This window comes from Lactuca sativa, chromosome 2 (genome assembly GCF_002870075.4).
Source record: "Lactuca sativa cultivar Salinas chromosome 2, Lsat_Salinas_v11, whole genome shotgun sequence".
Lineage (NCBI taxonomy): Eukaryota > Viridiplantae > Streptophyta > Magnoliopsida > Asterales > Asteraceae > Lactuca > Lactuca sativa.
The window spans coordinates 15712917-15785005 of NC_056624.2; the positions used below are offsets into that span (position 1 = coordinate 15712917).

The 72089-nt window shown below is 39.4% G+C and overlaps 1 protein-coding gene and 2 long non-coding RNA genes across 10 annotated transcripts; all 3 read left to right on the plus strand.

The window, feature by feature from the left end:
* Window positions 1–10245: 10245 nt before the first annotated feature.
* On the plus strand, window positions 10246–19873 carry LOC111880896 (DNA-directed RNA polymerase III subunit 1). 3 transcript variants are annotated; one of them, XM_023877309.3, is made up of 27 exons: window positions 10246–10559; window positions 10651–10786; window positions 11346–11495; window positions 11571–11748; window positions 11975–12156; window positions 12341–12453; window positions 12925–13024; window positions 13184–13402; window positions 13474–13622; window positions 13717–13858; window positions 13954–14094; window positions 14201–14389; window positions 14480–14696; window positions 15626–15719; window positions 15861–16095; window positions 16211–16402; window positions 16526–16624; window positions 16736–16939; window positions 17042–17296; window positions 17675–17822; window positions 17949–18100; window positions 18306–18464; window positions 18721–18840; window positions 18927–19000; window positions 19088–19292; window positions 19363–19565; window positions 19700–19873. In XM_023877309.3, exons 1-27 carry the CDS (start codon window positions 10465–10467, stop codon window positions 19752–19754), a joined length of 4206 nt encoding a protein of 1401 aa, XP_023733077.1. In that variant the 5' UTR covers window positions 10246–10464; the 3' UTR covers window positions 19755–19873. The 3 variants fall into 3 exon arrangements, with proteins under 3 accessions (XP_023733077.1, XP_023733078.1, XP_023733079.1); XM_023877310.3 differs by lacking the exon at window positions 10246–10559 and adding an exon at window positions 11104–11221; XM_023877311.3 differs by lacking the exon at window positions 10246–10559 and adding an exon at window positions 11104–11156.
* An 853-nt stretch (window positions 19874–20726) lies between these two features.
* Window positions 20727–22071, plus strand: LOC111880904 (uncharacterized). Its single transcript, XR_002846623.2, has 2 exons — window positions 20727–20954; window positions 21555–22071. It is a non-coding gene; the product is annotated as an uncharacterized LOC111880904 (long non-coding RNA).
* A 1426-nt stretch (window positions 22072–23497) lies between these two features.
* On the plus strand, window positions 23498–39845 carry LOC111880898 (uncharacterized). 6 transcript variants are annotated; one of them, XR_006187831.2, is made up of 8 exons: window positions 23498–24593; window positions 24730–24882; window positions 25573–25683; window positions 25760–25875; window positions 26237–26319; window positions 26436–27217; window positions 38845–38924; window positions 39107–39845. It is a non-coding gene; the product is annotated as an uncharacterized LOC111880898 (long non-coding RNA). The 6 variants fall into 6 exon arrangements; XR_006187833.2 differs by lacking the exon at window positions 38845–38924; XR_002846620.3 differs by lacking the exons at window positions 38845–38924; window positions 39107–39845 and having other exon boundaries at window positions 23501–23994; window positions 24087–24593; window positions 26436–27467.
* Window positions 39846–72089: the final 32244 nt, after the last annotated feature.

The following is a 72089-nucleotide window of genomic DNA, read 5'->3' on the forward strand; positions in this document are numbered from 1 at the left end:
CAAAAGTTTTTGGGTCGTAATTTGGGATGTTACAAGGCTATTTCCCCTTCTTGACCGTTTGACTAGCCATTCCAACGGCCAATTTAAATTTTTTTTAATAACAATTTTTACATACCAATTTTACCTATAAATACCTTCTTCCAACCCTTATTTCTTACACCATTCTTTTCTCATTCTAACACAAAATACACACAACATTTTCACAACCAAAACCATGGATCCAACCAAAATATCCCTCCAAACTATAGAAATCGCAAACCCGATAACACTTTTGTGTTAGATACAATCCCTCAATAATTACTGAATATGGAATCACCTCAGGGTGTTTTTGTCAATTTGCTTCAAACCGGTTCCCCTATCCAACAAACAACAATTTTCCAACAACAATATCAAGCTTTCCCGACCTTCCAACAACATTTCCAACAATTCCAACAACAACAATTCTAACCGCAACCATCACAACCACAACCATCACAACCCTATCATTCTCCGGATTTTGTTTCAGAAAACTCAACATTCACCACCACCTCAACCTAAAAAAAACTGGCCCGACCCACCACCTACGAAATGGTCCAATGGACAAAAAGGAAGAAGAAAAGCTAGCGGAGGCATGAATTTCGACTTCCCAAGACCCAATCGAAGGCGATAGTCAAACATACAGTTGTTTTTAGGAGAAAGTTAGAGTGGTATTCTATGATTTAACGGGAAGTGAAAATGAAATCCCAATTAAATTAGCTCGAAGTGGCACGATATTCGACTAAAATGCACCAACCTTGGAGGAATTGACAACCTCTTAAACATATGAAAAAACGGGTCATACGATTTCGATGACTTCAAGGCGGCTTTGGACCAATTTGAAAAACTAACGCAAACCCGCAAAGCTTTTGCGTATGTGAAAGCATGACTAAATTTGAAAGATGCTCCAAAATGGAAAGAGCAAACAGAAGGAAGTTCACAATCTTCCGGTTTGTGGGGTTGGATACACCAAAGAAATGGACGAAACATGAATAAAAATTCCCTAGGTAGATCAACTATCAAATCAGAAAGGGCCATCTATAGGTTAGTGGTTAAGCCAGTCTGTTGTTGTATTATACTTATCTGCATAAATAAGTGATAAAGAGACCTGCATAAAAGTCAAGTGAATTAGTCTAAAAAAGACTTTTGTAATCATGAACAACATATTCCCTCTGGAAACTAAAGCTTAAGATAAAGAGAAACATGTATCCAAATGTATGATCATGAATCTTTTGGAAATTTTCTATATCATCAAAAGTAAGTAGACTGCCATTCATTTATATCAAGAAAACAAATTCATTTATTTTGGTAACTTTGAATGGAATAAAATAGGGAAGAATGAGAATTATAAACAACCATGGAAACTAATGTAACTCTAGGAACATATGTTTCATATCCGGTGACATAACAATTGCCAAAGCTACCTGGTAAGTAAAACCAAATACACAATCAAAATTTGAATTAGCAATGAAAGGTTGCGGAGTCTGTATCTAATAAATTAATTTTGTTCCTCCCCAATTCATCACTGGTCATCCCACATCCGTAACGGAAATCGAGGACCATCCCCCTCCCTTTTTGTCGATGATTATCATCGACCCTAAGGCACATCATTGAATAATATCGCCTAATTTAAAAGGAAACACAAAGAATAAAGAAGAAACAACAGGAAAACATGGAGGATGATGGCAACGAAATACGGGGGCATATCGAATCCTATCAAAATCTCGTAAGAAGGATACAAAGTGTTAGATTATCTATTTTTTATTCTATTTCCCATTCTTTTAAAATCAAGTCTATGCAACTCAACAAATGAACCAACTTGACAGAGGAAAAAGATGGAAATAAGATTGGCATAAATATATATATATATATATATATATATATATATATATATATATATATATATATATATATATATATATCATTAACAAAAATGTGTGAATAAGAAGCATATGTAATCGATGATGGAGTACCGGTTCTTCGAAACATTTCATCAAGCACTTGACGTGCATCTTCAAATCTGCCCATTATGAATAATAAAACAATCTAATAAACCCAAAATTAGTTTCTGTTTTCACTAAGAAGGTTTGTCCAAAATAAGATATCGATTCATTTCAGAATTTGGTTGGAGGATTAGGAAAATCTACGTGAAAATATAAAAGGAAGTAGAAGATTACTTCTCAAATGAGGTTCCACATTTTGAATGGTTGAGATCACCTGATATGGACTCTGACGTTATGTGGTGTATGCTACCCGGCCATAAAGCTCATATCGGTGACATGTTGCAAGAGAAGTTGAAAATAATAAGTAATAAGTACCGTTAATTACATTTAACATTTATAGTGTTCTAACATTTTTATATTTATAATTTATAAATATGCTTTTCGAAAATAAAAAGTGAAACATTAAAATAAATAAGATATAAGTGGATGAATTAGGATTGAAAATATTATAATCCACAATCTGTTGTTTAAGTGTGATGCTAAACTGAATAGTTTACCCATGTTTACCAGTCATAATTTCTTCTTCATGTTTGTTGAATAGAGTAACACCCAACTATTACATAAGAATTGAATAAGATAATTATGGTAGATTGTATACAAATATCACCGTATTAGTTGTTGACCTCACCACTAAATCAGAAAAGATCATACCTTAGACCTCAACATTTATATAATTCAAAATCAAGGAAATACATGAATAACACTATTAATGTCACACCCCCGAACCAGACGGCGGAAACGTCCAAGCGTTCACGTGACTAAATTTGAATATTATCACATTGAATATACATGAATCATAACATAAACATCACCATGCATCAATATATTACAATTGACATTGTTCACATCAAGTACATTGTTTTAACATTACAAATCCATAACATAAAATGTTTGATAGTTTTCAAAAGCACAACACCCTAACATACTTGGTACTACTCCTTAGCTTACCTATTACCTGAGAATACAAGTTATTTTTAAAACGGTCAACATGTGAGTTCATAAGATGGTTTGATATGAAAATGTTTTGTGTAGTTTGTAAGAAAACAACCCAGAAGATCCGATATTTTCTGAAAAGACCATTGTTTATATAAAAGTGTGAAGATCCGTAAATATATGCATGATGATTTCAAAACATGTATAGTTGAAAATTTTCGTATTAAAAGTACCAGTGAAAAATGTTGAACTTCCCCGGAAAACCCGATGTTTTCCGAAAATAAAGAAAATATCATATAACTGTTCGAATTTTGTAACATCCTGATTTGGATGGTCCATGATTAGGGTTTGTGGGCCACGAGTCGGGCATGAGGAAGTCTCAGGTTGTGGCGAGTTTCTGGAATCGTAAGGCATCTCATCACCTTTCCGTAGGTATAAGGATCTTTGGAATCAGAGTTATATCAAAGAAGCTATGAAAGTTTGGAGATTTGGCAAGATGAGTCCCTAAAGTGAGGATTTTGGCAGCGAAGTACGTTGGGCGTACGTATGCGTACGCTTAGCGTACAAATGCGCGTGTTTCTTAAGCAAGAGCCACCTAGTATGTTGGGCGTACCGGGGGGTATGCTGGGCGTACTAGGCACATAAGGAAACCCTAATTAAGTGAAGTGTCCCTATAAAAAGAAAGAGATGGTCTCATTTCTGGCCACCTTCCTTAGTTATTAAACCCTCTCAAACCCTAATATCCGTTCTTGAAGCTTGTGGTGGCCATGATGAGCTTGTTTGTGTTCTTGTGGAATTTAAGAGTTAAGAAGGAGCATGGAAGGGAGTGAAGTTGAAGAGCAGGTTGTGGATCTGAGCTTTCTTGGGGCTAGAGCACCATTTGAAGGTATAAAGCTGCAAGTTTTCCCTCTCTTTTTGTTTTGTGCATATTAGGGTCCATTTTAGGGTTTTTGGTCCCAAGTTTGAGGCTTTATGAGTTGATGCACTCCAGAGATTACTAACCTGTCCTTTTAAGTGTTTCTAGTGGCGGAGAACGATAAAAATAAGGTCTTGAACGTGTGAATCTACCCATGCATAAGTTATGAGCATTTTGGGTTAAGAAAGTAAGAGTTTTTATGTGTTGTGACCTTATCAGCCTGCAAAGGCTTAAAGTTGATAACTTTATGGAGTAGGAGATGTTAGGAAGTCCGGATCTAAGAGATGAGTTAAGTTCTTAACGGGTTAAGACCCATAAATTGATCTAAGCAGAACTGAGAGTACGCCCAACGTAATCCTAGTACGCCCCGCGTACTGGGCTGAGGTCCCCGATCAGAATTGTGCATGCTTGAGTACGCTGAGCATACCAAATGAGGTACGCCCCGTGTAACCCCTCTGTGGGCTTTTGGGCTAAGTGATGTTTTGGGCCTTGAGTGTTGGGCCTGGAGTTTGGGCTTCATGCATAGAGTCTTGGACCAGCGGACTGTATATATGTGCTTTGGGGCCCTTGGTTTGGGCTTGCCTTTTTGGTTGGGAATTGGGCCGTGTGAGGGCCCATTTATTATTGGGATTTGGTGGGCCCAATGGGCTTAAGGTATTAATGAGCTGTTAGGTGGTCTATCTTTATACCCAATGAGTGAGAGGTTGGACTTAGCTCCTAATTGAGATTTATTGTGGGTTTGGCACAGAGTTAGAGTCTGGTGCGTAGTAGCAGTGATTATAGGAGTTGTTCTTCATCCGAGGTGAGTCTTCTCACTGTACTTTACCTGGAGTGTTAATTAGAGTTATGTGACAGAGCATTTTGTATGTTATTTATATGATATGATACACTGCATTATTTCTATGTGATTTATGTTGTGTATGTTCCAGAGTTTACAGAGTTAGAACCGGAAGGTTCACAGAGTTAGGACCAGAGGGTCCACAGAGTTAGGACTAGAGGGTCCATAGAGTTATAGCCTCGAGTGGCTAATATGTGTTATATGTGGTATTTTGTGGAACTCACTAAGCTTCGTGCTTACCGTGTTATGTGTTATGTGTTTCAGGTTTTTCTTATTTGGATCGCGGGACGACACCGACTTGATTGTACATACCAGAGAAAGAGTTAAGAGGATCCTGGATTACCATTTTATTAAACATGGAGCTATGTTTTGTGATTTTAATAAATGATGTTTTGCGAAATATGTACTGAGAATTATAATTTTTCAAAAGAAAAATTGTTTTGAAATTTACGGTGTTACAAATTGTTATCCCATCCCTTGAATGATTTTGATTTACCTTGATTACTTGATTAATATTAGATTTATTTATGTGATTCGTTATAACCATGCATGATAATGACTAGTTCGTATGTCTTGACACTCTGGTGAATGCCAGAATTGATCTTAAGATTTTGTCACCCTACACTGGCCGAGTCTAACTGTAGCGAACAGCTGAGGTGTGGAGGAGTCACCCCCGTATAGATTTATACACAAACTCTCGCTATCCCTCCAGGAGACTTTGATTATAACTACAGACTACGACCGACACACGTTGGTGCTACCCGTTATTACTCACTAAATCCCAATTGACTTTGATTACTATTGATTATTGACTAGGGGTGTAAATTAGCCGAGTCGAGCCGAATACTACCAAGCTCGAAACTTGGCTCGACTAAAATACTCGAGCTCGAAACTCGACTCGAGCCTTGATTTTAAGCTCAAGCTCGGGCTCGTGAAATACTCGACAGTCTCGAGCTCGGCTCGGCTCGGCTTAACTAATATTTAAAAAAATCAAAATCACTAAATTGAGTAAGAAATATTAAACATTCCACATGCAAATGTACAAACTACCAAGAAAACCAATATTAATCACCGAATATCAATATAACATCAACCATATATGTCATAAATGAATAATTATAAAGAAATGACATATATCTTATAAATGAACAATTATAAAGAAATGACATATATGTAAATTACACTAAGCTCGACTAAGCTCGCGAGCCTTACGAGCTGAGTATTTTTGTACTCGAGCTCGGCTCAATAAGGTACTCGAGTAGCTCGAGCTCGAGCTCGGCTCGATTAAGGTCGAGTCAATTTCGAGTATTTTCCGAATCGCTCTCGATTTTCTCGCGAGTTGGCTTGTCTCACTTACACTCCTATTATTGACCCGTATTTGTTTACTTGGATTGACGTTAGGCCTAATAAACGAGAAGAGGATTACAAGATTCTACTATTCCCGCGTATTATTTATGGCTATTGCTTATACGAAGGACACGCTGGCCCATTTCGCATTTGATTTACTTGGACCTTACTAGCAATGCTAATGGGCCACTAAGGCCCAATAGCACTTAAAAGCCATTGAGGGTCCCTTAAATATGAAATTGGGTCATAGAAGGCCCAATAACATTTATTTGGGCCCAAAAATCATGTCTGATTGGAACTTTCAAGCCCAAAGATTTGAATGTTTACTTGCTTTAGGTGTAGTTTAATTGTTGGAAAGTTTGATTGGGTGATTGTTAATTTCGCACCGGAACAAGGCTGGTCGGTTATTTTTAACGATGTTTGGAATGTTACGTATTTTCATCTTTCCATTTTCATGAGTGGTAGGTTGGTATTTTTATTTTAAATCAAATATCTTAAAATAAAATAATTGACTCAAAAATCTTGGTTTGAACCCCTTTCATCCCTTCTTTGGTAAAATTGACAATTTTAGTCCTTTATAAGAAAAAAAGACATTTTAAGCCCTTAAACCATTTTCTTGACACTTTTGACCCAAAGATTTGTTCAAGTGATATTTTTAGCTCAAAACTTATTCTTTGGCAGTTTCAGCCCTTCCAGAAAAGTATTTTTTCGGTTAAAGCCCAAACTTTTGCAACTTTTACAATTTTGGCCCAAAATCCAAAAAGTTTACATTTTTTATCCTTGTTTGGAAAATACATCATTTTGACCCCTGAAATAGTTTTGTTTACCCTTTTTACCCCCTGTTTTGAGAAGTTTATCATTTCACCCCCTTGAAAGTTGAAATTTTCGCAAGTCATGGCTTAATGGGTCGAAAAGCCCAAAATTTGGCCCATTAAGCTACAATTTACACTTCTAGCCCTTAAAAGAGTATGATATCCATAAAAACATTTATTTTTATTGATTTGACTCTTTTAGTCCTTAAGAATCTATGAATGACAATCTTTCCCCAAACTTTTGCTTATTTGACAAAAATAACCCAATAATGAGTCTTATGTTGTAGCATGTTTACTTTAACCCTTATATGGTAGATTTTTCTTAACTAGTTATGTGTAATACACCCTAGATCACATATTTTTCCCTTATGAACTATAGATCTCGAAATATATTTCCTTTTTGGCACATATTTACCACATATACACATGAAATCACACATAACACACACATACACATAGATCTACACATTTTACTTGTATTCTTCCCCATAAAACATATGAAAACCAAAAATAGAGGGGTATGAACTCACCTTGCTTAGTTGTTCTCGGTTTGTAGAAGAAATGGGAAGAGTTTGATGCTATTTTTCGGCCCTAACAAGCTTTCTTGGGTTGATTTCGAACTTAAGAGCTTCTAAGGAGTAGATCATGAGAATTGTGTGTGTTAGGAAGAAGTTTTGATGAAGTAAATAGTATAGCTTATGGATCTAAACAATAACTTACCAATGATGATGATTATTGTGGAATAACCTTCTTGAAAAGCCCTAGATCTTGAAATTTTGGTGGAGGAAAGGAAAGTGTTCTTGAGAGAACTTGGAATGAGAGTCTGAAGTTGTGTGGGTGTGTTCTCCTTGTGTTCTCGGCCGAAGAAGAAAAAGAGATGGGAGAAGAGAGAGAGAGAGAGTTGCATAGATGCATGAGTCTTGCATGGTAGTATGGGATGTAATTGTTTTATTATTTATTGTGTAATATGGAGGTGGCACCTCCAAATTCAACCTCCATTCCCCCCCTTTTATATGTTGGCCGAGAATGGGCTAAGGAGAGGAATGTGTTGGGCCTTTTTGAGTTTGAGTCCATAATATGGGCCCAATTTGATGGTTTTCGGCCCATTGGACCTTTTAGAGAAATTCACGGCCCAATATTCATCAAGTATGAGTTTTTATGGCCCATTAGGGCTAATTAGGTTAGTTATGGCCCAATAAGGTCCATTAGGGTATTTTATTTCATTCTAGGCCCATTTAAGAGTTCTAAGCCCAAAATAGTCAAATTGGAAGCTTATTGGCCCATTAGGCCCAATAAAGAAATCCTAGTCCATAATGGACTTAAACCGAGATTTATAGGGTTTCCAATTCTTTGTTGACTATTTGAAGTGCTTGCATAGAGCGTTTGATGGAAAATTTGTTGTTATTGAATAAGCATCATACGTGCTTTCACATTTTTGGTTCACAAATGTTATCATTGTTGTTGTTACATGGTATAGAATTCCTAGTTGTGACAATTAACTACTAAAACGTGCAAGTTTCATGACCACTCAACTTGATAAAAAATGAAATATTTTTTCTAATTAAGCATTATCTAACAACACTAAACAAAAAGCAAGTAATTTTATTTTTGAGAATTATAGGAATGGCTGTATCAGCAGTGAACATAAATCAAGTAAATGAGTTTTCCATAATAAATCGTCATTATTAATCTCATATTGAAAAGGAGATTTATATGAAAAAGCAAAGTAAAAGTTCACCTATCATTTTATACACCATCGTTTTTGCAATGCAGATTAAACCATATCTCATGCCTTCATCTAAACAAACAGGAACCAAATAATTATCACTTGTGTATTCATATGCAATTATTGTTAGACCAAATCTATTACAACTGAGTGAACTATAAGGAACAAAAAAGGTAATCTTGCTCAATAATAATAGAGTCCACTTGAAAATGTAACCTGAAGGTTACTCGGGATGCCACTTGCATCTACAATACTTTCAGAAGTTTCTTTTTTTTGGAGAAATCCCTATTAACAACAAAATAACAATGAGATTATTATGCAATCAGTTTACAACATTACATCCCTTCTTCCACGACATAGTCTCTTAGGCATTTCATCAAACACATTGTATGCAACATGAAACTTACCTGCACAAGAAATATTATGAGAAATGTTTCACTTACATGCCTAGTCAAGGAAGAGAAACATTAAGTTTATGTTCACGGTTCTTCATCCTCAGTATTCTATAACACCAACGTCATTGTAATAAGAAAATCACAACAAACAAACATGTATTAAATAATGAAACGGGAAATTTGAAAATGCCCAGTTTGATAAATTGCAAGGTTAGCTGGTTAAACTAAAAAAAAAAATGAAGCCCATATAATTTTTAATTGTAAATTGATATAAAACAAAAACAAAATCATAAAATGTTACATGATTAAAACCTAGATGGGTATCATATCCAAAAGCTGAGCAAGATTGGTACTCCAAGATACCGACATCATCTGTCGATATCCCCTATGTTGGTCAATTAGAGCTTGGTACTCCAAATAGATTCAAATACTCAAACCGAAGAATCCCTGGCTTCACGAATTTGTGAAAATCGATTCAATATGTGAAATATAATCAACTCATTTACCAAAAATTTATTGAAACATACATAAACACATATCGATTATAGTGGAGACGATGTTCCAAATTTTGAAGTTGTGGCGACGAAATGCGAGCAACCCTAATCAATTACAGTGGAGACGGTAGTGGTGGCAGTCGGGGAGAAGCAGGAGTGAGAACAATTGAAATCACTGTTTTCTCCAAATCTAGGGAAGAGAGCAGTGAAGACGATTGATCGATTGTGTGATGTTTTTGCCCTAAAAATCAATGATAGAAGAGATGCAGATCAGTTTAGAGAGAGACTGAGGGTTTTAGAGAGGCGATGAGAAACATGTATATAAATATCTAGATAAATAGGCGATGAGTTTTCTAAAGAGATAATACGTAGGGTAACACATAATAGTGCAGACAATCAAAAAACAAAACATATTTAATAAATAAATAAAAAAAGATAGAAAAAATCCAACAAATGACAACAAAGTACTCTTCACTAAAAGGCTTCAAAATTAAACTATATATAAATTATATGATTTTATGTATTTTTGATTTAAATTTAATTAAAAAAATAAAATAGAGTGGTTTGTTTAATTGTAGATATTCCATATATTTGTATTTAGTAGTGATTAATGGTATAACAGATGATCCTAATTATACTACCGAGTTGGATTTCTCGTTTCCAAATAAGGACACACAACATGATCATTTTGCCCAAAACTAAACTTTAAGAAAAATATTAAACTAAAAGGTGATGAACGCATGCAGCCGCTAGCCCGCTACACAAATATTAAAGATACGATCACGATCACGATCACGATCACGACCACGATCACCTCTTAATTACTTTCGTGCCAAGTTATAACTTATAAGCTCTCTCGTTTGGATTTTATAAGCTCTCTCGTTTAGATTTTACTTTAAACCCCCGTTTTCTAAAACCCTAATCTGTTAATCCACCCAACCTTGCTCGAACGAACTGCAAAACCAAATCGTTCAACTTATGATCTATGGCAAATGCGATGAATGAAAATAGAGGAGAACCTGACAAAACCCTTACATTCACGAAACAACCTTATATCGTAGATGTTGGCCCCCGAAAGATGTTAGAGTTTTCCTACTTATTTCACACTATTTTCGATTGTTCGATTGTTAATAATCATACTGATTCTGCTCAATGCTTGATTTGATAACAGTAAGGACGTTAAATTCTCAATGTTTTCTGGCGAGGATGTTCTCAAACTGGGGGAAGTTCAGGTTTCTCGTTCCCAGTCTTATGTGAGTCAAGAGGACAAAAGGCCTGTTGATAATGGCGTGTTGGATGCGCACATGGTAATTCGTTTTGCTCTGCATTATATACATGTTATGTCATCTGTTATAACTGTAATTGATTGATGGTTTGATCACTACCTGCAATTTGAAATCAGATCCCATTTTGCGGATGAAATATGTAATTGTTAGTGGTAGAATTGAGGATATTATTGCGTGTTGCGCTAAGGGGATTTGAAGAGTACACAACTTGTTAACTGATGAAAATAGCAAGAGTTTTGAAATAAACACTAATGTTTAAGTTATGAATGAGGGTTTAGTGTTGACAAGGTGGCTATTTTAGTTTTTGGTGTATTACTATCATAATTTTTGTTTGTCAGGCCTGTGAAAAGATGTCCTGTTGTCCAAGGACCTTGCCACCTGAACTGTACAGGTTGTTTTCATCTCTTCATCTTCTGATTTATATGGGTTCTTTGAATTGAATAAGAACCTATGTGGGTATGTCTTTGCTTCTCACCTTATGCTACATCTTTTCTAGGTCACTTGGCTTACTGTATTATTAATCTACTTTTACTTCTTATTGTCCATGAGGTTCTGAAAGGCATCTTTGTTGGTATCTCAGGGTCCTACAAACAAGCTCGGTACATGTGAGACATGCCATGGGGATTTTCATAGTTGCCCTGGTCACTTTGGCTACCTGCCACTTGTGCTGCCAGTTTATAATGTCGGATATATGTCTCATGTTGTGGACATTTTGAAGTGCATATGCAAGGTATTGTAGCTGCAATTTATGTTTGCTTTCCCCCTTCCCCTTCTCTTTCCCATTTACATGGTTTTTCCTTTTCAGTTTTGTTCCCGCATACTGTTGGTGGAGACAGAACGTGTAAACTTCTTAAAGAGGATTAGAAATCCAAATTTGGACCATTTAAGGAAGACTGGAATTTATAAGCAGGTAGTTAAAAGGTGTACTGCTATGGCAAGTAGTAAGAAGGTGGTGATATGCTCTAGATGCCATTATGTAAATGGTTCGTCACTTACCCTATTTCTATATCTTGTTCTCTTTTATGTTTCTGTGTCTTGTTTACCTCACATAAAAACTTAATAAGCTTTTCCCAGTGCTGTTCCTATTTGTCTCTTATCCATAAACACAAAGACAAATTTATACAACCATCAATTTTAACACCAAACTTACCACAATTCTTTTATTTAGAAAATACATGTAAGCTAATGCTCATTTATAATACATTATAGGCACAGTGAAAAAGGCTGTGGGAACAGTAGGAGTCATACATGATCGAAGCAAGGTGCAAAATACTACCTCAAATGAGTTCAATGATACTATTTACCTGAAGGGGTCGAATACACCTGCCAAATTGTCACCTTCTGTAGGCCCTGACAAAGCTCTTAAGCTTTTTAAGAAGATGCTGGATGAGGTACATTTTTCTATCTTCTGTGACTCTAGTTGACTTCTGTTTCCTCTGTTTCAAAAATGATTTCTTGCATGTAAACTGCAATGGGCTATCATTGCTACTACTTTCTGTTTTGGAGAGAAATTGCAACATAAATAGTAGTTTATTTACAATTGTTGATGTTTACTTATTTTTTATTGTGTTACAGGATTGTGAACTGCTTTATCTTGCTGATAGACCTGAGAAACTCATTATATCCATCATTCCTGTTCCTCCTATATGTATTCGTCCTTCTGTCCCAGTTGCTGGTGGAGCAATGAGGTGCATTTCAATTACAAATTTCTTGCTGAATTTGAGCTTTTCTATACTATTGTAGCATTGTGAAGATTTGCTTTGTGCTTTGTATGATACCATGGCCTCATATAGGAGTGTGTGGAGGCTTAAAATCAGGGTAGTGACGTATTTACCTGCTTACCCTTGCCCCACTTTGCTCAGCTTTATTGCTTGTATCTATTTTTTCTTTAGTCAAACATCGTTGTCTACCTCCCCCCTTACCCTTGTTCTTATGGGACTTGGATATTGTTGTTGTTATATTGTATGATAGCATGTTTTATTGCAACTGCATAATTTAATGCCCTTCTAGAGGCTGTAGTAGACATAGTCTTCTTTATCTAATTAGGTTACAATTTTGCCTTTTTGTATCTAATTAGGTTACATATATTTGGAATATGGTTTCTTCTTTTTGTTATTAAGCTGCTATTTATCTTCTCTTTTCTCTCCTCTATGTTGCAGCAATGAGAATGACATTACATTGAGATTGGCAGAAATTATAAGAGCCAATGCATCTGTTCGTGAGGCGTTATCAGGAGCAAGTGTCCATAACAAAAGCTTGGTACTGTTTTGTTTTTCTATTTCTATTTAATCTTATTATCCCTCTTAGATAATCTCTTTTCTCTTTTATTTATTTATTTATTGATACCCTGTTGTGAAGTGTTGAAGCAGATCAGCTAGACTACTAATTCATATGTTCCTTATGATGATGTTGTTGTAGGGTGTTTTATGGGATAATCTCCAACTTAGTGTTGCACAATATGTAAACAGTGATGTCCGTGTAGCAGATTCATCTCAGCAGAATGGCAAACGAATTACTGGCCTTGTTCAACGCCAAAAAGGCAAGCAAGGGCGTATTCGGAAAAACTTATCTGGGAAGCGCGTTGAGTATACTGGAAGGACAGTTATCTCCCCTGACCCTAATCTAAAGATTACAGAGGTCACTCACTCTCACTCACTTGCTTCCCCATTTTTCTTTTTTCTTTTTTATGAGAGTATTTATTGTTCCAGGTTGGAGTTCCTATCAAAGTGGCCATGACTTTAAGCTACCCTGAGCGTGTTTCAGATCACAATATTGAGAGACTGAAGCGTGCTATACGTAATGGAACTTATGTATACCCTGGTGCAACCCATTTAAGAAAGAAAGATGGTAGCATAATGTAAGGATCTCTGGTGCTCAAGTGTTATGAATTTATGATGAATTCTGATTAAAAAAATGAATTTTGGTTTGATGATATGTAATGCTTTCTTTAGGTCATTGCGTTTTAATGCTAGAAAGCGTTTGGCTGAGGAGTTGAAACTTGGTGACATAGTTAATCGCCATTTAAAAGATGGTGATGTTGTCCTCTTTAACAGGCAACCTAGCTTGCATCGTATGTCAATGATGTCTCACAGGGTGAGTAACTGAGTATGATGAAACTTTTCTGAATTAAAACTTCTCTTATTATCATTTTTTTGTTATCTCATGATTTGGTATGTGTATGTATGTAGGCAAAGATAAAGCATTGGAACACGTTTAGCTTCAATGAATCTGTTTGTAATCCTTACAATGCTGATTTTGATGGTGATGAGACGAATATTCATGTTCCACAAACAGAAGAGGCTCGAACAGAGGCTCTTATGCTAATGGGGGTAATCTTCATAATTTCATATCATATGCACTTTTACTGCATTATATTAGTTATCAACTTATCATATCACATATTACTAAATGTTTTTTTTTTTTTCAATTATGAAGGTGCAACACAATTTATGCACACCAAAGAATGGGGAGATTTTGGTTGCATCCACTCAAGATTTTTTGACAACTTCTTTTCTTATAACAAGGAAGGACACGTTCTATGATCGTGCTTCGTTTGCACTTATCTGTTGTTATATGGGTGATGCAAATGATCCCATTGATTTGCCAACACCTGCTATACTTAAGGCAAGATAAATAACACAACTTGCTCTAATTATTTTGTTATATTTGTTTATATGCAATTTGTTTGTTTGACATCGGTTTATTTTATTGCAGCCAATAGAGCTTTGGACTGGTAAACAACTGTTTAGTGTGTTGTTGCGCCCATATGCAGATATGAGAGTTTATCTGAATCTCAGTGTGACTGAAAAGAGTTACACCAAGCCAAGTGGAGAAAGGGTGAAGCCTTATGAGACAATGTGCCCTAATGATGGATACATCTATATTCGCAATAGTGAACTCTTAAGTGGGCAGCTTGGGAAGGCTACTTTAGGTCAGTTTTCTTTCTGTTCAATTCTGTCAAAGATATTATTAGCTCATCAGATTTAGTGCTGCATGCTAATACACCAGATTTTATGCAGAAAATTAAATCAGCCAAATGTGATATGCTTTTATCGTCATTATTTGTAGTTAAATCGTTTTCATAGATTAAAAAAAAAAATAGAACGGATTTTTCCTAGATATGTAAGCTGTTTTATAGGCTAAGAACATGTAATTTTTGGCTGCTAGTTAGCTTGTATGCTGAGTATATAATGAAAAGACATCTTTTTTCCCTGAAAGTTTGAAGTTTTCAAAACCTTGCTATACTTACATACCTTCACTGTTAATAAATTATGAGAGCAGTTTGTGAATATTCCGTTTAGTAATAAGCATGTTTATCTATCCTCCTCAGCTATAAATTATTACAGCTTGCTATATATACATATCATCTACATTAAGTTATATTCCTTTCTAGATTTGTTTCAAAACTTGTAATCTTTATTGTTTTAGAACATATAAGTATAAATATAAATATATTACTAGAATCAATGTTAAAAAGATCGAGTGGTTACAGAGTACTTCCCAGTAGTCACTTATCTTGTACTCTTATTGTTCCTCAAGGAGGTAGAAGGGATGATGGATTAAATGTTAACTTTAACCATGTGCTGATGAAAATGCATCAATAGGCTAGAGTGGTAAGTTACCATTTTGTCCTTCTAAAGTGAAGCAACCCAATCACTTTGACGCTTGATGCTAATGTTATGTTGAGAAGAAGACTGAAATAGTGAAATCAGATAGGATTGACATTTGACAATACTTATTTTGAAACTCAAAATGAGTATGATCAGATCTTTTAAAAATTTCACAAATACTTTAATGTACATATATATGTTAGAAAGGTGTCCTTATTACAATGAATGAACTTTTATATGATTGCAACAGGGAATGGCAACAAGGATGGACTTTACTCGGTTCTTCTTAGGGACTACCATTCACTTGCTGCTGCTGTTTGCATGAACCGCTTAGCAAAACTAAGGTACTTTTCTACCACCATCTGACATACGTTTCTTCAATCTAATGTAGTTAGTTGATGCCACACATGTTATAGCATAATTATAGGTTGTCATCTATGTTGTAATGTTTGCTGGAAGTGTGTGCTGAAATTGTTTTGATGCAGTGCTCGGTGGATAGGAGATCATGGATTCTCAATTGGAATTGATGACGTTCAACCTGGGGATAATTTGAATCACAACACAAACAGAATCATTTCACAAGGGAATAAAAAATGTGATAATTTCATCCTTGATTTTAATAAAGGAAACCTCAAGTGCCAACCTGGTTGCAATGCTGCTCAGACCCTCGAAGCTCAGATCACAGGTGTCCTGAATAAGATCAGAGATGAAACTGGAAAGGTAATAGTAAATACCTCCCTCCCTCCATTTCTTTGTTTTCTATCAACTATTGATGCAATCAAGATTGTAAACCGTATAAAATAAATTGAGATAAAACTATTAAATTTTTGGACAGGTGTGTATGGAAAAACTACATTGGAGAAACAGCCCCTTGATTATGTCTCAATGTGGGTCGAAAGGTTCTCCTATCAATATCAGTCAAATGATTGCATGTGTTGGTCAACAATCAGTTGGAGGTCAACGAGCTCCAAATGGATTTATTGACCGAAGCCTTCCCCATTTCCCCACAAACTCTAAGACCCCTGCTGTATGTTTTCTTCTCTCATATTCCTTCTTAAGTATAAATATCACTTGCTTTATATCTATCTATCTATCTTTGTGCATGGTTTCTTTTTCATTCTTATTACTCTTTTTCTTTTATCAAATGCAGGCAAAGGGGTTTGTAGCAAATTCTTTCTATAGTGGTTTAACTGCTACTGAGTTTTTCTTCCACACAATGGGTGGACGAGAAGGGCTTGTGGATACAGCTGTAAGGAATAGGATCGTTTTACATGTTTATGAATAGTAGCACTAGTTTTTGCATATCAAACCCTAGAAAAATGGGTAATTGAAGTAATGCTTATGATTTACACTTTTACAGGTTAAAACAGCTGAGACAGGTTATATGTCTAGAAGACTGGTGAAGGGAATGGAGGATCTGTTTGTCTGCTATGATGACACAGTAAGGGATTCCAATGCAATTATTATTCAGTTCACATATGGTAGTGATGGAAGAGACCCTTCTCAAATGGAAGGAAAATCAGGATTTCCTCTCAACTTCGATAGGTTGTTGAACAAAGTCAAGGTCTTATATACTCTCATTCTAATTTCACTTTATCATAATTTACTTTTTGCTCCATCTGTTTTCATATCTAATAAGTTTTTTTTTTATTGTTATTTTGAAAAGGCTACATGTCCAGCTGGACAACACAGAGGCATGTCTCCTACAGAGATCTGTGAAATGGTTGATGAGCGTCTTTCAATGCATGATATGAGTACAGAAGGAGGTTGCTCTGAGGATTTCAGGAGGAAGCTAAAAGAATTTCTTGAAAAAAAAGCTGCAACACTTGAATTCACTAGGAGAGTGCTTAATGGTGAAGAATCCTTAACTCTTGAAAATGTTGCTCAAAGCATATGTGGCATCACTTCTCAACAGCTCAAGGTATTTGAAATGTTTATCATTTTTCGTTATGCATGCTCTCCACCAAAGACTTTTAGTTGCTATTTGCATTCTCTGTTAAGAAGGATTAGATAGGCTTACATGAATAACAAAATTTAAAGGGAAAATTACAAAAAACTATTATATTTTTGTCAGTGTTGCAGTTTAACCACTAATACTTTATTTTTCCAGTCAAACCTTTAAACTTGCAGACAATTTTCAAGATTAACCATTTTGACCCTTTATATCAAAGATTTCACAAATAAGTGGAAGTATGTTCTTGTTTTTTTGCATTTAGTCCTAGAATCAAATTAGTAGGTCTCTAATCTATTTTAGGTTGTAATTAACTGATTAATTTGTTTGTTATTAAAATAATGTTAGGTATTTTTGGAAGTTTGCATTTCACGTTACCATAATAAGAAGATTGATCCTGGGACAAATGTTGGTGCAATTGGTGCTCAAAGTATTGGAGAACCAGGAACACAAATGACCTTGAAAACCTTCCATTTTGCAGGAGTTGCATCCATGAGTATCCTTTTTCTCCTCATACTTTTCTTAATACTATTTCTTTTTTTTATGCACCACTTTGGGTATTACTGATGCTGTAGACACACATACATACATACACATAGTTCCCTCCTTAAGTCTTTGATAGATGTGACTCTTGGTGTTCCTCGTATAAATGAAATCTTAAATGCCACCAAGAAAATCAGGACACCTGTCATTACTGCAAAGCTTACATGTAATGACAGCATTCCATTTGCAAGGCTGGTAAAAGGCAAAATGGAAAGAACTCTCTTGGGCCAGGTCAGACTCACTCACTCAGATAGATAACTAAATTACAGTAAGATTCATTCAGTAATTATTAATAAATGAATAAGAGTAGACTCACAATTATACATTAGATTTACATACAATATAAAAGATCACAGACAAACATGTTAATGGAATATACAAGTAACTGTTATGACATGTGTGTATCTCTTGAGATATTTTTGTGCCTTTTATGCAGGTTGCAAAGAGTATAAAGCTTGTAATGGGATTAAGATCTGCATCTATTATTATTTCTCTCGACACTGAAACAATTGGAGCACTACACCTCTCCTGTATAAATGCAAAAACCGTGAAAGAATCAATACTAAAGACTCCCAGAATCAAACTGAAGGACAAGGTAAGAATTGCCAACCTACTTTTTTTTTTGATTTCTTTATTATATATAGCATCTTATTTCTTAATAAGAAAAAAGTGAAAGTACAATTCTCTACAATTGAGTAAATTTTTATAAGTACAAAGCCTAAATAAGAAAAAGAAAATGAAAGTAGGTTGCTATTTGTTGAAGTTATCCCTATATTTTTGTTTTGGCAATTGTTGAGGTGTTGTTGCATATAACTAATTAGCTAACAATTATTTGTAATGGATATTTACAGCATATCCGTGTGTTGGATGATAGGAGACTTGAAGTGAATAATCCATCTACATATGATAGAAACAAACTTCTTTTCGATCTTCAAATGCTCATAAATAAGCTCCCATCAGTCATTGTAATGGTGAGTCGCATTCAAAACGAAATCTATATAATCTTCATTTAGATTTAATAAATTTAATTATAATTTTCTATTTTTCTGTTTGTTAGGGCGTTGGCACAATTGAACGCGCTGTGATAAACAAAAAAAAGGAGCGTGACAAGTTTAACTTACTTGTAGAAGGGTTAGTTTACACTTTACAAATACAAAAGAATACTATTTATTCCATTTTTAGAGGGGTATTTTAGACATTTTTGATTGAAACTGTCAGGACGGGGCTCCAAGCAGTGATGGGGACGGAAGGAGTGAATGGACTTGAAACGACAAGCAATCATATTCTAGAAGTAGAAGAGACACTTGGGATTGAAGCTGCAAGAAGGTCGATTATTAAAGAGATCCAATACACAATGGAAAGCCATGGAATGAGTATAGATATTCGACATATGATGCTTTTAGCTGATCTCATGACATACAAGGTAATAATAAATTTTTATTTTTTACTGTATAAATTGTTGGTGGATGTAATGTAAATATGTAATGTAACAGGGGGAAGTATTGGGGGTGAATAGATTTGGGATTCAGAAGATGAAAGAAAGTGTGCTGATGTTGGCGTCATTTGAGACAACAGCAGATCTCCTTTTTAATGCAGCAGTGAAAGGACAAGTTGACAAGATAGAAGGCGTGAGTGAATGTATTATCATGGGCATACCAATACAGACTGGCACAGGAACAATTAAACTCAAACAAAGGTAGCTAGCTAGCTATATATATGATATTTTTTATATTTTAAAATATGCATACATACATACAAACATACATTATTGGTGTCATAAGCACGATTAATTCTGGGTTAAAAGGTGTCTAATATGATAATTTTTGGCAGGGATGCACAAATTGAGAAGATGTGCAAGGGATTGGAGCTCATTTTATCTGAATGATTCATTCTCATTTACATTTTTATCCGAGTGCATGAAAATACTTAAATACTAGTGTGCAAATTTTTTTTTTATATGGATTAATTTTTGGTTCTGAATATATTCGTGATCTTTTTTGTGTTTGGGTTTATTTTCCTGGATGCATTTATGAATTAACGTGGAGCTTGATTGTGAAATGGAATAAAAAAGTTTTCGGAACCAAAATAAAAAATAAACTAAAGCTTTGGCCAAAACTGTAAACGAAACAAAGTTGGGTGGGCAATGGGTTCGGATCTGGGTAAGTGGGCGGGTAAACATGGTCTGGTTTTTTGACCCGAGCTAAAAATTATAGGGGGGGATAAACAGAACCCTCCACCTTTAAGATGCAAATCATGCCAACCATCTCCACTATTGGGCTAAGAGGTATTTTTGTGTATAAAATATCATCAAATGCTTATAAAAACTAAGTAAAGTTTTTAAAATGGTTTCATAAAAATTAGTATTCATAGCCAAATCCACAAGTGTAAGCGGGGGACGTTAAAAAAGATCATTCATTTTTTATGAGAGGGGGGGGGGGGGGGGGATTCCTATTGTGGTCATAACTAGGTTTATTTATTAAATAAGTGAAAATTCTATAAAAATCATTCTAGTTTGGTTTTTATCGGTTTAACTGTCTAATTTTTTTTTTTTCTATTTTATATTCATTACATAAAACTTTGAATTGAATAAAAGGAAAATTTAAAAATTATTTGGTTTAACTACTTAGAAATTTTCTTTTCAATTTAACCATAGAGTTTGATTTAAAAAAAAAATCACCTAAAAATAATATTTCTTTTGTTATTTGCAACCTACTAATGGAACATAGAGTGTTTTTTTGAAAAAAAATGCGAAATCCAAAAAAATGAAGTAATTCGTGAAAAAAAAAATCTCATTAAAGTTGAGAAAAAAAAAATCAGTCATTAAACCAAAAAAAAAAAATCCAAAGGTTTTTTAGAATTCAATTTGACCTAAGTATAAACCCTAACTTAAACAAAATAAGTTTAGGAAAATTTATTTTTTGCATAAAAAATCATGAGAATTTACACAACGAATCAGTCCCAGAACAAGAGATACACATAAATCGATCATCTCTCCGGTTTCAACCCCTTCACCACCGGCACGCGGCGGCAACGAAACTTCCTTCCTCGGAATCCAGTCCAGTTAACGGTGCACGTGGCGGAGAAGGTAATTGAATACAGAATGCTATTCCTATTCTATTGCGTTTAAAAACCTTATTTATATCATATGGCCATTTTACAATTTTAAATCTCTGTTATCCGATTCGATTGTGTATCTTTCACTCCCAGAAGGATGATGATGCATGAATGCTTCTACTTTACATCTTTCTTTATTCCTCTTCTTCTTCTTCGTGGAAGAAGACTGTAAGACTTGATTCGTTGAAAGTACTTTGTTTCAATTGCAATGCCTCTCATGATGTATGTTATATGTCATGAGTAATCTTCACAAATTGTTGAATTTATTTGTTAATATTAAGTTAATGTCAACTTCTGAAATCGCATTAGATTGTTTGGATTACTACAATCCAGTCTACATGTTTGTTTGGATTATATCTGGATCTGGGTTAGGAGTGTTCAATAGGCTGCCTGCTTTGAAACTCTTTTAGCAAATGGCTTAATGTGATAAGCTATATCTAGTTTTTTTTTTCTTCGACTTAATACATAAAGAATGAAGCTTTCTCTATTAACTCTTTAACTTTTTACAAATTTCCTTCATTTAAATTATGTCTTTCATTTCTTAAATATTTTTTAAACATCATTCATCCAGACAACACTCTATCGATCCCAAGGATATGATATGATGATTATAAACGATGTCACAAGCTCAATGAACGCAATGCATTTGACCAACAGAGTTGACCATGAAAAAAGAGATATGGAAATTGATGATTTACAGACACCTAAGCTTGTTGATGAAATGGAGGTAACAATTTCAGATGGAAAACGGGAAATGTATGAAATATATTTGGAACATTTATCAAATGAATCAACCGAAGAAATGGAGATTTACTTGAGCATTATGAGTGATGTTGTTGGTGGATATGAGAATGCAATACAAGTATTAGTGGGTAATAAGCATGATATGAATAATTGCTTTTTGGTCAACCTAACAAGAAGTGAGTTAGAGAAATTAGTGAAATTAGACAATGAGAGAATTCGGGGTATCTACCCACCCTACAAACCCATTAACCACATAGGTTAAGTTGTACTGTGTTTTATGTGTAACATAAGTGAAGCTATGCAGTTGAATCATCTTTAAATATATATACCTAGCTGGATACATAGGCAGTTTATTTTAAATATATGAAGTTATTTTTTTGATCAAGTAAACATACAAATTAACTTATTGGTTAAAGATGTTTCCGTTCTTTCCTGGAATAAGAGGTTTGTAAAGTAGTAAACAGTTTCAAATATGTAAGCATGTCATTTTTGGTCATTTTACATGTATAAAATAAACCAAATATTTAAAAAAAAACAACTTATTGGTTTTTGCAATTATAAAAGGTGGTCCAACATGTTTCTAAAAACTCATTTCCGTATAAGTTACCAAAAAGAAATTCTGGAGTTAAATAAGCAAATCCCAAACACCCTTAGACCTTTTTTTTTGGTCATCTTTCACTTATAAGAGGAAGTCAAAACTGACTACCATAAACACCTTTTTAGTCTATGTCCTCTTGGATTTGGTTTATTGAATGTGTAAAAATATCTTATTTAGTTTATACTTTGTAATTTGTTTGTATGACTAGAACAATAGAAAACTAAATTTGTTGTATACATATTGAGGTTTGAAAAGTTCTTTTAAAGATAAAAAATTTCCTGTTTGAATTCTTATTCTTTCTTTTTCTTTACTTTTAATTTTGTAATAACTCTAATTCACATATATAATATTATTATATTCAGATTGCTTTTCCTTCGTAAGTTGGACCAGATTTGTAATTTCAAACCTCAATATATACAGCATTTTAGTTACTAATATTGTAGTATACATCGTTATTACATATTTACATATTTTTATTATATGTTAGATGGCTTTCTAAATTTCAAAAGAATTATATCAATTGGTTATATAACTAGAAAAATAGAAAACTAAGTAACTTCTATGATTAAATAAGTCTAAATAGGTGGGCAAAAATAAACTATTAAAATTTCTAAATTTTAATATCAACATAACGAAAAGATAAAAGAAAAGCCAACTAGAATATACAAAAAACTTTTGATCATATTACCAGGAAACAATAAAAAGTTGACCAAAGTAAAAAATAAATAAATTCATCAAAACATATTACTAAAAATATTATTACCATAATAATAATATAACTAAAAGTATTAGATAATATACCAAAATTGGTTCCAATGGTTTGCAAAAAATTATGTGTAGGGTTCAAAAGGTTTTTAAACTTTTTTTTGAAGGTCCAAAATCAAGAAATTTTCGTGGTTTTGGTCCAAAAAAAACTTGAAAGAACCGATTTGTTCTCTTATTATTTATTATATATATATATATATATATATATATATATATATATATATATATATATATATATATATATATATATTAAAGTTGTGAAGGAAAAGAACCCTAAAAATGGAATACTTTGTCCACCTTTGGTCCCTTAATTTACATATCTGGACCCTCTACCTCTTTAATTAATTTATATCATATCCTTTTGTTTGTTTTCTATTCCGTTACTTTAATTTATTACTTTCTTTTCTTTGTTTTGATTAATTTAAGGGTTTCCGCTCCACCGCTTTCACCATATTCTCGATTGTTCTTCACCCTCTCATATTCTCTTCATTCTTCCTTTTGGGATAGTCACGTTTAGTCCACCGACTTACTATCCAACCAGTCGATCTGCTTCTTCTTGATCCTTCAGCACCGCCTTCGCATCAAGTTAGCCTTTCCTTGCATTTGTGTTTCTATTTGTTAGCTATGTACCTCCGCCACCCTTTTCATTTTTGGTCCAGACGACTGAAGAGGACTTTGGAGCAGGTAAGCTTCCTCCCAACGGATACATGGCGAGAAAGTCTCCTTTTTTCCTCTCTCGCATCTTCTACACTTTCTCTTCTTCCCACAACTTCTTTTTTATTAAATTAACTGAGTTGGGTTTCTTCCACACAACAAGACCGCCATGAACGATCGACCCTTTCGAGGAATTGTCGTCGTGTGTGCCACAATCTGGATTTTCAGGCTTCTGCTGAAGCCCTCGCCGGTAAGATTTTCCATCTGAAGGGTCGATTCATAGAAGGTTGTCGCTTCTTCCCTATTTTTCTTGATTTTTCATCTATGATCCTTGATTTTCAGCTGTTGATTCCTTCAATCAGGTGAATCTTCTCTATGACAGCTTAGTTGAGTTTTGTACACCACAGATTTGGCCGACTGTTTTTTTTTTTTTTTTTTTTAAATATTTTCATTATATCTCCACATATGATGCTTTATGACGTCTGAGAGTCAATTTTTTTTCCCAAGGTAATATCACATTTTTCTTGAATTTCTTTGGTTTCTTGCACACAAGCTGTTTGATGCATTGTCTGTATGTGTGTTCTAATGCAACTGTCATATGAGCGCCATGAATGAAACTCCCAAGTAGAAATTGCACATACTCACTCTTCCTAACGGTCTCTGTGTTTGCCGCCGAGTCTAATCTAGCCTCCCAGACGGCTGCCGTTGGGGTATGGATTGATGCAGGGTCATAATTTCAGATGGAAGGGAACAATGGGGTTGCTCAGATATATTGCATTGCAGAACTCGACTTTTGATGAAACATTGATCAATCGTGAGCGTGGTATGATTCTACATAAGACGGAAGAGGTTTGTGTGTTTGCATTTTTATTTGCCTTGATTCATTTTGGTTTGTAGGCTAAGATTAGAATCAACACTCAGTTCCAACTACAACTATAGGATAATCATGTATCAGCTGTTTTACTGATTGTATATGTTATTTCAGATGAGAGCACAAACAGAAGAAGTAATCTTTGATCATTTGCATTCTACTGCTTTCCAATACACCCCCCTTGGAAGGACCATTCTTGGACCTGCTGAAAACATCCAAAAGATAACTTAAGATTACATTTCAACCCACTATGAAGCTTACAGAATGGTATCCAACTCAAACTTTAATCTTTCTACAAACCATTTTAGTATGATGTAAAAATATAAGTTTCTACTCTTTTTATCTGTCACATGTAATTTTAGCTTCTGGGACTGTTAAACATGTGAAACGATTGAGGAGCGAAACATGATTTGGAAGTATATGCTTATACTGTCCTGTGGTAATGGAAAGATAGACAAAGACCGAACTTTCTTAGATGGAGAAGAAGTATTTAGTTTACAAGTTTCTAATGATTAGTTTTCACAAGCCTTATTTTATTATTATTTTTTTTAATTTCAACTGACCTAAAATCGTAAATATGTGAAAACTAATTTTTTATTGTTTTTGTTTTGTTTTTTTTTTTTTTTTGTATTTCAGCAGATGTGAAAATGATTCTGACATTAAAATAGGACATTTAAAACAATTCAATTGAAAATGTCAATTATTGTTGAAGGTGTGGACTTTGTTGTTGCACTTACACATTTGAACTGCTAAACACATTTGAACTGCTAAACATTAAAAACTAAATATTTTAAAAATTATATCGTCTTCGATTCAATAACATCAGGGCCAATATTTTATTTTTCACGTTTTCATATCAACATGTATTTTATTTTTTATGTTCCTTTTCACACGTCTGCAATTTGTTTTTGTTGTCTATTCTAAATCTGTGATTTAATACAAAATGCTTATCAACAGTTGTTGGCTGCAAAGAATTAATGACACTATCATGGAGATGAGGTACCATAATACATGGTCTTAAAGACATGAGGAACCAAGACTTACAACCGATGATTGCAAACAGAGAATGTATGTCTATTTGGGTTTTCATATCAGCAATGATGAAATGCAGTTACTCAAATGATAATGAAAATAGATTTTATAGGAACAAAAAAAATCACTGGTGGTAAATAAAGTATTTGGAACTGATGACACAAATGTTCAAAAAGTTACACTTGCCGAGGCTATCTCTAGCAACGGTCAGCAAAACAAAAGGCTCAGGTAAACACTTAATAAGCAATGACATCACCGAACTACTAATATTATCAACTCACACATTTTGATTCTTCTTTAGTGGAATAATATGGTAAATGTGTTATTTTGTTCAGACCAAAACATTTTTTTTTTACTTCTTTTTTTTGTTGGGAGATAAGCTTTTATCATATATAATTTATTTCGTACTAATTTGCAAAGAAAGCCAATGGAAACACCCGTTATGTCTATATTATCTCTATTGCAAAATTTGAAATAATTGTGACCTGTGAGCACATTATTAAATTTTAATTTATTTTCATTGTCTTTTTTGGTTACTAAATCCGTAGTAATAAATCTATGCAGAAACTAACATTCATTATGTTTGCAGTTTTAATTTTGGATTTATGTTTTAATTGAACTGGGGATTTAATTCAAATTACAAGTGACTATATCGACCCTCTCTGCAGCCGGGTAAGTAATTAGTAACTGCACTTCACGTTTATTTTGTTTTATAGATTTATGGTTACCAATTTTGGTTTATATTGTTTTCAAATCCCCTGTTCACGATGTACGTTGTTTATGTTCAGTACTTCAAGGAACTAAAAGTGTGGGGGAATGGTGCATCAACATTGTTGCACATAGCGTTTCATGAATGTGAATCATATGGGGGCTAACTACTATAAGAGGGTTGATCAAGGAAAATCTCCAAGGACTGTCATTTGGATCATTTCATTGGTGTTGAGTGGTGGAGCATATCATATCTGCAAATATAGATTAATGGAATTCTTTAAATTGAAATTTTGATGGGTTTCACCATACCTAGGGGAGGGTAGAAGAAATTCAGTTCCTTACTTCGAATTGTTTTTTCTTCTGTGCCAATAAGGATCAGGTTGCTTTCCACCGCTTCTTCTTACTCTCTTCCGATTAAAAATCCCTAAAACCACCGCACTTCCCCATTTCTTCTCCTCATGTCTTTTCCAGCCCTAAATTTGTTGACGGAATATCTGTCGATTTTATAGATCGTTCTTCCATCGAAGTCGACACATAAACCCGTTTTCCCTCTTATCCCATCAAATATCTCTCTCCGTCGATTATTTATTGATTTTTGCTTCGTTGATGAAAATACAAATCGATTTACCTATGGTTGATTGACAATTGGGCGCTCCCTTCGCCAGCCTACTAGCGACGTCTACCATGTTCACGTGAATGTATTATGCTTCCAAGAACATCGGCCATTGAGTTTCTCCCCCAAAATTAATCAAACCTCGCTTTCCAGTTTTTTCTTTCGTACCTTTCTACCTTGATAATCGATTCGTAAGCCCTAATCGGTTGAACTCTTTCTCCGATTTGAAGTTCGTGAATTTTAGAGGTGCGTTGTTGCTCACTTTTATGTTTATTTTTTTATAACCAGAAAACAACTTTGAGTACAAAATTGGTTTCATAGACAAAACGTAACCACATTATACTCAAAAAGTCAAAATCGTCATTTGGAGTTGTACTTTGGTAGAGAGGTGTTCTTACAAAAACTTTATAAATAATTGTTGCTGCCGCACTTGCTATTTACTTTGCAACACAAAGGGGTCATTATATTATAATATAATGCAACATATTTGTGTGTTTGTAAATGGGCGAAACGTACACAATAGCAACTTACTTTACTGTATCTACCAATTAGAACAATGTACTATACTTCCACACAAAAGCGACAACTTCCGACCCCCGCAACGCGGGGGTCACCTTTCTAGTTATTATTTTTTTTTTGTATTTTATGTATTTCTTTGATATTTTATAATTATATAATAGAAGGCCCACTCTTATTATTATTAAATTGCAGATGACCCCACAACCCACCTCGGTATTTCTCTTGAAACTCGACGTCCTCATCCTCTTCCCAACGACCTCCTAGCCCTCTAACCCCTTTCTTCTTCGTCGAATTAATCCTCCAACATTGTCCTCACCCTTTTTTCTTACATTATAATTCTCTCACTCCCTCTCATTAACACACAAAACCCGTGTCAAACACGTTCACACACAATAAAAATCTGCAACTCAAACATAACCCATATATATAGAAAATTATACACACACATACATGTGTATACATAAACTCATTGGAAACCTACAACTCAAACACTTTAACACACATATACTTGTTTGGATTTTCATCACTCAACATCTAAAAAAATCTGATGGTTGGTGCATATACGAATCATAATATGGCGGTACATGTGGTGGCAGAAACATCTGAGAACAAAAATGCACCTAGAAATACAATTACGGTAGTAAGGGTGTATAATACGACATTGTATAGTTGCTTACTAGAGGGTGAGGTGTGTTGTAGTTGACTGTATAATTGCCCGGTTCTCCATCGTAGGGGTGAAGGTTTTCGTAACTCTCTTCAGATCTTAACATGGTGTTGTGTCTTAGTTGTTGGTCGATTTGATTTTTTAATAGAGACAAGAGACTGTTTATGCGTACTCCCTTGGCTAGTGGTGGGTGGTTTTCATTTTCCTTCACATAAATCTCAGGTGGCTTTTCAAGCCATAACCAACACCCTGAATCACCCATAGTTGCCTCTCTTAGCGGTGAATGTATACCCTTTCGTTAAATTCTTTCCACAACCCAGTTCGGAAACAAAGGAGCCATCAAATTCAATCTTCTTTTAGTCTGACAAGTCCAAGTTACACCTGAAGGTGGGTTGTAATGATAGGCCTTCCTAGTTCGAGGTACCATGCTTTATGAGCTTGTTTGAGACAGTAGAGTGATTTTCGTAGTTTGAAAATATGGTTTGGGAATTAAGAATGTATATATCCAGGTTGTTGAGACACAAAGGCTTCTTCATGTAGAGTACCGTGTAGGAAGGTATTGTTGACGTCTAAATGGCGGAGGGCCAATTTTTGGAAAGAGCAATAAATAGGATAATACGAATGGTGACTGGACTGACAAGACTAAAGGTTTTAAAGTAGTCTCTACTGAATTCTTGTAGAAATCCTTTAGCAACTACATGTGCTTTGTATTTGTCAATGGTACCATCCAGATGACATTTGACATGGAAGACCCATTTACAGCAAATTAGTTTGTGAGAGTTTGGTGGAACAAGTTCCCAAGTGCCATTTTACATTCGAACATTAAATTCATGATCCATGGTTGTATGCCACTTAACGTCTTTCATGGATTGATGGTGTATGGTAGGTTCGAGAGTGACAGGTATTGGGTGAAGTGTGATGCTATTGAAAAATGTTTTTTTTGAAATATCTAGGATTAGGTTTGTGAGTTCATTTTGGTGGTGAAGGTGGTGTAGGATCTGGAGAGGCAACAAAAGTAGGCAAATGTGAGCTAAGGTCCAAGGAGGGAGAGGGGGAGGGGAAGGAGGCAGAGAGAGAGAGAGAGGGCAGTGAGGTGTAGGGTTGGTGTCATTTGTGGAGGTAGAAGGGGGTGATTGAGAGTACGGAGGAGTAGATGGTGGTGGATTTTGGGTGTTTTGGAATATGGATTATGATACAAGGACAGTAAGTGGATGTAACGTCCCGAAAATGATAATAAAATTTGCCATTTAAAAGTCTATCAAGTCATTCATTAATTGTTCAAAACCCATATCAAGTCATTATATTAAAACATCAGAGAAAAAATTATATCAAATGCGGAAACCATGAGGGGATGATGCTGTGCCATCACGTCGGGCACTTCCTTTTTGAATCGGAAGTACCTGAAACCATAAACATAAGCTGTAAGCACAAAACTTAGTGAGTTCCCCAAAATACCACATACACAAAAGATACAAGTGCCATGGGCTACCCCCATGGTCTTTCCTTGCAACACCAAAGGCTAAATCCCGGTCTTACATACGAGTGTCGTGGGCTACCCCCATGGTCTTTCCTTGCAATGCCGAGGGCCAAATCCTGGTCTTACATACAAGTACTAGGGGCCAAATCCTAGTCTTTCATACAATTGTCAAGGGCTAGATCCTTGTCTTAATGCAAGCATTACAGAGACAACTAACAGAGCCAATATTGGTGCCTTCGACCCATGGATATAGTGAGATAACTCACCTCACAGACAGATAAGCAAAATGAATAGCATGCCGCTTCGAGATCAACTCTATCAATCACCTTAGTAAATTCAATGACACAATCTCATCATATAGGTCAAATTACCTAAAATACCCCTAGGTCAAACCCTATTAAAAAATCCAGGTCAAAGTTAAAAGTCATAGTCAATGGTCAAGATGGACCCTCCATGTCGTGGCCTTTAAATGACAAAACAGACGCGAATCCCCCCAGTCGCCATGCCACGGAAAAATTGCCAAGCCACGCCATGGGGACTGGATCCAAAATTTCTTAATGAGTTAAGACTAATCCTTCAATTCCAAGGGTTCAAAAGTCTAAATCTGATAATCTCTAATGCCCAAAAGGGGTAAAGTTGCCACCTTTGTCACTTGAGATCCACCAAGAGGTCTAGATCTCAAGTCTTAGATCCAAAAAGGATAAAGTGTGGCAAGGACTCATCAAGAATCACTTAATTCCTTGAGTCTCAAGCTCATTTGCTCCAGAAGAGCTTATAAAACCAAAACCATCCTAAAGTTTGATGCTTTTTAGACTTGCATGTCCAATGCAAGTTGCAACCTTTATGAAGTCTCTCTATCCCATTGATGTGCACAAAAGTACCCACTAATTTTAATATTTATAACCTAACAAACTTAGACTATCTATGCACTTATAGGCAGTGTACCTAGTCAGATTACAGTATACCTTAGGTAAGTCGGGTGTCGATCACAGGGAACGGTGGATTAATTTAATATATTTGATTATAGGTTACAGGTCACACGAAAATAATAAAGAAAATGGTTTAATAAATCTCAAACTAGAAATTAACAACTCTCGATAAACTAACAAGAAAACAAATCTCTTCAGGTACTTTGGTTTAGATAAATTACGCCTTAAAAACATAGACAATTGCATACACAAATTCATTTATTCATGTTCACCGATTCCTAAAATGATTAGATTCGCATTCGTTATAACTAATCCTTTAGCAAACAAGTCAATTCAAACAGTGATCAGTTGGTTAAACTAACATGCTTCCTAGTGTTGAGTGCGTATCAAGCAAGACTTGTAAATATAGTTAATCGAATTACTAATTCAATTTAACCACTTGTTGATGGTCATCAAACAAGGCTCACACATTAACTTACTTATTCCCAAGTTAATCCTAGTTTCACATTCGTTATTCCTAGACTTATAATCTCGATGGTCATCAAAATCATAAGAGATAAGCAATCAAGCAGATGTTCATACAACTCAATTCACTTAACAATTAACAGCAAATAATCATCATTAATACGTAAGGATCTTTTAACAAGCTTGGCAAGATAAATTAAACATAAACCAACAATTAAATATAGCAATTAGTCTAATAATCAAAGCTTCATTCAATCATAAACACAATGGAATGCTAAACATGGTCACATTAGCAACCCATATGATTACCGACACGTATCCGCTCTCTAACCCTTCCGATCTCCGCTCCCGTTAGCTTAACGGCCTTCCGGCCGCCTTCTAGACCCTCAAAACGGCTTAACAGAAGTTTAATATCGACTAAATTAAGTTGGAAGTCGAATCCCCCCTCCTGGTTAGCTGAAAATCGACTTTTATAACCTTTGTAGCCGACTTACGTACGCTGGGCGTAAGTCGGATACGCTGGGTGTACTGAAGATTTCTACGCGATTGAGTTTATCCGAGGCCAGCCATTACGCGGGGCGTACCCTTAAGTTACGCTTGGCGTAATTCAATTTGGTCGCTACGCTTAGCGTACAGGTGTATTACGCGGGGCGTAATTGTTCTAATCCAGCATTTTTTATTTCTTTTAGCTTCTAAGCCCGGTTTCCGCTTCAGTCTTTTCTTTTGTGCTTTATCGTCAACGAATAGCTGCAAATCATAATTCAAAGCATCATGAGTACTTTTTAGTTCTAAAAGAGAATAATAAATGCCAAAATATTAAGATATAATGCATAAAAATATATATAAAAATACACATATCAAAATACCCCACACTTAGTCTTTGCTTGCCCCCAAGCAAATTTACTTTTATTTTACCAATATCGCACTATACAATCCATTTAAAACTCAGCCATTATGCCAAAACCTCAACGCATGCATTTGTGTCTAAAATTTGCCTAAAGTACCCCCATACTTTAAATACTCACAATCTTCATAAACACTTGCCCATTTTTTCCAAACAATGCTCATTTTATGCAACCCTCCGAATCCATCCGCATAAAACCTCCTAACCTCAAGGTATTTTTAATTGAGCAACCTAAGCATACATAATCTAGAATTACAATTTTTCGATACCACTATGGAGCTCTTTTGGAATTCTTCAAATCTTTGACATTTGATCTTTGATTTCTTTGAATTCACCACCTTTGTTGATTTGATTTCTGGTATCTTCAACTTTATGAAATTTCTTGGAATTTTGATCTTTTGATCTTCACTTTATTTGCTCCAAAATTCTTCAAACTTTTTCTCGTAATTCTCTCTCTCTTTTTTTATTACATGTACCTTACCTTTTTCACTCAAAACCTACATGCTTAAGCAGAGACGCTCAACCTCAACCTTTATTGGTTAATGCTAATAATTTTCCTAGATACATTTCAGGTTTAGGCTACTAAACATATTGCATCCCTCAAACCAAGCGGGGTTATGTTTTTGTTCCATGATTTCACTAAAATAAGGGAGACCACAAATGCACTATAACGTATATTGGCTCAACTAAACATTTGAGTTCTCATCGGATCATTTCATACAATATTAGCAAAATTTAAATTATGACTAGATTTTTCTAAATTAAACTATTATTTCAAGTTTCTAAAATTTTTAAATTTCCTAAATCTAGCAATTTCATTTTTTCTTTTAATTTTAATTTACTTTTACCGACCTCCTACCCCACACTTATTTCATACAATGCCCTCATTGTATGCTAAAATGAATTAAGAACATAAAAAGGGAGAAAAAGGAACAGACTCCCCTGGGTAGTTGTGGCGAGATCGACTGGGGCTGCTACAAGTTGCTCCAAATATCGTTGAAAGACTGAAAACTGGAACTGCTGCTTCTGAATTTGCCGAAAAATAAAATCAAGACGGTCGACTTAAAAAATGTGGTGCAAAAGATTGCAAAAAAATGCAATGTGTAGTAACCATGACGTGGGAAAGTGTCGACCACATCGTCTCGTCAAGAATGACATCCTCTTCTCTCGCGATGAAAAACCCCCCACAACATAGGAAAGTGTCAACCATGTCGTGGCAGCCGGGATGATACTTCTTCCTCGCGTCAAAATGAAACTCGATGGTGTGGGAACAACTCATCCAAATCATAAGAGTCAAAATATCGTAAAAAAATGTCAATCTTCTAAACAATCGCTCACGAAATCAATATGCACCCCACACTCATGACAAATTGTGGGTCTTGACTATAATCCTCGAACTCTCACACGACTCTCTCTAGCAACAGTCGGACCTAGCTGCTGAACTTACTGCCAGCTTTCTAAGGGCGAAAATTCCGCAGAAATCTAAACAACAAAAAGCATCAACATGGAAAACAAAAGTAAAACAAACTAAATTAAAGTTTAACTACATACCAAATAAAAATACTAAACTAAACTAAAAATAACACAAAAACACAAAAATAAAAATAGAAAGGATCACTCATCATCTCCATCATCATGCTGCTGAGTCCCTGAAGTACCGACCCCATCATGTCGTGGCTGGAATGGTGGTGGGTAGGGAACCGAATACTGAAACCCATGGTGGGCAAAGAATGTGGTCAACGCATCCCCATACCACTGCTGTTGCCTATCCACATGTGCAACATACTCACTAAGACGGTCAATGCCCTGAGCTAGGTAGCACATATCACTCTCCGGCTTAGGTCCCTGCTGCGCTCCCCGAGGAGCAGGTCTACGCCGCTGGACCCGTCTCGGTTGTGGCTCGGCGGTACCCTCCTCGCCCGCCACATCACCTGCTCGAACTCGCATCCACCCCGCTCTAATACACACATCGACTCTAACAGCTGAAGACTCATCGACCTCATATCGTGGAACACCATCGATCTCGTGATCTCACGCGTCAACAACTGATATGATCGGGCTAACCGCGTGATAAAATGCCCTCCGCATATCGGGCTATCCTCCCGAAGTCCCCTGGCCCTCCGTCCCAAATATGCAGCTAAAGCAACTGGAAGGTTCAGGTGCCTCCCTAGAGTAACAAGTGCCCATAGGAAATACAAGTCTGTCGAAGGAACTCTCTCACTGTTCTTGTGATGCGTGAGAGTCATGGAAATCAATCGGTGCAACAATCTGTATGTAGTAGACCGTATCATCCTACCCCGTGCAGTAGATGGCGTATAAACTCCTCCCGTAATCTCGGCCCAAAAAGTGTTCTCGTTATACTCGTCTGGCCGCTCCGTAAGACAATCAGCAAGGAATGCCAGGAAATGGACACTCCTCATCTCATCTGCTGTGTAAATACCCACTCGAGTCACAAGCTCTATGACACTGCATTCCCGGCTCACTCCCCCCAGTCTGAAGGCAAAAGCTGTCCTGTCATCGGGTGCCTTCCTAGAATCATAGGAAACTGTAGCGTAGAACTCCAACAAAAATTCCCGATAAACAGGCTCCTGGATCCTGAACAATCGTGCCCATCCCTGACACACGAACAAATCCACACCACTCGCGTCCGAGTGCGTGTATTGCAAAAATTCCTGGATCAGTGCAGCTAGTCCAGTCCGGGTCGCCAAGTCCCAATCAAATGAGGGAGCTATGTCGATCTCCTTGGTGAGCAACAAACTCAAACTGTTGACATATCGTGCCCGGGTTGCATCGTTCAGCGTTTGCGGAAATTGTAAGAAACGATGTTCGGTCACATCCTCGGGTGGGTTAGTCCGTTGAGTTCTTCGGGCCATAATCTGCACAAATAAACACAAAACCAAAACCAAACAAAATATAGCAGCATTAAGAAATTTTTAAACCAAAAAAAAAAAAAATTGGAGCTGGACATGGACAGTACGCTGGGCGTACGTCCAGGTTCACGAGTCTGTGGTTCCCTTGCTTGTTCCCAAATCAAAATTTTTTAAATTAATCAAATCTACAAGCAATAAACCCTGCAGGGGCAAACAGATGGGCATATCGAGCATAAGGATTGTGTGGTCCTACACAGTAGAAAAAAAATGGGACCTCCCTAAAAATATGAATCAATCCCTGTAAATTCCTTGTCTATTAGCAAACACTTAACAGGGAAACATGTGTAGCAGTCAAGAATCGAAGCCAACAGGGGTTACGCTAGGCATACGTCCCCGAGTTTAAATCGATGGGTGTGGGACGGGATTAAGACCAAATTAAGTCCTAGGGTTTAGTTAATTGATAGAAATCGGTCCATTCAAGTGGTAATCAGAACATATATTTGCGAAATCGGCCCTAATTCAAGAACTATATAAACCCTAGATTTCGAACAAAGGCAATTTGCAGCCAATTTCGTCGATTTAAACATAAATCCATAATATTGAGTACCCGAAAAACATACATGTATGTCGGATTTTACAAGAAAAGAAGCAAAATCGGGACTTTGTGAAGAAGTTCGTCGTCACAGCGTATGCGAGAGTAGAAGAGGTTTGAAAGAATAACAAAAAAGTCAAGGGTCAAAAGATATAACCTGGTCGTCGTCTTACGCTGGGCGTAACACGAAGTTACGTTGGGCGTAACCCCATCTCCGTGAAAAGTGTATCCGCGATCCGGGGTTTATTACGCTTGGCGTAATCAAACTTACGCTGGGCGTAAGTTCAAATGAAACTTTTCCTTTTTCTTTAATTTAAATTCCTTTTCTTTTAATTATTTAATTAAGGGACTTAAAACTTAATTATTTTTTCTTTTTAATTTCTTCAGCAACTGATGACTTTCCGATGAGTGAAAAAAATGAGACGTCACAATCACTTATCTTTGTCAAGATCAAACAACAATGGTTGATTAAAAACCTTTGCATGCAAGAATTGGTTTGCGAAAACACCCACTTTCGGGACCCGTTAGAATATTTCCTTTGTTTTCCTTGCACCTTTAACTAAAAGCGGAACAAGAAGTGACCTAACTAGCAAGAACAGCAAGAGCTCGGTCTTCCACTTAACCACCACAATACGCCTTGCTATACTACGCCTCATGGATTGAGTTGGACAAATCAACAAAGTAGCAGGCTAAGCAGATCAAGAATTCCCTAATCGCTTTCATCCTCGAAACCCATGCAAAAAGTAAAGTCAAACAATGTGTACAATCCCAAATTCCTGCAAATAACAAGAACCTTCCCGACAAGTGAAATGATATCAACGAAAATCAAACTAAAAATAAAAACTAACTACAAAAAAATAACGAATAATCAAATAAACTAAATTAACGACAAGCCGTTCCCCGACAACGACGCCAAAAACTTGATGTACACAAAAGTACCCACTAATTTTAATATTTATAACCTAACAAACTTAGACTATCTATGCAATTATAGGCAGTGTACCTAGTCAGATTACAGTATACAATCCCAAATTCCTGCAAATAACAAGAACCTTCCCGACAAGTGAAATGATATCAACGAAAATCAAACTAAAAATAAAAACTAACTACAAAAAAATAACGAATAATCAAATAAACTAAATTAATGACAAGCCGTTCCCCGACAACGACGCCAAAAACTTGATGTACACAAAAGTACCCACTAATTTTAATATTTATAACCTAACAAACTTAGACTATCTATGCACTTATAGGCAGTGTACCTAGTCAGATTACAGTATACCTTAGGTAAGTCGGGTGTCGATCACAGGGAACGGTGGATTAATTTAATATATTTGATTATAGGTTACAGGTCACACGAAAATAATAAAGAAAATGGTTTAATAAATCTCAAACTAGAAATTAACAACTCTCGATAAACTAACAAGAAAACAAATCTCTTCAGGTACTTTGGTTTAGATAAATTACGCCTTAAAAACATAGACAATTGCATACACAAATTCATTTATTCATGTTCACCGATTCCTAAAATGATTAGATTCGCATTCGTTATAACTAATCCTTTAGCAAACAAGTCAATTCAAACAGTGATCAGTTGGTTAAACTAACATGCTTCCTAGTGTTGAGTGCGTATCAAGCAAGACTTGTAAATATAGTTAATCGAATTACTAATTCAATTTAACCACTTGTTGATGGTCATCAAACAAGGCTCACACATTAACTTACTTATTCCCAAGTTAATCCTAGTTTCACATTTGTTATCCTAGACTTATAATCTCGATGGTCATCAAAATCATAAGAGACAAGCAATCAAGCAGATGTTCATACAACTCAATTCACTTAACAATTAACAACAAATAATCATCATTAATACGTAAGGATCTTTTAACAAGCTTGGCAAGATAAATTAAACATAAACAAACAATTAAATATAGCAATTAGTCTAATAATCAAAGCTTCATTCAATCATAAACACAAAATAAAAGGTTTTTACACCCAAATCAGAAACTAAATACAGAATAGTAACACAATGGAATGCTAAACATGGTCACATTAGCAACCCATATGATTACCGACACGTATCCGCTCTCCAACCCTTCCGATCTCCGCTCCCGTTAGCTTAACGGCCTTCCGTCCGCCTTCTAGACCCTCAAAACGGCTTAACAGAAGTTTAATATCGACTAAATTAAGTTGGAAGTCGAATCCCCCCTCCTGGTTAGCTGAAAATCGACTTTTATAACCTTTGTAGCCGACTTACGTACGCTGGACGTAAGTCGGATACGCTGGGCGTACTGAAGATTTCTACGCGATTGAGTTTATCCGAGGCCAGCCATTACGCGGGGCGTACCCTTAAGTTACGCTGGGCGTAATTCAATTTGGTCGCTACGCTTAGCGTACAGGTGTATTACGCGGGGCGTAATTGTTCTAATCCAACATTTTTAATTTCTTTTAGCTTCTAAGCCCGGTTTCCGCTTCAGTCTTTTCTTTTGTGCTTTATCGTCAACGAATAGCTGCAAATCATAATTCAAAGCATTATGAGTACTTTTTAGTTCTAAAAGAGAATAATAAAGGCCAAAATATTAAGATATAATGCATAAATATATATATAAAAATACACATATCACCCATCTAACAAGATCAAGAAGAAATGGGACAAAATACAAGATCTAACATTCTATAATCAGAAAGCTTGGAATTTGGGGACTTCCAGAGTGCAAAAGATGCACAATAAGATGGTGAGAAGAGTTGCTTGCTGAGTTCAAGTCTAGAAGTCACCTCCTCCTTCTTCTAATCTTCAAAAATCAACACCAAAAAGCTTAGAAAGCAACAAATGGAGTTAGGGTTTTCTTGGAGGCTGAGAGAATGTGATAGAGGCTGAGGGATAGCAACCCTAGCCATCACATCCCCTTAAATAGGGTGCAAACCCTGAAAATTTAGGGTTTCTCATTAAATAGCTTCCATACCATGGCGGCCATTTAAAATCCGTGACCCAAAAAACCCTCACCACATCGTGTGATGCCTTCACCACGACGTAGTACTGCCCAAAATCCAAAATTCATAAATTTTAAATACCTCCAAGGGTCTGGACGTTACAACTAAAAGATCTAGTATGCTCAAGAATCATATTAAAGTGATATTGCTAATTAACACATGATACTAATAGGTCACACTAACAACAACTTGATATAATTGATTATTTATTAGAAATTAATTTTAATAAATATTCAATAAACTCATATAATTAAACTGGAAATTATTTATTTCTTGGAAATAATACTTTTCATTAGTAAGTGATATTACATAATTCATATGGTATGAATTAATAAGTCATGCACAACATTTTGGACTAGATAAATTATTTTACCAAAAATTAATGTATGAAATGAGAGTATGGCCTTTTGATTTGTTTAATCAAAAGGTAAGGCATGCATTAAGGACATGGGGGACATGTAGGTGTAGGAGCATGGATGGATAAAAGGGTTAAGGACTTAAGGGTAAAGATAGAGCTTTATGTGCAACATCCCAATGATGAGGTAATTCCAATTTTAACCCTATGTATATGAAGAATATTGCATTTTGGCACTTTTGCATGAGAAGGATTTGTGATATTTTCATTTTATTTACTTCTTTTTATAGTTTAATTTAGTATATTTCATTCATATTTTAGTTAATTTCCATGCATATTTTATTGTTTGTTATTTTATGACTATTTCAGGTACTTTCTAGTTTTGTGAGCATAATTGCAAATTTTAAGGAGACTAACGGAGCGGGATCTTTGGGAGGCGATTGAACTTGGAGGTCAATAAAGATTTTGGGCTTAATAACTAGTGGAGGTAGAGTGGGCTATTGATGGATGGAGCATTGAAGAAGATGGTCTCTTAGTTAAAAGAGGATGGAAGAATTTTTTGAGCGTGTGAAGATTAATGATCGGTCGATTGCGCGAGCTATGGATCATTTGGAGAAGCCACCTTAGGCTTAAACTAAGGAGAACTTGAAGAAGAATAGGATAGAAGCTGATCAGACTCAAATTGGGCCAGTGGCCTAAGCTGTGAAGGCCCAAAACTCAGAAAAACCCACAATCAAACCCACCTGCATAGGGCTGCATGGCGTCGCACGATACTGCATGGGTAATTTCAGAATCTCATTTGAAAGGCTATTAGAGGAAGGTTGGTGTGCATCTTTTGCAAACTATTGCACATCCGAAAATACATCATTTCTCTGGAGATTTTGGAGCATTTTGAAGACCAAGAATACCTCATGGACTTCATCTTTTTGCTCTTGATTCTTGTTAAATGTTTGGTACAATCTAACCTTACTTTCTTTTCTTGAGTTTACCCATGTTAGGCTAGACTAAACTTGGTTGAATTTAGTGAAATCTTTTGGATATTTGTTGAATGTTGAAAACTCCATGAACTTGTTCTTGAATCTTTATGAGAATGTTTTGTGTTATAACATCTTATTACTAGCATGTTTTTATTCACGAGTTTAAATGTGCTTGTGGTGATTAATTGGCTAATTTATTAATTAAGTAAATGATCCTCAAATTAGCAAGCAACAAATGATTTTTGTGTTAGTTTTATTTCACACAATCATAAAAACATTTTCTCCAACTTAGAAGTGAAAGCATTCGACACCTCCTCGATTTTGTGACTTTTTGGTTCTTAATGCTAGTTGACTTTCACTAATTACATGCTTAATGAAAATTATGACTTTGACTAAGGAAATTGTTATGAGCTTTTCTAACCATTTTAACAACTAAGAAAAGTCTAGGTAATCTCAAGCTTCTTAGATTACTATAGTCAAATTAATGATTCAAAACAAGTATTGTACTATTGGATTCAAATGATATGTTCTTCAAATGTTCAAATGAGGAAACCTTAAGTCAACCACTTTTCTCTTATTGATTTTACATCAAAATATTGTTTTTGTTGAATTGTCCATTTAAATATTAGTTTAACTCTACTTTTATTTCAAGTATTTTAAAAGACCAAAACCCCCATTTTTACTTTTATTGTCATTTTACAAGTATTTTTGCAAAGATATTTTCATTGAGTAACAAATTGAACCAATCTCCGTAGATTCGACCCCTTTACCACTATACACTATTTTAGTGTAAAAGATTTTGGGTTATTATTTTTTTGGCCTCGACAACCACCAAATTTTGGCGCCGTTGCCGGGGATTGGTTTATTTTTAATCAATTTGTTTCTCTATGCCCAAAATCTTAACGTACAAACGCTTTAATTTATAACCCGAAAATTGAAAAAGAAACAAGGCGTTTGGCGAAGGAAAAGAGAATAGAACGTGGTCAAACTTCAAATTCTAATGGAGATCCGGAGGTTGAAACCGCTTCCTCTAGTGACACCAAACCCGATTCTAACCCCGACCCTCGCCAACAAATTCCCGAAGCACCACCCTTTAAAACAAAATCCACCCATCATAAACCAAATTGCAATGGTGGATGGAGAAGGAGCACCCGAAAGAACCTTAAGATAAATGATGGAAACCGATGTTACACAAACTCCAACCGGTATCAATTACCCCGTTTTGGAAGGAGGTTCGGAATTGAAGTCAAGTTTAGTTCATCACCTTCCAACTTTTCGTGGATTGGAAAATGAAGACCCACATAGGCACTTAAAGATGTTCAACTTCATTTTCACTAGCATGAAGCCACAAGGGTCAACCGATGACCAAATCAAATTAAGGGCATTCCCCTTTTCATTGGTCGATAGAGCAAAAGATTGGTTATTTTATCTTCCACCGGGGTCAATCAACTCATGGACCGGAATGGCAAGAGCTTTCCTTGATAAGTTCTATCCCACTTCAAGAGTATCAAGTCTTAGAAATGAGATTTGTGGTAACCGCTAAGGTCAAAATGAGACTTTCCATGATTATTAGGAGAGGTTCAAAAACTTGCGCTATAGTTGTCCACAACACCAAATTTCGGAACAATTCCTCATTAAACACTTTTATGAGGGACTATTAACAATGGGGAGAAGACTAGTTGATGCCTCAAGTGGTGGTGATGCCTTTAGCAAAACTCCACAACAAACAAGACAACTCTTCAACACCATATCCACAAACTCCCAACACTTTGGCCCATGCCAAGACATGAAGAGGGACACACATCAAAAAGTCAATAAAGTAGTGACATCAAACCTCGAGTCTCAAATTAAAGATTTAACATCTGTTGTCCAAAAGTTAGCCATGGGATAAACTCCACAAGTGATGGTTTGTGGAATATGTGCAACAATAGGACACCCTACGGATATGTGTCCCGTTATTCAAGAAGATGCGGAACATGTAAATGCCACCGGAGAGTTACAAAACTACCACAACAAACCATACGGTTACCAAAATGCATACAATTCAAGTTGGAAGCCAAATCCCAATATGAGCTACAAACCAAGACCATTGCCTCAAAATGCCAATATTGGTTGGAGACCTTCTTACGCACCACAAAAACCCCATTACCAACATTCACAACCCCATCATCAATCCAAACCACACCCTACACATCATCACTAACAACCTCCTCAATCTCAACCAAGTAGCTCCAGAATGTCTCTTGAAGACATTGTCAAATCTCTTGCCACTAGTATCCAACAATTCCAAAAAGAGACAAGGAGTATCTCCAAACTTGAAACACAAATGGGAGATATAGTTACGTCCTTAATCAAGTTGGAGTCCCATGGAAGTTACCTTCTCAAACCGAAAAGAATCCTAATGTTAATGTGGTAACATTGAGAAGTGGTAAACAAACCGGAGAAAGTGGTTTAAAGAAGAAGTCAAGGGAAGATGAGGAAGAAATAGAGATCACTCCCATTGAGGACCCTATTTTCAAGAATTATATACAAGCCGAAATTCCAAAGAAGAATACCCTTCTAGTGACTCCAATAGCCACTCAACCATCATTCCCCTCCCGACTTACAACCTCAAAGAAGAATACGGAGGAGAAAAAGATCTTGGACACCGTCCGAAATGTGGAGGTAAATATTCCCTTACTTGATGCAATCAAACAAATCCCTAGGTATGCATAAGTTTTGAAAGAAACTTGCACCAACAAGAGAAAATTGAAGGGAAATGAAAAGATTTCAATGAACAAAAATGCATCCATGGTTTTACAAAAAAAACTTACACCTAAATGCAAGGATCCGGGAATGTTTAAGGTACCTTGCAAGATAGGGGATGCCACTTTTAGTAGTGTCATGCTTGATATCTGTTCTTCTATTAATGTCATGCCCTATTCGGTATATGAATCGTTAAATGTTGGTCCGTTATGTGAAACAAGTGTCATAATTTCACTCGCGGATAAATCAAGTGTTTTTCTTAGAGGTGTCCTAGAAGATGTTTTGGTGCAAGTGAACTAATTGGTCTTCCCAACGGATTTCTATGTGATTGATTTAGAGGAGCAAGTTTCCTCCAAATTGGCTCTAATATTGCTTGGAAGACCTTTTTTGATAAAGTCTAGAACAAAAATCAATGTGTATGCAGGTGGTTTAACAATGGAATTTGATGGTGAAACAATAAGCTTTAATATTTATGATGCTGTGAGATATCCTAGTGATGTTTCATCCTTGTATTTTGTTGATGTTGTTGAACCACTAACCCAAGAATTGTTTGAGTTGTCTAATGGTGATTTGTTAGAGATGATTCTAAGCAAGGGGTTTGATTGTGGAAAGATAACCTAGAAATTGAAGCTTTATTCTTTAGATACGGAAGTTGAGAAGTTGGTCAATAATTTAGAAGTAAAGAAATCCACAAGATTTGATGTCAAGCAAATTTAATTGACCCTAACTCATACAAAGTTACCCCCTTCCCTTGTTCAACCACCAGAATTGGAATTGAAGGCCCTACCTCAAAACTTAAAGTATGTCTACTTGGGAAAGAACGAGACTCTTTTAGTTATCATTTCTACTCACTTAACCGAATTTGAAGAGGAGCAAATCCTCAAGGTGTTGAAGGAAAACAAAGTAGCAACGGGTTGGACAATTGCGGTTATTAAAGGATTAAGCCCCTCCACTTGTATGCACAAGATTTTGATGGAGGATGAATGCAAGCCAAAGTACTAGGTTATATATGGGGTACAAAATATGATAATATAAAAGGTATAAGGATATATATATATATATATATATATATATATATATATATATATATATATATATATATATGGGGTGTATCTACAAAGTACCAGGTTATATATGGGGTACATCTACAAAGCACCAGAGTTATATATGGGGTACATCTACAAAGTACCGAACAATAATAAATAAAACATATTAATATATACAAAACTCACAATAGTATCGACTAAGGCGTTTAGAGTACATGATTACATTACTTCTAGTAGTCTTCCTAACAAATAGAACAGTGCCACATAACTTCCTAGTAACATGAACATTCAGTTAGTAGGGGGCCTATAATGCTAACTTTATGATTCCTTAGTAGATACATTAGGGATATATATTAATCGGATCCGACAGGCAGTAGGATGTGTGCTTTCCGCTTCATTTCCTGTTCCTTGTTTGGTTGTGGGCTTAGAGCAGATTCATATAGTCTACTCTCTATTCGATCTTAGCTATATATATATATATATATATATATATATATATATATATATATATATATATATATATATATATATCCTGTATATACCTAGTAATCATAGGGAGTAACAAGTATGGGTCAGGTCATAACATACAAATTCAATATACCATTTTCTAGTACAAAAACCTACTTTTCAGATAGAACATTTTGTAGGCTAAACTAGAACCTTATCAGTAAAAGGTTTAATTCATTTTATTAAACCAGTATACATTAAATGACCTTTAGTGGTTAATTCTATATACCTTAGTTTATACATCAGGGTTATATATAATTAATATCCGATAGGCAGTTGGATGTGTGCTTTCCACCTTACTTCCTGTTCCTTGTTTGGTTGAATGAGCTTAGGGAAAATTCACCCATTTAACTGTCCGTTTGATATTAGATTATATATAGTCAGTATAAACCAAGTGATTATAGAAGGAACTATTATGGTTACCATTTTTACTAAAGGAAATATATGATTTTCTTAAAGAATGTTTTCATCAACTATAAAGAACTATTACAGTTAACTTTGTAAGTACCAAATGAATACGCTATGGTTATATACAATGAAGATCTAACAAACAATGGGATGTGTGACTTCCGCCTCATTTCCTATTCCTTGTTTGGTTGTGGGCTTAGGGCATATTCACACAATCGATTGTCTGTTTACTCTGGATTGTACATAACTTGTATCCATTTAGTACTCATAGAAGGAATTGTAGAGTCATTTTTACTTATCATTCACCCAATTAGAAAACTTAGGATTTTCTGGAGGAACAGGCGAACTTTTCTAAAGAACTTACTTTTCATCACTTAAATACTTATGAACTCACCAGCTTAAATGTTGATCTACTCTTCCAAAATAACTTGTATTCTCAAGAAACTAGTAGACAGGTACGTGCACCGGGATTCAGAAGATGGAGTATAGTAGCTTCATGTCTTGTTTTGTTATTTACTTTTGGAGTCAATATTTTGTGAATCACATACTTTGTAAATACTTGAATATTAATGCAATGGTTGTTTGTTACTTTGATTACTATGATGCATGTGTTGTGATACTACATATGACGTTCTCCGCCCCTGAACGTTTCCGCCTTTCCGGTTTGGGGGTGTGACAAATTGGTATCAGAGTATTGTTTATAGTGAACTAATTATATCAACCTATAAAATATATACAACTATAAATACAATGGGGCCGAATTGCTCTGACTAAAAGTATATTTTAAAATATAACAATATTTTATAAAAGTATACATACATGCTTATACATATATACATACTAGAACAGGTAACACAAGAAGAACATAACATAAGTATTTAAAGGTTGAACACTGCGGTCAAACCCAGACAGTTATGTAATCATATCTGGGATCAATATAGCCTGATCAACTATATTTATTTGAGATATGACCAACATGTGTTTAGGAGTGATGTGTTGTTGTACAGTCTTAAAACTTACCTAACTCTATATACGAAGGATTTCTAGATCAGAACAATAAGTTAAATACTACGGAAGTATTTTATGATACTATAAGACAACAAGAAGTTTAAAACATACCAAGTTCATTACATTAAAAATACTATAGGAGTATTTTAGGAACTATATAAATAACTTATGTGATAATTTTAAGGCCCTTCTGATAGGTCTATAATTCCGGAGTGTGTACTCGCAAGGTTTTATATAATTTAGATTTTATAGACTTAGAATTTGTGATCTATGCTCTACTTCCTGTTCCTTGTTTGGTTGTGGTTTTAGAGTAGGATCACTTATTCGAAGGTCTATTTAATCTTAAATTATATACAACTTGTATACATTGTGCAATTATAGGAGGACCCAGTAAAGATCACCCCATAAAGTTACACTTAATCTCATAGATTCATTAGACACTTCCATTCTCGCATGACAAACCCAGATAGATGTAACCACTCCATCATAGCAGTCAACAGAGGAGTCAAAGAGGAACAAAAAGATATTCAAGAGGAGTTTTCCAAGGTGGAATCAACCAAAGAAACCAAAACGTCCTATGTGTCACACTAATAAATAATAACCTTAATTGACTTAGTGAGCTAGTGAATACACTACTCACACTATGTGATTAGGATTATTTCTTTTTTCATACAACTAGTAACGGATATTCAATTCACAGAGATTCATTCGAGGATAGCCACTTCTGATTCATAAAGTTTATTTTATATAGACTCCCTTTATGAATTGTGTAACAGCCCGGAATTTCAAATACTGATATAATTATGATTTGGGGGTGTTTTAAGAGGGGACTCGGCGAGTTGGAGCCTAGACTCGCCGAGTAGGATCGCAGACTTGGTCGCGGGTTCGCGACTGGACTCGACGAGTCCAGATATGGACTCGGCGAGTCGACGCTGTTCAGCAGAAACCCTAGCCGTTTGGTTTTGGATCGTATATAATGCCTCTTAGGCCGTCATTGTTCGTCTTTTGGCCGATTGAGAAGAACCCTAATCGTTGTGGGCGTCTAGAGCAAGAGAGAAAGCTTTTGGAACCTTGAAGAACTTGTTAGGCAAGAAGAAGAAGAGTTTTGGCCAAAGGAATATCAAGGGGATCGAGTTCTGAGGTTTGGAGACACAGAGAGGGTGTTATTCAGGTAATATTTCGGATCATTTTCTGCTATATTGATGTGTGCACGATTTTAGGGTTTATGAAACCCATTTGGTGATTAGATGGATTATCATATTGTTACCCAAGTGTTTGTAACCCAGTAATAGGATGGTTAGAGGTCCAGAAGGTCCCATGATTGTGTATTTCGGGACCATACGTATTTCAGGAAGCAGTTGCTCGTCTGCATGGCTGGACTCGCCGAGTTGTTCTTCAGACTCGGCGAGTGGCTTGAAGATTTACTGGGACTCGCCGAGTTGTTCTTCAGACTCGGCGAGTGGAGTCGGGGTGGCCCCGCGATTCTTCCAGGAGAAACTCGTCGAGTAAAAAGGGGATACTCGACGAGTAGGAAGGGAATCTTAAGGACTCGGCGAGTCATTGGGTTGACTCGACGAGTAGGGTCAGTCAGGGGTTGACTTTGACCTTGTCTTTGATCAATGATTGACCAGTGGTTCCAGGGGTATTTTGGTAATTGTTGTTTATCGTTTGAGTTCAGTGCATTGGCGGCTATCCAGGAGTGGAGATCGTATCAGTGATCGGAGCAGCTTGAGCTATCTGTTCAGTCGGCAGTTTCGAGGTGAGTTATCCTCACTATATCAACAGGGTCTAAGGCACCAAGGCCGGCCCTTTATTGTATTGAGATTTAGTTACGTTTATCATGTTAGTGCTGGTTGTGTCTGCATCCTGGTAGTTAGGACGGTACATGCTAGGGGACCTTATAAAGGTCAGTTCTCGATATGCTGAGTAATGCTATGCTAGTGATCGGATAGGGTGGTAGCCCGGTTAGAGTAATGATATGCTATGTGATCTGCTTACTTGATTTGTTGATTATGACTGTTATATGACTGTATGTTTTGTGCACATGGTTGTTTGGACTAGAGATGGGTTGAGGCGGGTCCTGCTTTGTGCTGTAGGCCAAGATACCCAGGGCGGACCGGTTGTACCGAAGGCCCAGCGAGCGGTCCGGATAGGCTGTAGGCCCCACGAGGGCGGACCAGACGTGCCGAGGCTCGGAGAGTGGACCAGAATGACTGAAGGCCCGATGCGGGTGGACCAGTCACACTGTAGACTCGGAGAGTGGACCAGGTGGGTTGAAGGCCCAATGCGGGCGGACCAACCCCACTGTAGACTCGGAGGACATGACTAGACCCGGAGGATGGATCCGACGGACTGAAGGCCTGATAAGGCGGACCAGTCATGATAGACCCGATATGCATGATTGTTCTATGATCTGTTTTGTTATGTATGATTTATATGTTTTGGACCGGAAGGTCACGGCCTGGAAAGGCGTATGCGCGGTTGGTATTTTGGGGGTATCTCACTAAGCTTTCGGGCTTACAGTTGTGGTTTAATGTTTTTCAGGTTCTTCAAGAGACTGTGGCAAGGCGAAGGCGCGATCGTACCGTTCCTCATGATTTTGTAACAACGAGATTCTGGGAATACTTAAATGAATTGTATTGAAAACCTTTTTGTGAACATTTTAATAAAAATCGGGTTGCTTTGAAAATTTTAAATTGGTTGTGTTTTTCGGATGTTACAAGTTGGTATCAGAGCCTTGGTTTGAGTGAATTGGAGGAACACTTGTGTGACTCCAGTCTCAAATCGAGGAGAGTTTTCAAAAAGAGAAATTAAAATGGTTTTCAAAACAAGTAAAGGAGGATGCGGAGGTACGATCAGCCGGAGCCAGTAAGTAACCCCAAAATATCATACATGGCAATTGTTTTATTGAGCTTTGATAGAACAGCATGCTAGAGTTAGGCTAGGGATCTTCAGGATTTATGGATGAGTTGCCTGATTTATGATGCCTGCTAGCCTAGGGTTCCTTGCGAGAGATTTCTAGTGTTCCTCTAGTGGTGAGGATAGAGCGTTGTTATATGTGTCGCTAGGGTGTTGTGGGAGTACTTCATACAAATATGGGTTGGTGCGGAAGGTAGTATGGGCCCGTACTACTGAAAGCACGGACTCATACGCGTATCAGGGAAATCATGACCTCTAGGGTTGGGTTGAGAGCTGGTTCCCGGTTAGTGGAATATGTCTGAGATTGGTGTTTTATTTTCAGTATGGAGATTCCAGGGCACGCTGGGAGTGGATCCGGGTCAGGATCAGGAGCAGGAGAGGGAGCTCCAAGTGGGTCTGCACAGCCAGAGGTTGTCAGTCAGATGAGTACGCACGAGTTGGATGCGAAGATTCGCGAGATTCTGCATGATGAGGTTGCCGCATTGATTCGGGCTGAGCTGCCAGAGTTGTTGGGGTCGATCAAGACCGCCATGGTGGAGTATTTTGATGAGCGTTATGCGGCTCTCACGGAGACGGCTGCCGCGGCGGCTACCGCAGCAGTAGCGGCGACAGGAGGAGGAGCCAGTAGAGGTTTTCAGTATCGGGACTTCGATAATACGAAGCCTCCCACTTTTGATGGAGTTCAGGATCCGATCGTCGCTATGAGGTGGTTATCAGATGTGGAAGGATGTTTCTTCACTTGTTCATGCCCTGCTGATCAGAGGGTGAGGTGTGCTTTGAACCTGTTGAGGCTCGGAGCAAAGGATTGGTGGAGATTGACCACGGGATCGTATTCGGATGCGCAGAGAGCTGCGATTTCATGGGATCGGTTCAGGGAGATGTTCAGTACTCGCTATGTTCCACAGGTCGAGAGGGAGAGGTTGGCTCATGAGTTCTTGGAGCTAAAGCAGGATTCGGAATCGGTGACGGAAATCACCAGGATGTTTACTGAGAGGGCGATGTTTTGTCCCGAGTTCGCTTCGGAGCAGGCTCAGATGTCCCGATATCTGAGTATGCTAAAGAGGGATATCAGACAGTTTGTGTCTGCGCAGAGGTGTGAGACTTTGCTGGAGTTGCAGGAGGCCGCCAGGCGGCGTGAGTTAGAGATTGAGTTACAGATGCGTGAGCTGAGGCAAGCTCCGGTTCAGTCGCAGCCGGCGACGAAACGGTCTAAGACCGTTGATTCCAGGATGGGAGATCAGGGTGGCCACGTCTGTGGTAAGTGTGGAAGGGGTCATGCCGGGGTTTGTCGGTCCGGTAGAGCATGCCGCAAGTGCGGGAAGGAGGGACACTATGCGAGGGATTGTCGGCAGTCGGTGCCGGTTCGGGATTTGAGGATATGCTATCATTGTCATCAGGTTGGACATTTGAAGGTCAACTGTCCACAGATTGCTGCAGGATCGGTGCAGGCTCCAGCACCGGCTACGTTGAGAATCACAGGTGGAGGTCAGGGTGGAGCGGAGCCCCCAAGGGCTTAGGGTCGTGTTTTTCAGCTTGCTGTTGCGGGTATGTTTCTTTCTGATGTTTTGATTATTTATGCTTGTTGTGGAGTATTGTTATCTGCTAGTCTCGTTGGTTGGCTATGGAAATTGCGTTTCGGGTTTCTTGTGGTATTCGTTGTTCCTTGAGGAATTGGCGAGTTGTGATCAGAATTTTGGTTTTAGTATCTTGTGTCCTTGAGGGATCGTTATGGTTTTGGGATTGTACTTCGAGCCATCATTGATTATCTTTGAGAAGATTGGTGGCGGATGCGGTGTTAGTTTGGAGGCTAGTTGGATTCTGCAATCTGAGGACTGGAAAGATGAAGATTGAGTCGTTTTCGAGCGGGTTGTACAGCGCAGGAGCATGATTTGTATGAAAGTTGTCGGTACTGGTGAACCGCACTTGGAGTGCATGTGCTGATTCCTACGAGGTGCTTTGGGAGATCGGTGATGGCGACCGGTGATTATCTGTCAGCGTCTTAAGTGGGGGAGAATTGAAAATTCTCTGGATGGTCGTTGGGCATGGAAGGTTGTTTAGCCGCTTGGGAATTCAGCGGTATTCCTATCAGATGAGAGCAGGCTCGGATGGGTGAGCCGTAGGCGTGCGGGGCGAAATACAGACCTAGAGCAGTTGATTGAGGAAGGCATGGGTGCAGACCGGGATCGAGTATGTATGATGGAGGTAGAGTTCGGAACCCCTAGAGGGCTAGAACGGCATGCACGGGAGGATTTCCCGAAGAGATAGTTGGAATGATGAGTGATTGTGGAGCGGTCCGGATAGACTGAAGGCCGGTAGGCGTACCAGTCAGGCCGAAGGCTCGGAGGACGGTCCAGTCAGATTGGCTGAAGGTTCTGAGAGTGGTCCAGATTGGCTGAAGGCCCGGGGAGGCGGTCCAGTCATGCTGAAGACTCTGCGGGTAATATTGATTCGGTTAGAGGTTATGGGTTGCGTATGTCGCGATGGGATTACATTGGGAGGTTTGGCCCCGACTAGCGATCTTGAGCAGTGAAGGTAGTGCATGGGCTTGAGAGTCCTTGTGCTAAGAGCCAGAGTAGCGGTAATGCATGGATATTGAGTACGCCCTAAAGTGGTAATGTGGCGTAGGATGAGCACCATGGTGCCTGTCATGGTGGCTGGGCAGACAAGTGGGGTTTCACGGAGGTGAAAGCGGCAGTGTAGAGTTGCGATCGCAGTGGTCCGTCGATGATCTTTGAGTAGTGTGTTGCGGCGGCGGAATATAAGTTTTTCGACTCGATATGTTGCTTTGGGCGCAGAGGGAATATCGCGACGTGGAGTCAGGGAGAGGAGTTAGGAAGGGATGCAGAGCAAGAGTCTTGGACTCTCAGTGAGATCATGATCAGGGTTCTGGGTATGTATCAGTGGTTTATCCTGGAAGGATTTTGAGGATATCGTCTATATATCAGGTTATCCGCACCTGAGGGTGCTAGAGCTAGATCGGCATGTAGGTGTGATTGCGATAGGAGAACTCGGGAGAGTTGCTCCGAAATGGAAGAATGAGTCTTTCGGTCGTTATGATAAAGGTAGAGTGGAATTTGGATCGGGAATCCGAGGGTGCGTGGCTTTATAGCCATGTGAGTCAAGTGGAAGATGAGGATAGGAGCAGTAAGGCATCATGGATAATTCTCGGTTGCAGAGAGCGATGGACAGTACAGAGATTGGGCTTCAGTCGTCAGAGCAGATTCAGCAGATGAGACAGAGGTTATTGACCGCCCAGAGCCGACAGGAAAGTTATGCAGACAGACGCCTATCCGAGCTTGAGTTTCAGGTCGGTGACTTCGTACTCCTGAAGGCCTCTCCTTGGAGAGGAGTGATTCGATTCAAGAAGAGGGGCAAGTTGGGGCCCCGGTATATTGGGCCTTTTCATGTGATTGCGGGGGTAGGCCTGAGGGTCTACCGGTTGGAGTTGCCCACGGAGTTGAGACAAATCCATGATATTTCATGAGTCGCAACTGAGGAAGTGTATAGCCGATGAGTCGGCAGTGGTTCCATTAGAAGATATTCAGGGGATGCGAGCCGGAAATGGCCGGTGAGCTGGAACGTGAGATGCGGGAGCAGCATCCGGAGCTATTTTCAGGATGAGACTTCAAGGGCGAAGTCTAGTTCTAGTGGGGGAGAGTTGTAACAGCCCGGAATTTCAAATACTGATATAATTATGATTTGGGGGTGTTTTAAGAGGGGACTCGGCGAGTTGGAGCCTAGACTCGCCGAGTAGGATCGCAGACTTGGTCGCGGGTTCGCGACTGTACTCGACGAGTCCAGATATGGACTCGGCGAGTCGACGCTGTTCAGCAGAAACCCTAGCCGTTTGGTTTTGGATCGTATATAATGCCTCTTAGGCCGTCATTGTTCGTCTTTTGGCCGATTGAGAAGAACCCTAATCGTTGTGGGCGTCTAGAGCAAGAGAGAAAGCTTTTGGAACCTTGAAGAACTTGTTAGGCAAGAAGAAGAAGAGTTTTGGCCAAAGGAATATCAAGGGGATCGAGTTCTGAGGTTTGGAGACACAGAGAGGGTGTTATTCAGGTAATATTTCGGATCATTTTCTGCTATATTGATGTGTGCACGATTTTAGGGTTTATGAAACCCATTTGGTGATTAGATGGATTATCATATTGTTACCCAAGTGTTTGTAACCCAGTAATAGGATGGTTAGAGGTCCAGAAGGTCCCATGATTGTGTATTTCGGGACCATACGTATTTCAGGAAGCAGTTGCTCGTCTGCATGGCTGGACTCGCCGAGTTGTTCTTCAGACTCGGCGAGTGGCTTGAAGATTTACTGGGACTCGCCGAGTTGTTCTTCAGACTCGGCGAGTGGAGTCGGGGTGGCCCCGCGATTCTTCCAGGAGAAACTCGTCGAGTAAAAAGGGGATACTCGACGAGTAGGAAGGGAATCTTAAGGACTCGGCGAGTCATTGGGTTGACTCGACGAGTAGGGTCAGTCAGGGGTTGACTTTGACCTTGTCTTTGATCAATGATTGACCAGTGGTTCCAGGGGTATTTTGGTAATTGTTGTTTATCGTTTGAGTTCAGTGCATTGGCGGCTATCCAGGAGTGGAGATCGTATCAGTGATCGGAGCAGCTTGAGCTATCTGTTCAGTCGGCAGTTTCGAGGTGAGTTATCCTCACTATATCAACAGGGTCTAAGGCACCAAGGCCGGCCCTTTATTGTATTGAGATTTAGTTACGTTTATCATGTTAGTGCTGGTTGTGTCTGCATCCTGGTAGTTAGGACGGTACATGCTAGGGGACCTTATAAAGGTCAGTTCTCGATATGCTGAGTAATGCTATGCTAGTGATCGGATAGGGTGGTAGCCCGGTTAGAGTAATGATATGCTATGTGATCTGCTTACTTGATTTGTTGATTATGACTGTTATATGACTGTATGTTTTGTGCACATGGTTGTTTGGACTAGAGATGGGTTGAGGCGGGTCCTGCTTTGTGCTGTAGGCCAAGATACCCAGGGCGGACCGGTTGTACCGAAGGCCCAGCGAGCGGTCCGGATAGGCTGTAGGCCCCACGAGGGCGGACCAGACGTGCCGAGGCTCGGAGAGTGGACCAGAATGACTGAAGGCCCGATGCGGGCGGACCAGTCACACTGTAGACTCGGAGAGTGGACCAGGTGGGTTGAAGGCCCAATGCGGGCGGACCAACCCCACTGTAGACTCGGAGGACATGACTAGACCCGGAGGATGGATCCGACGGACTGAAGGCCTGATAAGGCGGACCAGTCACGATAGACCCGATATGCATGATTGTTCTATGATCTGTTTTGTTATGTATGATTTATATGTTTTGGACCGGAAGGTCACGGCCTGGAAAGGCGTATGCGCGGTTGGTATTTTGGGGGTATCTCACTAAGCTTTCGGGCTTACAGTTGTGGTTTAATGTTTTTCAGGTTCTTCAAGAGACTGTGGCAAGGCGAAGGCGCGATCGTACCGTTCCTCATGATTTTGTAACAACGAGATTCTGGGAATACTTAAATGAATTGTATTGAAAACCTTTTTGTGAACATTTTAATAAAAATCGGGTTGCTTTGAAAATTTTAAATTGGTTGTGTTTTTCGGATGTTACAAATTGTTTTCAGAACCCTATGAAAGTTAGAACCAGATACACTCAGAACAGGGATAACTTAATTTATATATCACTTGTACAAGACCTACTTCTACCCACTACCAGGGGCACATCTCAGGAATGTTTTCAGAAACATTGAGAATAATCCAGCAAAGCGTGAAATTATTAAGTATATTTAATATGTTGGAATGCAACTAGCGGTGACCATCATTACTCACGAGATCATTCTTCGCCATGCAACAGAATCATGTCTTCACAAGGAGGAAACCAACCAACATACGAGGCACCAAGTCTGCAGATAGACTCTGCTACTTTTTCAGGTTGTGGTCACAGCTGTTGTGACAGACGTCATGGCACAGTTCAATGCTAATAACGCCAACGGAAGAGGAAGCGGTGCAGGTTATGCTAATCACAATAACAATCATGGGAACCCACGAATGTCTGCTGACAAGGATACCCTAGACCACAAACCTAAGAACAAGAAATGAAAGTTCTAGGACAAAAAGGGGAAAAAGTCGTCTCAAGGTCCTACCAAGAGACGACAGCTCGTGACTACCCCTACGGTTACAACAACAGTCACAACATCGGAAACTTAATTTGATACTACAACCCCCGTCAACCAATATGCCGGAAATATTCCAAGGTGCAATAAATGCACCTACCACCACAACGGAGCTTGCCGAGAGATGCAATGCACGAATTGCCGCAGGAAGGGGCACACTGCCCGTTTCTGCATGGCGTCGGCACGACCAATCCCCCAAGTAAACTTGGTTTGTTTCAAGTGCGGAAACTCTGGACACTTTAAGAGGGAATGTCCAACAGAGAGAAATGACGAAGAAGCTCGCTTCCGTGGAACTCCGACTCAGCACATCACTTCAATCACCGATGCTAGTATAGTTCAGGTATGCCATGCATGTGGTGAAATGGGACATGTCAAGAGAGACTGTCCAATAGAGAGAAATGACGGAGGAGAAGGAGAAATCTAACGACAAGACACAAGGGAGCAACGAGTAACCCCTCTTTTGAGATTTTGGTACGACTTTTAAATAAAAATTTCTTTAAAAGATTTAAGTTTATATTAATATTAATATAAAAACTTGGGGAAAATTTAAAAGTAATTATAATAACTCACTCGTATGAACGAGTCACAACATTCATAAGGGAACTAAAGATCCGTACAAGTGAGCTATGATGGCTTAGTATGTACATCAGGGTTGTGCATAGCTAAGATTTTGCAGGCTTAGAGTGAGTGATTCCGCCTTTATTCTTGTTCCTTGTTTGGTTGTGGATTTGGGGCAGAGTCACTCAGTCGACCGTCTTATTCATCTTAATTATACATAACTTGTATATGCCAGGCGACCATAGAGGTACCGAGGAGGATCATAATATAAAGTATCGACACTAGTTATCAAAGCACTTTCCCTGTTAGTACTCGCTCATCGCGGTACGATTTGTGGCAGTGGTTTTATCAAGAAGCAAACTGAAAGCACTAGAAAGTCTACACATAATATTGTCGAGCACACTCGGGATACACCATCGTATAACAAACGTTTCTTTCAAATCGGCCTAACATTCGTTTCTATAAAATTCCATCGTCATGAATTGGCGTGGTCCTCACCATACCAAGTTCATGTGTTTCGAAAACCCATCGCCTTAACCGAAAAATCAATGAAGGCCATATCATTCGTAATGACAACCCGACCTAGACCTCAGTATTGTCTCTTGTCTTCTACACCCCGAAGTACTTATGCGAGGAGTACCTTGCCCTCCGAAACCTTGCCACCGTATACTTAGCACACCTTCCCGAACTACCACCCGTCCAACAGATCCAGTTCAAGCACAGAGGCTAAGGACGAATACATCCCACCTATCACTGTTAAGTGTATATGCGAGAGTGGTATATGATTATGATTATGCAGATTTAGTATGTGTGTTTCCGCTCTATCTCCTGTTCCTTGTTTGGTTGTGGACATGGGGCAAAGTCGCACATCTGACCATCTTACTAATCTTAATTATAGATGGACCAGGTATGAATCTTATCATGAGCGTAAGGGCAAAGTTGTCTAGGTCTACGAGTAGGTATTTTTCCATTCAGAGGAGCACGACCCCAGGAGTACTGCTAAGAAAGCTAATTTCGGGACGAAATTCCATCTAACCGGGGAATGATGTGACAACTCGTAAATTTCTAGCTTGTAAAGTCAATCCAATCAACCAAAAGTCAAACTTAATTCTATTTCCTATTAGCCTTGTTAAGGGTCATTCTAATGAGTTCTAAGCCTAGTACACTTAAGGATTGAGTGTTTTGAAGTATTAGCTCGAGATCAGAAGGTTGCACCCGATCCAGAAAACCCAACATATGAGGTTCACGACCGTAAACCCTGTTCATGGCCGTGGACACTCTTCTAGCCGTGAACCACCCTCCTTATATAAGAGATTACTTCATTTTTCTTCATTTCTCCAAGTTCCAGCCGCAAACACTCCAGTCTCTCTCAAGTATCATCCAAGAAAAGCTCTCATTTCACTCCAAAAACGTAAGTGTCTCATCCCTATTCTTGATCATGCTTAGGAACCCCTTTGTTCCAGCCTTGATTCGTCACTCTTTGTCACCATCTTCAAGATATTCAAGATCTTGAAGGGTTTACAGCCGTAAACCCTTCATAAGGGCTGTAAACCCTTCATATGATCTTCAACCGTAAACCCTCCCAAGGCTGTGAACTCATAGAGTTTGGCCGGGAACTCCTTGTGATCAATCACATGTGTCACGCCTCCAAACCAAGGATGGCGGAATCGTCCGGGGGTGGCGGACTTCATGTATAGTATCATAACAACAAGTATAATAGTGATCAAGCAATACAACTAATCATAGATATAATCGAAAAAGAATTACATGGTTTCAAGTGTTACATTTTTCAATGATCGATTACAACATGATATAAAAATAGTTGTTTAACGCCGTAACGTTCCATCCTCAAAAGCTTGTGGTTACTTGATTTCGTTGATTTCCTGAGAATACAAGTAATTTTGAAAAAGTGTCAACAATTAAGTTGGTGAGTTCATAAGATTTTTAGATGAAGAGTTTAGAAACCGATCTTTGTAATGAGTTGTGTGTTACCAAGAAAAATCCAATATTTCCTTACAAGAGTGATATGTAGTCTTAAATACCAAGACCGAAATGTACAAGTAATCTCCATACTTATTGATATAAAAGTGATTTTAAATCGACATAAATGTAACAACAGAAATTTTTAAAACAAATTTTTAATTTCTAAAAAAAATGTATTTTCATCCAAAACAAGGCATAAATATCCAACATGTCATGTCATAATACAAATCATATGAATCCCAAGATCATAAATCATCTATCAGTGTGTACAGATCACGCCGGCGCCTTCCCACGGTCCTCGCTAGTACCTGAAACACATACACAACAACTGTAAGCATAAATGCTTAGTGAGTTCCCCCAAAATACAACTTACGCACATACGCCTTTCCAGGCCCTGTCCTTCCGGTCCATGTGTCTCAGGGGACTTCCGTCCCTGCTGGGTAAACCTTCCGGTCCTACCCACGCCGACCCTTCGGTCCACATTACAACGCCTTCCGGCCCATAACATATTCGCCTTCCGGCCCATAACATAATGCCTTCCGGCCCACATTAAACATATCATACATAGCACATATAACAATTAATTTATCACATATAACACATATGTCGCATATCATATCCGACCTTCCGCTCACACAATCAAACCCTTCCGGGTACAGTATAGTGAGAAGACTCACCTCGTAAATATCGATAGCTAGCAAATCCCGAAATCTCTCATGCTCGATCCTCCGAGCTACAATCTCCCTATAACATCATACATCTCTTATTAACACTTTTTATCTCTAAGGTTGACTATCCCTAAGAAGTCAACACAGGTAAACTCTGGTCAACGGTCAACGGTCAACTTTGACCGGACTCGGCGAGTGCACAAGGGCAACTCGGCGAGTCTAGACATTTTCAACCAACTCTCTAGGATTCCCTTCTTACACGTCGAGTACTCCCCTTGACTCGACGAGTTCCACCTGGAAGAATCGCGGGGCCACCCCGACTCAACTCGCCGAGTCTCAAGAACAACTCGGCGAGTCCCAGCTTGACTCAGACCACTTGACCACCCTTCCTTAACTCGCCCTGACTCACTGAGTCAACCCATGACTCGACTGGACCACTCACTGGTCGATCCAAGGCAATCTTCAAGCTACTCGCCGAGTCTGCTCATCGGACTCGGCGAGTCCATGCCATGCAATCACTCAAACTCGCTTCTAAGGTCAGATCTGCTCCAACAATTCATAGATCTGGCCTTCCTGGACTGATTCATCACGTAAAGCCCCAAACTTGGTGTCCCTAACACACCTCAAGGCTCATAAATAGCATTTTGACCTAAGGCATAAGGATTCCAATCCAAAACCTCCATTGTTCTACATAAAGGTTGATGAATGAGGCTCTCTGGACCTCTATGGATCCAGATCCAAAGCCTCATCACTAGCAAGGGACTATTTGGCCTTCAATCAACCCAACAAAGGCCACAAGAAACCCTAAGTCCAATTATACTTCACAAAACAGAAGATGAGCCGAAATCATACCTCTAGATCGATGATCTAAGCTTCAAATCCACATTACAGCAACCTCCTTTGCTTCCTCTTGGCTAGAACCTCCCTCTCCTTTGCTAAACAACACACAAAGGTCAAGAAATGCTTCCTTTCTCTCTCAAAACGTACAGGCACTCTAGGGTTTCTCTCTATGGACTGTTGAGCACAAATGACGGCCATAAGGCCCTTTAAATAGGTCCCAAACCCGAGAAATTAGGGTTTCATTAAATAATGCGGACTCGCCGAGTCCATATCCTGGACTCGCCGAGTCCAGGCGAATCCCGCGTCCAGAATCGCGTCCCTACTCGGTGAGTCTGAGCTCCGACTCGCCGAGTCCCCTCTCAAAACACCAAAATCATAAATAATAAAGATACCTGGAAATCCGGGTTGTTACAATTCTCCCCCGCTAGAACTAGACTTCGCCCTCGAAGTCTCATTCTGAAAATAGCTCCGGATGCTGCACCCGCATCTCGCGCTCCGGCTCCCAGGTCATCTCCGATCCCTTCCGGTGTTGCCACTGAACCAACACTAGAGGTACCTCCTTGTTCCTCAGAACCTTGATCTTCCGATCTCTGATGGCCACAGGCCTCTCGGCATAATTCAGGCTCGCATCCACCTGAATATCCTCTAATGGAACCACTGCCGACTCATCGGCTAAACACTTCCTCAATTGCGACACATGAAAAGTGTCGTGGATCTGCCCCAACTCTGCTGGCAACTCCAAACGATAGGCTACATGGCCTACCCTCGCAATCACACGAAATGGACCAATATACCGGGGCCCCAACTTGCCCTTCTTCCTGAATCGAATCACTCCTTTCCAAGGAGAGACCTTCAGGAGAACGAAGTCGCCGACCTGAAACTCAAGCTCGGACCGGCGTCTGTCTGCATAACTCTTCTGTCGGCTCTGGGCGGTCAATAACCTCTGTCTGACCTGCTGAATCTGCTCTGTCGTCTGAAGCACGATCTCTGTACTGCCCATCACTCTCTGCCCAACCTCTCCCCAACAAATGGGGGTCCGACACCTCCTACCATACAACAGCTCAAAGGGTGGCATACCAATGCTCGAATGATGGATGTTGTTGTAGGAAAACTCTGCCAAGGGTAAATACGCATCCCAGCTACCCCCGAAATCTAACACACATGCTCGAAGCATGTCCTCAAGCGTCTGAATCGTCCGCTCACTCTGGCCGTCTGTCTGGGGATGATATGCGGTACTAAAATGCAATCTAGTACCCAACTCCTCATGAAATTTCTTCCAGAATCTGGAAGTGAAACGCACATCACGGTCCGAAACAATCGAGATCGGCACCCCATGCCGAGATACCACTTCTCTCACATATATCTCCGCCAACTTCTCCGCTGAAGAACTCTCACTGATGGCAAGGAAGTGAGCTCTCTTCGTCAACCTGTCCACAATCACCCAAATTGCATCAACTCCTCTGGCAGTCCTCAGCAATTTGGTGATGAAATCCATAGTGATCTGCTCCCACTTCCATTCGGGAACCTCCAATGGCTGCAACTTGCCATGCGGTCTCTGGTGCTCGGCCTTAACCCTGCGGCAGGTCAAGCACCTCTCAACAAACCAGGCGACGTCCCTCTTCATACAGGGCCACCAATACTCTTTCCTCAAATCCAAATACATCTTCGTGGCCCCCGGATGGATCAAAAATTTCGACCGATGAGCCTCCTCCATCAAAGTAGCACGCATACCGCCCACAAACGGTACCCAAATCTGACCCTGGAAAGTCATAAGCCCTCGACCATCCGTAACGAACTCTGAAACCAAACCAACGACCCGTTCCCTCTTTTGCATCCCCGGTTGCACAGCCTCAGCCTGTGCCCCACGAATGGCATCCAATACCGGAGCTATCACGGTCAACCTCAAACATACATCTCGCAGTGGTGTGCTCTCCACCCTGCGGCTCAACGCATCGGCTACCACATTAGCCTTGCCTGGGTGGTACAGGATCTCACAATTATAATCCTTGACCACATCCAACCACCTCCTCTGTCGCATATTTAGGTTGGGCTGATCCATCAAGTACTTCAAACTCTTATGGTCCGTGTATATCGTACACCGAACCCCATACAAGTAGTGACGCCAAATCTTGAGAGCGAACACTACTGCCCCCAACTCTAGATCATGCGTGGGATATCTCGTCTCATGAGGCTTCAACTGCCTCGATGCATATGCTATCACATGACCCCTCTGCATCAACACCGCACCCAGCCCCAAAATCGATGCATCACAATATACCACAAAATCCTCCATCCCTTCCGGGAGAGCTAATACCGGGGCTTCGCACAACCTTTGGCGAAGTGTCTCAAAGGAGGTCTGCTGCTCGGGACCCCATGAGAACGCAACACCCTTCCGGGTCAATCTGGTGAGTTGCATTGCGATCTTGGAGAAATCCTTGATAAATCTCCGATAATACCCTGCCAACCCAAGGAAGCTCCTGATCTCAGATGGTGACTTCGGCACCTCCCAACTCATCACTGCCTCAACCTTGGCCGGATCGACCAGAATCCCTTCCTGGTTAACAAGATGTCCAAGGAATTGGACCTCCCGCAACCAGAAATCACACTTGGAGAACTTTGCATAAAGCTTCTCCGATCTCAAAACCCCAAGGACCTCCCTCAAATGATCCTCATGCTGCTCTCTAGATCTCGAATATACCAGAATGTCATCGATAAATACAATCACCGACCGATCCAACATTGGCCTGCATACCCTGTTCATGAGATCCATGAACACAGCCGGGGCATTGGTGAGCCCAAAAGGCATCACCACAAACTTGTAATGCCCATATCGCGTCCTGAACGCTGTCTTCTGGACGTCCTCATCCCGCACTCTCACCTGATGATATCCCGACCTCAAATCTATCTTGGAGAACCAAGATGCTCCCTGCAACTGATCGAATAAATCGTCAATCCTCGGTAACGGGTAACGGTTCTTGACCGTCAGCTTGTTCAACTCCCGGTAGTCAGTGCACATCCGGTGTGAACCATCCTTCTTCTTGACGAACAGGATAGGCGCTCCCCACGGTGAGCTGCTCGGCCGAATAAACCCCTTCCCCAGCAGCTCCTGAAGCTGCGAGGATAACTCTTGCATCTCTGGAGGTGCAAGACGATAAGGCACCTTAGCGATAGGCGTGGCCCCTGGAATCAAATCAATACTGAACTCCACTTGCCTCACAGGAGGCACACCCGATAACTCCTCGGGAAAAACATCTGGAAACTCACGCACCACCGGAACCTCCTCAACTGAACTCGGTTTCTCGGAAGCCACCCGCGTATCCATCACATACGCCACAAAACCCTTACAGCCCTGCTGTAGACACTGCCTCGCCCTAGCGGCCGAACAAAAAGCTGATCCTGAATGTGTACCCTCGCCGTACACTGAAAGAACTCCCCCACTAGGGTTTCGTATGGTCACCAGCTGACGCTCACAGTCGATAACCGCGCCGAATTGGCTCAACCAATCCATGCCCACAATGACACAGACATCACCCATCGCAATAGGAATCAGATCAATCGGAAACTCAACCCCGAAAATCTCTAATACACCTCCCCGGAGAACCTCCATGGCACAAATTACTCTATCGTCAGCTATAGAAACTCTCAGAGGCCGACTCAACGGCTCACGACTAACACCGATTTGCTGACTAAAGGCCAAGGATACGAAAGACCGACTCGCACCCGAGTCAAATAACACTAAATCAGGTATAGAGTTCACAAGGAAAGTACCTACGCATATCATAACATAAGCATAATATCTCATCATCAAAATAAGTACATGAAATAAAGCATACCTGCCAAAACATCGGGCGCAGCGTGGACCTCCTCCGCAGTCAGCTGGAAGGCTCTCCCACGAGCCCTCGGGGCCTCGGCCTTCACTGGTCGAGTCTCAGTAGCAAGTTACAAGGTGTAAATGAGTTAATAACAATTTGCTAGTTTTATCCTTTCTGTTTCTGTTCTTGGAATAATTATAGAAAATTCATACGGAGTCGAAAACTGATTTTGTAAATTATGAAAGTTTTAGAAATTGTGTCTAGTTTGTTCATAATTTTTCTCATGATTTTTAGAAGTCTAGAACTGGTGTGAAAACGTTCATATTCACAGACTGGTCCGAAATCGTAGCTACAGTGATAGACAGTTTTGTAAAAATCACCAAAAGTTGTAGAAAAATCGTGTGAATATGTGGAAGTAGTCATTTTAAAGGTATAAACCTGAACTATTTTCATCTAATACAATATTGAAAACTAAAAGTTTAAGGTGTTCAAAACAGTCCGTGAATGAACATTAACTTTTCTGTTGAAAGTTGATGTTTGAGTTTAGTTGTGTTCTTGGTGTTTTAACTTGTATTCCCCCATTTAAAACTTAATAAAAAAATGAAAAGATAGGGGTATGAACTCACCTTGTGTGATTTCAGTGGATAGATGTTGAAGAAGGGAAGTGTTTAACTCAAGAACACTTAGAAGATGCCTTGAAGATTCGAAGATCTAACACGAATATGATGATGTTTATGTAAGGCATCCATGGTTTTAGTAGAAAGAAAGTGAAATAATCATGTGAGGAGTGATATTACTTACTAGGAGTAGATGAAGAACTTGGGATCAACCCTTGAATCTTCGAATTTTAGAGAGATATGTGAGAGAGAAATGGGTCTTGCTTTTTGGTGGAGAATGAGTGAAATGGGAGGAGAGATAAGGATCTCCAGATTTTGTTCAAGAGTATGGCTAGAAAAATGAATGTAAAAAGGACAATGATTGACTGAATAGTGATGAATAGTGGATGGGTATGGCCATGGAGTGGGTGTGGGAGGTTGCTTGTGTCATTGCCCAAGGGATAAGTCAACACTCCACCTAAATATCTCATCTACTAGATTTTATTCTTAGGCCATGATTTTCCTCCAAATATGATTAAAATATGAATATTTAGGGTCTCTTATGTTAAAATATGAGTTTGGGTGAAAATATCGTGTTAAAATCATGAAAAACAAGCTTAAAACACGAAAATGGTCGAAAACCGGGAAAAATTAGCGAAGTTGCGAAGATCCGGACGAAGGACCGAGGTTCGGTCTTTGAAATGCTTAGAACCGAGAGGAGGGTTAGGTTGCTGGAGAAGAACCGGGAGAAGGGTTCGGTTGCTGGCAGTCTCGCATGCGGCTTGGGGAGGAGCGAAGGCAAAGGTAGGGAGAAGACGAAGTTGAAAGTCAGGTTCGGTCCGAAGGGGCCTTCGGGTTCGGCTCGAGGGCAGTTTCGGTCCTCCTAGTTCGGTTCTTCAACAATCTCGGTTCTGACATGTTCGGTCCTAAGGGGTTCGGTTCCTAAGAGGGTCCGGCTCCTAAGAGGGTTCGACTCCCAAGAGGGTTTCGGCTCTAAGAGGCTGTTTTTCGTGATTTCTTCCCGTTTTGAGTGATTTTTGACCAAGTTAAGGGCCAGGATGCCCCGAGTGATTATAAGAAGTTGAGAGAGATTTTGAGAGAGATTTGGGAGAGATTTCATATAGAGAGAGGTATATAAAGTGAGATTGATAGAGACTTCGCTTGAGACTTTTTGGATGTTTAGCTTCGCTACGCAAGGTGTGTAAATCCCGTTAAGCCTTGTTATGAATGTTATACACCCCGAGGGGTATGGGATAGTGTTTTTACCAAGTAGTTTCGTCATATATCCTGATTAGGGTTTGGAATTTCTGAACGTACGAACCTTCCAAGTGATACTTCTTATTAACATAACGAGCTATGCCGTAGTAACATATTGTAAACCCTAATATACAAGGGTTAGATGAGCTGACTGGTTTGACCTGTTGACTTTATTTGACTTTGACTTGATCAGAAATGGACGGTTGTCACATCAAGTGATTCTAACACTCCATTGAGAGTGTTTCCTAGTTCCTAAGGTTGTTTCTTACATGTTAGTTGTTATACACACTAATTATATACCTATATGTATCAATATATGTCATTTAGGACTCGTTTGTGCCTCGAGACTTCATTCGTGGAACTTCTCATCCTTACTCGAACCTTCAATTGAATCACCCACATAAGGTGAGTTCATACCCCTATAATCAATCTTTTAAATGTTTTTAAAATGCTTTTAAGGGGGGAATACAAGTTGAACACAATGATATTGTGTAAATATTTACCTGTGATAACCATCACATTAAAGGATTTCTTATGCTTTTGTGAGTGATCAAATCAATTCAAAAAAATCTTTTAAAAAGATGTTAGTTTGTTGTTTTTTAAACTACGTTTTTAAGGTGCATGCTTAAATTAGTAGATAATTGAGTCTTTTCTTCAAGTCAGTAATGATTCAACCAAGCATACTAGTAAACTATAATTGGTATAGTTTAGGGGTTCAATTCATACTATAACTAGAAACAGGAAAGAACATACTATAGCAAGAACAGGAAGGAACATACTATATTCTAGAACAGAGGAACAAATCATGATTCACGAATTTATACTTTACACTCCCAGTAACCTAGGAAGGGAACGTATCATTAACTCATTGTTTGTAACAAAGTATGATAATATAAAAGGTATAAGGATATATATGGGGTGCATCTACAAAGTACCAGGTTATATATGGGGAACATGTACAAAGTACCAGAGTTATATATGGGGTACATCTACAAAGTACCGAATGTTATTTATAAAGGGTACATCTACAAAGTACCGAACAATAATAAATAAAACATATTAATATATACAAAACTCACAACAGTATCGACTGAGGCATTTAGAGTACATGATTTCATTACTTCTAGTAGTCTTCCTAACAAATAGAACAGTTCCACATAACTTCCTAGTAACATGAACATTCAGTTAGTAGGGGGCCTATAATGCTAACTTTATGATTCCTTAGTGGATACATTTAAACGACCCAAAAAATTTTGTTTTAATATTACTAAAAATCATATCATCGAATGTCATATATAATGAGAACCATGGAATGAGTAATTCAAAATTCATAGTAACTGTGTCAAAAAAAACTGTATCAATCATATCCAAAATGTCTGAATAAAACTCCCATGACGAAACTGAAGCTGTGGTGTGTGCGATGCCATCATCCCGAGCTCTTCCCCTTGCTAGCGGAAGTACCTGAAACCAAAACTGAAACTGTAAGCACGAAGCTTAGTGAGATCCCCCAAACTACCACATACCATACAATAACATATAAACAACTATTTGGCCTTGCCCATTGCATCAGACTGAAGTCCGGAAACTGCATCGGACCAAAGTCCGGACACTGCATCAGACCAAAGTCTAGAACTGACTGGGACCTTGTCCCCTGCATCGGACCGAAGTCCAAAACTAACTGCATCGGACCAAAGTCCAGAAATGACTGGGACCTTGTCCCCTGCATCGGACCGAAGTCCGAAACTAACTGCATCGGACCGAAGTCCGGAACTAAGCATAGAATAGCATAAACATATCAACTAGCATAAAAACATACGCTGCATACTGCATCGAACCAAGTTCCGGAACACATAACACAAAACATGCTTGAATCACAAAGATATCAAGCACTCTAACTACTACATCGGACCGAGGTCCGGAACTACTGCTAACTAAACGGGCCGACATTGTGGCCGTAGACCCGTTCCTACTGGAAGGAAAAATCACCTCGTAACTCTGTCTGCTGAGATGCTAAATCTGAAACTGGCTGACTATTGCTCCGAAACTCCCCGACTACAATTCCCATAAACACTACATCAGATACTGATAACCGTTTTCAGGGTAAAATGACTATTTTACCCCTGAACAAAGTCAACTTCCTTATCAAAGTCAACTTTCAGGTCAAAGTCAACTTTTAGTTGACCGGACTCGCTGAGTTAGGCCGTGAACTCGCCGAGTCCCTGTCATCCATTCTAATCCTCTTCCTGCTTCTACTCATCGAGTTTGGCAATGACTCGACGAGTTCTTCTTCGATACTAACATCGAGTCTATCTTCATCCGACTCACCGAGTTGTATGAACAACTCGTCGAGTTCCCCTTCATCAAATAAACACGTCCAGACTGTGACTCGTCGAGTTGTATGGACAACTCGTCGAGTCTGTTCTTGAGGCAAGAAGATTGCCTTGGACTAGCCGAGTCAGGGCGTAGACTCGCCGAGTCCCTCCATTACTAGATCTGAGCTCTAACTCACTGAGTCCCTGTCCCACTCATTGATTCCACCCTAAACTCTCAAACGGGGAGAAATCGGGGACTCGCGACTCGACTCGTCGAGTCTGAAGAACAACTCGCCGAGTCCCATGCTTGTCATTACTATACAGTCAATTTTGCTCGATTCCAGTGCATTCAATTCATAGATATGGGTTCCTAGGACTGGTTTCACACGTAAAGTTTCTAACTTTATGTGCATGCATGCTCATAAGAAGCTCAAATACCCAATAATGAGCTAAAAGAGGAGATCTAGGTTTGGAATGGGATTTTTGCTCAATAAAGGTGGCAACCTTGAGCTTCAGGAGTTTTGAAATGCTTAGATTTGAAACCCATTCGTCATAACTACTCTTAAATCGACATCCATGTCTAGAACTAGCTCAAAAACAACATTAACAAGCTTCTAAAGAGATCTACATGAAAATAAGCAAAGATTCGAGCTTGATAACTCAACGGGAACTGGAAAGACACAAGAAACCCGGATCTTCTTTGCTCCTCTTGAATACCCCTCTCCTCTCTTCTTCTTCTAACTCCAAATTGCACCAAAATCCTTCACAAGGTGAGAAATACACCAATAATGCTTAAAGGAAGGCTATGGTTTCGTAAGGGATGTTCAGTGGGTGATGGAGGCTGATTTTGGGTGCATAGAGTTGTTTAAATAGGGTTTAAACCCTTGAAATTAGGGTTTCATCCAGACTGGCAGACTCGCCGAGTCCAAGAATATGGACTCGTCGAGTAGCCAACTTAAACCGCGTGCAAATCCCGTCTCCACTCGACGAATCGGGCTACCGACTCGTCGAGTACCCCTTAAGAAATGAAAATTACTTTAATTAAATCACATACCAGAAATGGGGCATTACAACACTCCTCTACTTATCTTAGACTTCGTTCTCGAAGTCTGCTGTTGCTGGATCTGAAAATAACTCTGGATAATGCTCCCTCATCTCCTCCTCGGTCTCCCACGTCCACTCCGAACCCCTCCGGTGCTGCCACTGCACCTTCACTAGCTGAACCACCTTGTTCCTCAAGGTCTTCTTCTTTCGATCTAAGATTGCAACTGGTCTCTCAATATAATTCAGGCTGCTATCAACCTGAATATCCTCCATGGGTACATGTAGCACCTGGTTCCTGGTACGTAAATCTTATTTGAGTATTTCCCTTCTTTTAGCCTTGGACTCGGCGAGTCATAGGTCCGACTCGCCGAGTGGATGTGGGACCCGGGACAAGTTTAAGTTGGCGACTCGGCGAGTCCATATCCTGGACTCGGCGAGTCACAACTGTTGGATGAAACCCTAAGTTTCAGGGGTTTGCACCCTATTTAAACGACTTATCCGCCCCAACCTCGCCCCATTCACCCTCAGAGCCTTGTATCTCTCTCTAGCCTTTCTTCCTTGTGAGTTTGAAGTGTTTTGTGGTGTTCTTGAAGTTTCTTTGAAGGAAAAGAAGAGGGAATCAAGAAGAGGAGAAGGAGGCCAAGCATCTCTGTGTCATTCCAACGTTTCCCCTAAGGTATAGCTCGTTTCCCCTCTGTTTTTAAGCTTATAGCTCCATAAAAGTCCTTTTTGAGCCATTTCCAAGATTGTGCATGCTTAAGGGTTTGTAATAAGTCGATTGGCCTCTAGATCTAGGCAAGATTGAGCTCCAGGAGCTCAGATCTGTTAGCTTTATGGCCCCATGTTGCTTGTCCATCCTAGATCTACCCTTTTGAGGCATTTTGAGCCCTAAAATCCTTATTGGTGAATATCTACACGTAAAGTTGGAAACTTTACGTGTGATTCGTGTCCTAGAAGTCCAGATCTGTGAATGGCATGGACTGGAATCGAGCAAATCCATGTATTCAGTGGGTGCATGGCAACGACTCGGCGAGTCGTTCATGTGACTCGGCGAGTCTGTTCGTGAGTCTCCGAGTTTGTCCCCTTTTCGTAGTGTCGAGTGAACAGTGAGTCACGGGGTGTGACTCAGTGAATCGGAAGCTGAACTCATCTTTAGAGGAACTCGGCGAGTCAATGCCCTGACTCGACGAGTTCAAGGCAATCTCCTTAGATCAAGAACAAACTCGGCGAGTTGTTCATACAACTCGGCGAGTCTTATCATAAGTGTTCATCGGATGAAGATGAACTTGACGAGTTGTTCATACAACTCGGTGAGTAGGATGAAGGACTTGAATATCAGTTTAGAAGGAGAACTCGTCGAGTCGTCGCCTAACTCGACGAGTAGAAACGGGATCCAGGACAATCGTTTGGATGGTGACTCGGCGAGTTGGAAAGCCAACTCGGCGAGTCGGGTCAACTGAAAGTTGACTCTGACTTTGACTTAGGGCATGGTCAGGGGTAAAATGGTCATTTTACCCAAAGGTTAGTGAGCAGTGTTTGATTGAGTATGTTGTGGGAATTGCAGCCGGAGGATTTTCGGAGCAACAACAGCAGCAGTAGGCAGTCAGTTCCCGATCAGATCAGCAACTACTTCGAGGTGAGTTACCTTCCAGTAGCGGTGGGTCTACGGCCACAATGCCGGCCCACCAGTAGGAGTTGTATGTTAGATGATTGTCTTTGTGATATCATCTAGGTTTGCTACTACCTGATATGTTGTATGCTGGCATGATATGTATATGTGATAGTTGTAGAGTTCGGTTGTTAGGACCGAAGGGTAGGTCAGACACCCCAGATATGTCTGACAGTACGTGATGATATGTTTGCATGCTGGCTTGTTATGTTATATGAGATAAAGGTAGTAAGAGGGGACTAGTCCCAGAGGATCGGTTGTTAGGACCGATGGGTAGTCAGCACCCCAGAATGACTTGACACGGGTAGTCAGCACCCCAGAATGGCTTGACACGGGTAGTCAGCACCCCAGAATGGCTTGACATGGGTAGTCAGCACCCCAGAATGGCTTGACACGGGTAGGACGGCACCCCAGAATGGCCGTACCGGGTAGTCAGGCACCCCAGAATAGCCTGGCAGTATGTATGTTATGTGTTTGTATGGTATGTGGTATGATGGGGGAACTCACTAAGCTTTGTGCTTACGGTTTCCAGTTTTGGTTTCAGGTACCTCCTCAGCTAGGGGAAAGGAGCCGACGCGGTAGCGGCATGTCACACACACACTCTCTGGTTTCCGCAATTACGAGCTTCACTGGGATATGTACTCTGATATTTTGATCGGTTGTATGATTTGGCTTTTAGACATGGTTCACGTTGTGTTATGGTTTGATCAAACAATGTTTTTAGCTATTAAAATTTTCTAAAGTAATGTTTTAAAACAAAATTTTTGGTCGTGAAAATTGGGTCGTTACAGTACAACTGCTGAGTCGTCCACCAAACACTTCCTCAACTGGGAAACATGGAAGGTGCTGTGGATCTGGCTAAGTTCTGCTGGAAGATCCAACCGATAAGCAACCTGACCCACCCGGGCCGAAACCCTAAAAGGACCAATGAACCTGGGGCCCAACTTGCCCCTCTTCCAGAACCTGATAACACCCTTCCAGGGTGATACCTTCAAGAGATCCATATCGCCCACCTGAAACTCCAAGTCCGAACGCCTCCTGTCGGCGTAACTCTTCGGTCGACTCTGCGTAGTCTGCAGTCTGCTAAGGACCTGTTGGATCAACTCTATGGTCTTGAGCACCACCTCGGTGCTCCCGATGACTCGCTGACCGACCTCGCCCCAACAAATCGGGGTCCTACACTTCCTCCCGTAGAGCATCTCGAAAGGAGGGCGGTCAATACTAGCATGGTAACTGTTGTTATACGAAAATTCCACTAATGGAAGATATGTATCCCAACTGCCACCGAAATCTGGGACATATGCCCGAAGCATGTCCTCGAGGGTCTGAATCGTCCTCTCGCTCTGCCCGTCCGTCTAAGGATGGAAGGCGGTGCTGAAACGAAGATGACTCCCCATCTCGTCATGAAACCACTTCTAAAACCTGGAAGTAAAACGAACGTCTCGGTCTGATACTACTCATACATGAACCCCATGCCGTGCCACTACCTCGCGCACATAGATATCGGCTACGTTCTCGGCCGATATGCTCTCCTGAATCGGTATGAAATGTGCGCTCTTGGTCAACCAATCCACTATGACCCAAATCGAATCAACTCCGCGTGCGGTCCTGGGAAGCTTAGTGATGAAATCCATAGTGATATCCTCCCATTTCCACACATGAATGTCTAATGGCTGCATCTTTCTGTGGGGTCTTTGGTGTTCTGCCTTGACCTTCCTACAGGTTAGGCACCTCTCTACGTACCAGGCTACGTCCCGCTTTATGCAGGGCCACCAATAATCGGGTCGAATATCTCTATACATCTTTGTCGCCCCTAGATGGATGGAGAACCGAGACTTATGGGCCTCATCCATCAACACCTGCCGTACTCCTCCCCAATACAGCACCCAAACCCTCCCATGAAGGGTCAACAATCCTTGACTGTCATAATCGAAAGAAGCTACTCGGCCCACAATCCTCTCACACTTCTGCCTCTCCTCCTTCAAGCCCTCAACCTGTGCCTCTTTAATCTCCTCCAACAATAGAGTAATCACTGTCATCCTCATACATATATCTCTGATTGGAGCCGCCATCGCCTTGCGGCTCAGGGCGTCAGCCACAACGTTGGCCTTGCCCGGATGATAAATGATCTCACAATCATAGTCCTTTACCACATCTAACCATCGACGCTGCCTCATGTTTAAATTTGGCTGGTCCATGAGGTACCTCAGACTCTTGTGATCCGTGTAAATGGTACAACGGACCCCATAGAGGTAATGCCTCAAAATCTTGAGGGCGAACACCACTGCCCCCAGCTCTAAATCGGGCGTCGGATAGTTAGCCTCGTGGGGCTTCAACTGTCTAGAGGCATAAGCTATCACATGCCCCCGCTACATCAACACTGCTCCCATACCTATGATTGAGGCATCACAGTAGACTACAAAATCCTCTACACCCTCTGGTAGGGTAAGAATCGGTGCCTCGCACAGCCTCCTTCTGAGGGTCTCAAATGCCGCCTATTGCTCAGGCCCCCAACGAAACACCACCGACTTCTTGGTCATTCGGGTGAGTGGAACTGCTATCTTGGAGAAATCCTGGATGAATCTCCTATAGTACCCTGCCAATCCTAGGAAGCTCCGAATCTGAGATGGAGACCTCGGGACCTCCCACTGCATCACGACCTCGATCCTGGCCAGATCTACTAGTATGCCCTTCTGGTTGACGAGGTGACCAAGGAACTGCACCTCGCGCAACCAGAACTCGCACTTGGAGAACTTCGCAAAAAGTCTCTCCCTCCTCAGTGTCTCTAGCACCTCTCTCAGGTGCTCCTCGTGCTGCTCCTGAGTCTTGG

Bases quoted from the DNA above. Each gene is read 5' to 3' on its own strand.
- LOC111880896 (XM_023877309.3), top strand. From the start codon at position 10,465: ATGGCAAATGCGATGAATGAAAATAGAGGAGAACCTGACAAAACCCTT. The intron at 11,749-11,974 runs GTTCGTCACTTA...AATACATTATAG, and splicing joins TAGATGCCATTATGTAAATG to GCACAGTGAAAAAGGCTGTG. The intron at 17,823-17,948 runs GTATCCTTTTTC...AGTCTTTGATAG, and splicing joins TGCAGGAGTTGCATCCATGA to ATGTGACTCTTGGTGTTCCT.